Genomic DNA, 68,940 nt, shown 5'->3' with positions numbered 1-68,940 from the left:
TTGTAATGCTGCAGAATTGGATGACAAGTTGCTCTAATTTCACAATGCAGTACAAAAGTATACACCCATTAACCATTCGCTAATAAAATAACGGTATTTTCATCACATCAAACATTTAAACAATTAAGCAAAACTGGAGGGTAAAACTGTGTGTCATCAGCAGAGCAGTGATAAAAAAAGTTTACATTTCTTAAAATAGAGCCAAGATTGAGCGTACATAATGAAAATAAAAGAGGCCCCAACATTGAGCCATGGGGGATGCCACATCTAATAGGAGTGATAATGAGCAGTTTCCAATGTTGACAGCTTTTTTTCTCTCATGTGAACAGAGGGAGCTGCCGATCAAACCTTCAATTGTATATCTTTCAACTCTACAACCTGTGCACAAACTAGTTAGTAGAAATGACTGATATAAATTTAAATTATTTAATAATAAAAGGGAACTAACTAACTGACGAGCAAAACATATGGCAAGAAGACTGAGCTCACTGTTCCTGACTAACACAATGTAACACACAGTCGGCACAGTAGTACATTTTTTTTAATGCTATGCAGAGGCTGTGAGACTAGCCCTCTGCTGGTCACACATAAGAGATGGAGATGTTGTACCAAATGGTTTTGCATTAACACACATTTTTATTCAAATCATTGATATTTCCCAGGTACGTTTTACATTGTGCCTGAGAAAATAAATGTGATAAACAAAAGAATTAATGAATCCAAACTAAAGGTTGAAAAGGAGCTTAAAACACAGATTAAAATGCTTATTGTGAGCATATCATGTAATGAGTGCTTCAAAAGCAGCGGGGGCCAGAGATAATCTGTTAATGGATGTCTGATTTAAAAAACATTTTATTCTGCAGCACCGTAACCCTCAGATGGAGTGCTCCACTGTGTTACCAGGCAGGCAGCCCTTGCATGTCATGAAGTATTGAAAAGCTGCAGCGGCTGCTGGCCTGAACTTCAGGTTTTGTAACAGAAAAGCCCGACTGTCCCCTGAGAGACACCTACACACAGCCCGGAGAGCAGTGTCTGTCTGGACAGGCTGACACGGCAGCACAGTCTGACTCACAGCAGCTCTACACTCCATCTAATGTACCACCTCTGCCTTTCACTGCACATCAGCATCAAACTGTTCTCAGAGGCACGGCTGGGTTTGTGTGTTTGTGGATGTGTGAGTCTGTGTGCCAGTGAACTTGTGCACTTGTGGTTCTCTGCCCCATTAATCTTTTTTCTGCAGACTCTCTGTGCTCTCCTTGGAGTGTTTTGGATTATTAGCACACAGAGATTGCTGTAAATATATCCACCCATCATTTTCACATTTTCAGATTCCTATCTGTCTGGCAGCTGGTGGGTGTGAAGAACGTGACTGTACAGGATTGTATGTGTGTGCCTGCTTCCTCCGTTTGGCTCAATGCACTGCTGTTGTAGGCCGAATGGAGGAGCAGACCAGATTAAACATGGAGCTAGAGCACTTCAAGCACTCTGTATGTCTATGATGTGATACAAATCATTGGGTAATGTATGGACCAGAATGGCATAGAGTCAAACTCCAATTGCCAAGACCATGCCCCCTTTAGGAACAAGAAAAACAGGAAATTAAGTATAGCTGTAAGACTAACTTGCAATTAGTTATTTAAAGCAGGGGTTCTCTAACGTTTTGGGGCCGGGGACTTCTTACAGGTGAGAACAGGACCGCCTCATAATGGTAACACCGATAAAGCATATGCCTTCTACCTTTTCCATTCTTAAATGCCATTGGAACTATTTGTTTTGTAAAACTTATCAAACTAAATACTTCAGATCCGTCTCACAGTGATACACAGAAAGACATTTCAATTTGAATCATGTTAAAACCACTAAAATACTATAAAACAGAGGGTCATTTTATTCAAACTGCTTGTGGACTCAACTTGACAGCATTTATACTTTTCAAGTAAGTGATCAGAACAGAAGCAAGACAGCAGCAGGAACAGTTACGACCTGAGTGAGTTGAGTGATTCATGTCAGATTGACTTGATGTGTCACAATCATCATTTTCTATTCATTATAAGTATTTTGCGGACCCCCAGAGGTCAACCTCCAGATTCTCTTAAAAAAGCATAACTATGATTAGTAACTGTAATATCTTCTTCTACTGTTCGCTAATGCAATATTACAGTTACACTCTGTTGCTGGCATAGACTGTATAAAAAGAAAGAGGACATGACAGCTCCCTAAAAGTCAAGCCAAAACATTTCCAGCGCCCCCTGCTGACTGGCTGCAGTATAGCTCATAAAGCCTGCCTTCTCCATGTTAACAGACATGAGTCAAACTATTAAATCAAAATACACGGCAAATACATTTTTTTTTGTCATTATAGTTAATTATTATCCTGATGATTTACGTCCAAGTGTTCATTTTTCGGACAAGTTTATTTTTAATTAGTTATTTGATGCTGTCAAAAGGATGATTGACAGCTCTGTTGACAAATACGGCTCCTGCAGCCGATCAGTTTCGGATTAGCAGAGTGGAGGACGATCAGCGAGAGGAAGCATAACAAAAACAATCACTACAGTCATTGAAGTTTCCATACATGTGAACCTTAACCTCAGACCAACACAGAGAAGCTGTTCTGCTGTTAAAAGATGGCGGCGCCTGTTACGGAGGCTATTTTGGCATCAATTCCGTACAATGAGAGCAGATGGAGACGCGTCGTCCATCTATATATACAGTCATTGGTTGCTGCAAGTTTTAATCGGCGAGTCATTTGTCAACATTATGCATCAGAAACAACTAAAGCTAGCTAGACCATCTCCTTTCTATAATGCAGGACCAACACTGTTAGCAACTAGGTGGTCAATTTTTGTGGACAGACCCTTTTTAGCCTAGCTTGCTAGATTACACTTTGAGTAAAAAGCACAATAAGTTCATCCTGTTGAATGTCGTAAAGCTTAAACTTACAATATGTAACGAATGCTATGTGGGGAAAAAACATCTTTTGTTGTACGGCTATGAGTTGCTCCAGTCAGTAGAGTACCACAGGAAATGACAGCATGTCTTTTGCAATGCCAGCAGAGCTGCAGTCTCATTATAGTTTATATCTACAATTAAAAAAATCAGTTTGACTATAATACACAGAATCCTAACAATGAAGGTCTAATTTAAAGCTCTCAAATAGGTCAACACGACAACACGTAAAGTGTCTTCAGCTCTGGATATTACATGTGGCTGACATTTTGAACTAGGAGAGAGATTAAAACAAAAACACAGCCGTAAAAAAAACAGTTACTCGGAGGAAATTGTGAGAAAATGTGGGAAACAATAAACACATTTTGCAAACCAACTCAAGCGTATCCTCCCAATAGAGTGCAAAGGTTAGTTTTAAACTGCTGTGCTCGCCCTTAGGGGCCCGAGTATGACGCAGGAGAGAAATTAGAGCAAACAGCTGCTTTGCCTCCAGTTGTTTGCTTTCTTTACTCTCGAGCTCAATAATCAATAACAAACTTTACATTTATGTCTGGACCTATGCTACTCTTATCTATTTTTCTCGTGCAACTGAAAGGGAACAGGGTGATCAAAGCTGCAGAAAACATGAAGCAGAGAGATGATGAGAGACGGCACGTGGGGTCTCTACCCTGTCATCAGATAACATGCTTGTGACTTACAGTTTTGACGGAGGAGTGACGCAGAATGAGAAAATTAAAACCAGGACATGTTCTTCTTTTCTGCTGCCTCCTGCCTCCACTCCACTGCCTCATAAAAGCCCTGTGATTCCTCACAATGATCTCCATTGTGCCGTGTTCCTGTTAGTAAAAGAGGCATTTCCTCTCAGGAATCAACCTCACGATGACGCTTTTTCCAAGCAAACTGTAGGTTATGTTCTTTAGGGAAAAGTCATCAGAGCGGTAATCTGAGATGCTCTTAAAAAGGTCTGACCTTTACTTGGTGCATTTATTCAGAAAACTTACTCGAGTGCAAAAAAGGGTTATTATAATGAACAAAAACTAAGACTAAAACTAGCAGTGGAAAAAATGATTTCATTAACTGAAAAAAAAAATTAAACTAAATAAAAACTACAATGTATAGAGACAGGATAGACAGAATAGAGACATCCGAGGTTGAGGAAGAAGCAACAAACTCTCCTGTCATTTCAGATCCTGGCAGCACCTAATGACATCCACTCAGCTCATTCCCCTCACCTGGTTTCTCTGCTCATCCCCTCATGTACCAGTGCACTTCCTCTTGTCCTCTGCCAGATTGTCTTGATGGTGTGACACTTAAACTGGTGATTTTGATTGAAAATCCCCAAACCAACGCACGACCTGGTTACAAAACACAAACTTAGAAAAATAAGCTAATTAGAGCAAAACTAGCTTACTCAATTGAACTGCTAGTTAGCTTGAGTTATTTAAGTTTAAAACGTATTTAAACACAAACTATATTTAAACATCACAATATTGTAGCAGAAACTAACCTTGTACTTTTCCTGGGTGTGGTTAGACGTGAAACAGTTCACTCCTTCACCGTATATTTTACCGTATATTTTCACCTATTTTACTTTTCTGATCGACGGGAAGTCTTTTCAGAATGGTTTCAAAATAAAAGCTCGGTTTATCAAAACCGGAAATTAGACGACAGTAAAAAGGCTAAATAAATGAATTAATTACATTTTTATGAGGTTCTTTTCTCCAGAGGTTAAACATGAATTGCCTTTTTTAACTATTAAGTAAACGTTTCTATCATTGCAACTCTGATTGTGTCATTGTCATGCTTATGCCATCCTTCAGCCATAATACTCTTTACATACAGTCACTCTTGTGTGTCTGTGAAGTTCAACATGTACAGTGGTGTGGTAATTATGGCCTGGTGGACACACCCGATAATGCTTTTTAACATGGCACGCACTGTCCCAAAAACATTTCCACATTCACATTCGAGCACGACTGCAAAATGTTGATTTAAATTTTAAAATGTTTCAAAATCCCCAAATGAATCTTTTTATAATAAAAATTGGTCCAAGCGCCCTGCAGTGACCTGCTTTGTATCCAGTCCTAGCATGCTTTGAGCTGAATGCTAATGTCAGCATGCTAAAAAGTAAACAGTACAGTCCAGTCTCTTTTACTAAGGAGGCCCCTGTGTGACCTGTGGAACTAATTTACCATCATAATGTACTATTTTAACTCAAACCATGATCTTCTAGATCTAGCCAAGGAGTCTCTGTGTCTAAACTTTAACAAACTTTGACAGTTTGACTAAATGAAACAACTAGTTGCGAGTTTTGGTCGGTTATTATTGACATATTTTCAGTCAAGACTAAAATGGTGGATGAACTGACATCTGTAGAGACACAATGCTAGCTAAGCTAAAGAAAAGTGTGTTTCTGTTGGTCACATGATCCAAAAAAGAGAAGTCCCACTGGAATAACAAAAAGGAAAGTTCAAGCCTCATAAAACCAAACATATTTTTGTAAAAGTAAATATTTAAATGCCATATAATGTGGTTGAATGGTTTCGTTCTTACTGTTCTCATTAAGAGCTTTGAATTTAAATTTTCTTTGATTAAAACAAATGTTCCTTTGATAACCTTTCAGACAGAGCTTCTATTGATATTAAAGACTTTGTTTGATGCTCTCTTTCTATCTTTTTAATGATTCCTCAGCACACGAGCCTCCTGTTTAATCTACAGTACATCTGTGACCAGCAGATAAAAACACCAAAGGGTCATCCAGTAAACATCATTTCTTTATTTACTATCAGATCTTTTTTCTCGTAGCTTTAAAAGCTTTTTTTCACACATCACAGACAAACCTGTAGGAAGCTCAGTACAGAACACATAGTTTATTGTTCAGTTCACAGGCGGCGGTGGCTCTCTGCACAGAGCGTATTCTTCATCATTAAACACTGAACTGAGCTATTTTCAACCCTATTGATTTCCCAGAGAGGAACGGCGGTGATAATGGCTCAGAGCTTGAACCATTTGGAGCGCTGACGCAAGTGTAACTTTCTGGGCGAGGGGTCGTGAGTGCAGGTGTCATGACCCAGTGACTCCTCTCGTGTGAGTTAGATAATGGCGGCCGGGAGGTGTGATGGGGCCGGACCAGCAGGGCTGTTACTGACACTGGCAGCAGCATGGAGGGGGGAAGAGGCTCGAGTCTGGGTCACATAACCCGCAGGCAGCAGTCTGGTGACGAGAGTCCTCCGTCACCGCCAGGAGCTGTGCGCTGGCTCTGAAACTGCTGGGGTTCAATTTGTGCCACTTAGACAGGGACATGTCATTCACACCAGTGTGTGTTTGTGTGTGTGTCACTGTCAAGCAAGTGTTGACAGGCACTTCTATTACGTCTCTCCTTTGGATTCAGCAGCACTGGTCCGATTTCATGCATACTAAAGAGTGACTAGACACTAACTGTTCTCTGATAACTTCACTATCTTTTAACCAGTGCAGACTTTTTGTCATCAAGTGTTAAGACTGAAATGTTTAGCATTTTTAACATGATCGCACCAACAGACAAATACTGGATGGTGAGAGTCATTGGCGATGCAGTACAGCCATAGACAAAGAAGTAGTAAACTTTATGATGGTGTAAAATAAGAGAGATGGGAAGTTTCTAGAAGTCAACATGGCTGATGTACCAAATTTAATTATGATACATTCAGCAGCTGTTGATTTTAACCTCACGGTGGCGCTAGAGGGAAATTACACTGGCCCAATCTCCATCTTAAAGCCTGAGCACTAAACACTTAAAGAATTCACCAACACCAGGCGTGCAGTGCTTGTGTGTGTGTGTGTGTGTGTGTGCGAGTCTGTAAAGCCCAGTCCTGATCAGTGATTCACAACGCAACAAAAGCCGTTGCGTGGAGTTACAAAAGATTTGACTTGTCGAATCTCCAAATGCAGTTTTAGAACTGAATGATGTAGCTTTTTCACTTCAGCCAATCAGGAAACAGCATAAATTGGCGCAGGCACCCTGTCTCTGGCGTTGCAGTAGCCAAAAACTCTCTGTCTTCAACGTTTATTAATCAATGTTACAGCTAACATTGCGAGCATGTCACTGTCATCCACTTCTTTTTATAACGATAACAGAAATCCAGCTAGTTAATTCATGTAACCTAGGCCTCATACTAACGTTATAGTATTAACGCAGAAGTAGTGGGGTATGTCAGTGCGTCGTTGCTATGGAGACGGTCAGCTGCGTTGCGTTGCTTTGATGTGAACGGCCCAGTTTTAGAATGTTTACGATCAGATGTCAGGGAATTCTTTTGGCAGCTGCATCCAGTCTCGTCGCGAATCATTGATCTGAACTGGCCTTAAGAAAATCGTGACATCACATATTGCCAGGTAACACAATTTGAAACTAAGTAAAGAGAAAAAAAGGCGTTATTTTAGCTAACTTTTAAAAGTCAGAAGAGCCATTAATATTTGATAGAAACTCTCCAAACGTGCAATAAATAACCACCACAATGATGAACAGCATGTTGTCACTTACAGATATAAACCTATGTGTTTTTGTTTCTTTTTCTTCAAAAAACTTTAATAAATACTAGAGCAATATACAAACATTTGTTAACATTTAGTGGGGGGCTGGGAGATAGCATTCTACACCAAAATCACAATAAACTCTGGGTAAGTCCCGCAGGAAAGTCTGCAGAAATGCACTCTCACGAAAAGTGCACAAAAACCTTTCTTTTTGCTTTTTGCCTTTTATTAGACAGGATAGCTGATGAGAGACGGGAAATGTGGGGGAGGACATGCACCAAATGATCGGCAGACCGGGAGTCAAACCTGTGATCAGTGCGTCGACGACTGAAGCCTCAGTATATGGGGCGCTTGCTCTACCAACTGAGCCAAACCAGTGCGCCAAGCACTTTTTAATTTGACAGTGGGACAGCACTGAACCCTGTCACACTTCAAAGCACCTCAAAGTGTGTGAGTCTGTGAGTGTGGAGATTCGGATTAGACCAGTGAAGTGATCTTGGTCCAGTCTATTGAGTCGATGTTGGGATATGGACACCATGACATTGACCATATATTACGTCAATCCATCAATACGTTAGTGTTTCATCCTCAGTGGACCATGAGTGTCTGTACAACTTCATCTTAATTCATCCTTTAGTTGAGTCACTTAAATCCAAAGTGATGAACTGATGGACAAACATTACCATCTGTAGAGCCAAGTTGCAAGCTAAAAATATTTGTACACATACTGACACTTTAGTTTTTACACCACTCAGTACATAACGTACAGTGTGTTTATAGAGGAATATGTAATGTTTGGAGGAGGTGAGGGGACGCTTATAAGAGCTGAAGAAGAGACACCATCTGTCTACCTGCTGTGTTTGAGTCCTGCCTACACCACAGACTTTGACATGTAGCTGTTTAACATACACTCTATGTAGTAACTAGTCTAAATACATGAAATGTATTATACTATATATGATTAATATTGTTTAAGATAGAAGAAGTTATTTTAGAAGCATCATTCTCAGTATATCTGTAGGGGAAGTCTCTCAGAGCCTGTGTTTACATTGTGCAGTATGTCTGTTACAGTCTTTAGGTCAAACAGGCGGAGTGTTGTTGCACGCAGCTACTGCGTGAACACTGTTTGAACAGAAGCTACACGTGCATGGGAAGTGGTCAGCCAGGTCATGCTCAGAGTGTGTGGACTGGAGGTTGATGACCCGTTAGGGGGAGGAAGAGGAAGGAAGACCAAGGGGGGAAACGCACGAGAGCACAACAAAGCGTCACAGGCATTTCAAAGCTGCAGAGAAGCTGAATGTGGTGGTTTTATAAAAGCGAAGAGGCCTCTGGGAAGGCTCTGGGCAGATTTGATCATTTAAAAACATCTCTGATATAGCTGAAAGTTTGGATTCCAATGTGCAGATATATTTCTACATTATTATATATTTTTTGGTCTTGACTGAAGCTGTTGGGTAACTTTTTCTCCATGCCGCGTCAGCACAAACATAGGACCCTACTACAATCTTTTTGTACCTAAGAATCCAAGTCATTTTTAAACCTAAATGTACTCAAAAGTTAAATAAACATCAGTTAAAAAAACTGGCTCTCAGTTGCAGCTCACATCAAATTCAAAACCCTGACGCTCGCTGACAAAACAGCAACAAAAACGTTTCCTGCCTACCTGAACGCCCTCATCCAGGTCTTCAGTGGTCTGCCAATGAAAGGCGCCTGGTACTCCCATCACAACAGGGCCCTAAGTCACTGACTAGACTCTTCTCCTCTGTAGTCCCCCGGTGGTGGAACGAGCTACCAAACTCCATTCGTTCCGCAGAGTCCCTTTCACCTTTAAAGCTCCTGTGAGGAACTTTCAGTTTGTGTTGATTTGGCGCCCCCTGTGGACAAAGCTGTACCTCTGATCTCTTTGCTGATTTTGTCCTGTACAAGCTTAAATGGTGTTTTTTTAACTCTCCTCCGGCTTTCTTTAACAGTCATATGTGTCACTCACTTTAAACGTTTGTCCTGGAAAATGTAAACAAAGGCAGCGTGCAGTTAATCGCTTCGTCTGACACCTTGTTCCCTCCTGTCTTGATCCTTGCTCGTGTTGTATTAACTCTCAAATGTACGTTGCAGATTTCCAGAGTTTATTTTCCTCCTTTTTTGTCAGTATGTTCTTCAACAGCCACAAGTCGGCCTTGAAGCTTATGTGTGAACTTTCAGTGTGTCAAAGCTGTGCCTCTTATCTCTTTGCTGATCATGTCCTGAACAAATGCATAAGTAGTATTAAGTAAAGATACAACGCCTGCTTTTATAAGCGTACCATTTACTATAAGTCTCGCTGTTTAATATGTGAACAAAGGCTGTTTCACAATCTCTTCGCCGAATGCCGACCGGCTCACAGTGGTATCAGCAGTTATGAAATAACTATACAGAAAGAATCGATCTTCTCACTGAATGTCTTTGAAGCTCAGAAAGAGGCTGCAGTATTCATTTCAGCCTGTTTTATAACCTTAGCGCTAAGCTAAGCTAGCTAGCTGCTAGTAAGAGCGTCATATTTTAAGCGGTGTTATTCTCCAGTGGTGGAAAGTACATTTACTCAAGTCCTGTAACTAAGTACAACACAGAAGTCTGTATTTAACTTCCAATTGATGGTTCTTTTTTTATACTTCTTCTGTAGTTTTAAGAGGTGCATTTCGTATCAGCTCAGGCTCTACAGCGGTGATGTGAAAAGAAACCCTTGTTTGGTTTTAAAGGCCAACGTTAAGTGACTTAAAATTCACCCTCCTTGATCAGTGTGTATTTAAAGCCTCCGGTCTCAGGATAATTATTAACCTCTAACTTTGTAATTACTCTCAGAAGTTACACAAATCATTGAACGACTGAAGGAGAACTTGGATGTGCGTCATAGCTAATTTCCAAATGCGCCCACCTTTTCTAATCAGCCGTCACACTCTGGCAGTGATTTGTGGCTCACTGAACGATCCGTTGATTCTGAAAAATTGGTCTCATTTTCTCATTACATCAAGAAGCAGCTGGATCAGAGCGGTTCATCCAAACTAAACAGACCTGATCTCAGACTGAATGAGGAGAGTTATTCACCTTTTATCTGTCATAGTAAGTAATTACATATTAAAACACACCAGGGAGGTTGTAGTGATGCTAAACAGTAAAAACACGACATTCATTCACAGTAGAGAAACACAGACTCTGTGTGGTTAAGGTTACGTTCGCCTTGAGAGGAGAAACATGAGCACCACTAATAATGTGATAATGTTGTATTTTAGTCTTAAAGCTCCCTGCAGGTCTGACTCAGCGATCTCTTTTCAATGCAATAAGCTTAATTAAATATAAACAATGGATTGAGGGCGAGGTATGAAAAGAGATTATACGGTGATTAAACAGTGCACAGGTGTGTGTGACCCTGCGGTCTGCTTATGTAACACAGTTCATCAAAATGTCAGTGGGGATATTTACCGGATCTATAATCGAGATAAAATGTGTGTGTTCACATTATGAGAATGATGATTTAGTTTCGGACCATATAAATACATACTTATTGTGTATTTGAGAGGTGTTTATTTAACTTTATGGCCCTTTTGCAGGCTGTAATTTACAGCAGAAAAGCATCCATACATTTTACTTACTGCTGTTTCCCATGATAACGAGGATGTTTGTTCGCTTACGGCTTCCGTAGTACTTTGTGGTGATGTTGAAGATTATATAAAGTAGGGATGCACGATATTATCAGCACGTTATCGGTATCGGCCGATATTGGCTTAAAAATGAACTATTGGATATCTGCCAACACACGATATCCGCCGATATAATTAACCCATAAAATAATGGGCTGCTGCATACTTGCCCGACCTCGGCGCAATGTCCCCGGCGCGAAGAAGATCTGCCCGGCGCAGCGTGATGACGTCACGTGTGTCTACCTGCAGCATGAGAGAGTTAGAAGCCAAAATGTCCGTGGTGTGGAAGTTTTTCAAAGTGTCCGAAATAGATCGCAAAACTGCTATTTGCAATGACTGCTCAGCTTCGGTGATGCGAGGAGGAGCCAAGGCAAAGTCTTTCAACACTACAAACTTGATTAATCATCTCAAGACCCGTCACCCCGACCGTTGTAACAAATGTGATAAGAGTATCACCATTATACTGTACGCTAATTCCAACACAGAAGAGAGTTGATGATCTCTGCAATTAGGTGTGTGGGAAAAAAATATCGGTATCGGTAATCGGCTAAATGAGTTGTAAAATATCGGCATATCGGATATCGGCAAAAAATCCAATGTCGTGCATCCCTAATATAAAGTCTTAAATTGTATATAAAATTGTGTCTATCCTTGTTAGCATAAATGAGGTGTGATCAAATAGGCTGTATAGGTCGAGCTCTTAATACAACCCAAAAAGAAGGCGAGATACAAAGGAAACAGGAAACAAGCAGAATATATATTTTTATAAGTACCTTGTAAAAATCCTCCCAAGGCATCTCCTCCTTTCCCGACATTCCCAAATCTGCATAGGTCCCGCCCACTATGTACTACATTTCTCCAAAACACGTCCCTGCCGTCGTTTAGTGGCAGCTTGTTGAAACTAGTACTAGTAGCGTTAACGTTGGTAGTCAGTAGCGAGTTTGCAAAAATGGCGATGATGGTTACAGCTGGCGTATCGCCCAAGTGGTTGCCATAGGTTACACATAATGATATGCATAGCGACACCCCGTCCATTAACGGGATTGGCTCCTTAGGTTTGTGACGTCTCAAACCTGCCAATCTGAAAAGGTGTTGTTCAGCCTGTCCTTTGTACGCTGCAGTTTAAAAGCAGACAGGCCCAGCCACGGAGATGTTTACAAGGTCTTTAAGGGTCTACAAGGGTCTTTAGGTTGTCTTACGTTTGTGTATAATGGGACTTTTATTTTGAAATTCTGGATATTCTTCAGGTGTCTAAGCTGACATGAATCCATACATTTTATTTACTCAGCGTTTTCTGTCGATCTAGAAAACAAAACAACAGGCTGGTCACTGTGATATACAGACCAGGACATGCCATGCTGCCATTGCCCACACTGATGAGGTAAGTAAGGTAAGTTGGATGTAAGGTATGTCTGGTTGCATGTCCGCTTAGAGCCTCCGTATAAAACTGCCTGAAAAAGAAACATCTTTGACTCTGACAAAATGTTGTAACCACTTATTTAAAGTTTCTGACATTATAAACAGTAATCTTTTATTGCATAATTACCTTAATCTGGAACATTTGATATAAAGCCGGGCTTATTTCTGTGCACTTATGTCATAGGCCAATTATACTAAATCAGCCCATGAGTAATGTCCTGTTTCAGGATTTCAAATAGGAAATACCATAAGTTTCCGAAGCAGCCCAAATGTGACTCACAGACTGAACGAAGAAGTGTTTGACTCAAACGTCTCCATTCATGTGATTGAGTCCATGACAGAAGCTTCCTGCTCAGACTGATGTCATGTTTGCCTCAGAGCTTCAGACTGAAAGATACCATTATTATTTTGGGTTGTAAGTGTAATATCTTCATGAGTTGGAGATTTCTTTAGGCTTCTAAAATCTGTGTTCGTCTGAAGGTTGACAAATTCAAGAGACGTTTCAAAGAGATGAGGATGCATTATTTAGACTCAAGAGGTCGATTTATGAAAACAGGGGGTGAAGTTAAAATGAGCAATGGACAGACAACAATCAGTGAAGACAAACAAATGAAATGAACTGAGTGGAGAGTGCTGACAGGTAAGGATGAGGTAACTGGGGACTCCTGGTGGACAGAGAAGGTATGACAGGGTCTGAACTGTACTCCTTATTGAGACGTGATGTAGTGAAAAGATGTGATCCAGACAGGAAGTACTTAAAACTGTCAACCAATAGAAACTCAGTTAGGCAGAGTAAAGATTGCTTTATTTAATCAACAAAATATAAATGCAGTGATTGTGTTTGATGCTTAAAATGGAATTTTGGCTCAGTAATGCCAGTTGCACATCAGCAATATGAATATAAAATGAACTAACATTCGCTTCTCATAGTAAAAAACAAAATGAAATGTTGTCATAGGAAGGGACCTGCAGTGTGTGGTGCACACTAGGACAATCTTTAAAGAAAATTTGGTGAAAATCAGAAAGATATAAATGCAACAAATCACAAAATAATCGAATGACATAAAATCAGCTAAATTAAAAAAAGGGTTAAAGGAATGAATACTGTATTGTGAGCCAAATTTGTGACACTGTGATTTAAAAGTGACTTGATTATAACTGATAGAAGACAGAATTGGACATGACACATAACACTCAATGTGTTTGCACTGCCCCCCTCTGGTCTAATGAAGCACTACACATGGTAACAACAGGTCAAACAGGGACACAACAGAGTCATGTTTTTATGTTTTAAGTTAAGAAAAATCAAAGTGTAACTCCGGGTTAAAACGTGTTATTATGTGTACACTTGAGTTCATGTCATAAATATTTCTTTCATGAGTGTTTACATCCTGTTGTCATGGATTGTTGATCTTGTTTTTGCTTGGTATGTGCCCTCTGTACTTGTCCTTTAAATAAAAACTAATAAACAAACACCAAACAAAACTTAAAGGTCAAATATACAATTAAAGTAAACAAAAAAAAACACATTTCTGATCAGAAGGGGACCTTTAATAAAGTCTAAAACTCTGTCTTGTAAGGCACTCATAGATCCACAGATGTCGCCCTTAAACATTGAAAAGAAACCTGATTCAGACGAATCCGCAGGTCTGCGTGCTGCCTCTTGGTAAAGCATCGACCACGTCTGAAACAGGAGTTGGTGACAGAAACGTTGCGTCCTACAGAGAGCCTTCCGCAGAGGAGCGACTCGGCCTCTCATCTGCAGTGATGAAGTTGAGGAGGTCTATAGCTGTCACGACTCCAAACACCATCTGTCTCTGGCAGGCGGAGCCAGCGGCCTGACCTGGAGGGAGACGGCAGAAAAATGAGGACACAGTGAAAATAAACCCTCCTCTTCTTTTAGAGTAAAAGTTCAACATGTCAGGAAAATTGCTAATTTGGATTCTGTCAGAGAGTTACATACACTCTCTTATTTGTCTGTTGAATATAAAGCCATGCCGCCAGTTAGCACAAACAGGAAACATCACTGATAAACCAGTTATGACTTGTTAGTTTAACCACAGAGGCGTTAAAATAATATTTTGAAGAGTTAAGTGAGTTACATGTTTATTTCTTGTGTCTGAGGAGGAACCAGTTAGTTGTCCAGAAAGTGAATAGTGGCAGCAGACATATACAGTATTTCTCTACATGAAATCACTAAAAACGGCAAATTGACACCTCTTTTGTGTTTCAGGTGTTTATCAGTGAGCTTTAAAAGGCAAAATCAAGATTATAATGCAAATTAACGTGTTTCGTCCTGAATATCGTACACTGACAACTTCTTTTGTTCAGCTAGGGACCCTCACCAAATGCCATCCCTCCCATGATCTCCTTCTTGAATTCCTGAAACCAATGCACTACATTTAATTTAAAATAAAAAAGCCAAAATAAAGTAGAAAAAGTGTCTTACTCTGGATTTGATTTTGCACCACCAGGGCAAAGTTGTCCGTTTCAATAATACGTGAAAGCTTCCCAAGGTTGTCTGTCAGCTGCACCTGAGAGCACAAGTGTACAGAGGTTTAACAAACATGTTAATTACACCAGTGTATGTTACATACGATAGGAACATTTCCATCTATGTGATTAAGCATTTCTTGTGTTTGCACTGACTGACCTGTTTGAAATTCTTGCAGAGCACTTTGACGACAGCATCTGAAGGTTCGACCTTCCCGGCCGACACAGAGGACAGAATGGTTCCAAGAGTCACCACTCCCAGGATCGCACTGTTAACACACGCACACACATCACTTGCCGATCACACAAATAACCTCATTTTTAACCATTAGCGATAAATCAGATGGAAAAACGAGATTCGTTTTTGATCCTCACCTTCAAAAACAGCCTAAACTGAGTCTAAAGAAAAGCTGTGTAACTATTTAATGTTAGAAATTAAAAGTGAAAGTAGACCAGGGAGGTCGTAACAAAAGGTTTTAAGAGATAGCACAAGTCAGGTTGTATTTGGCCGTATTATCTGCCTTTAAAACTTAGGGGTTGAGTATATAATGGGAGGAGATGAATGACGAGTCTAGTCCAACTGTCTGTAAAAAATAATGAGTCAGTTATTTATAAAAAAACAAATCCACTATGAAAGCTCCCCGGGTTATATTGAATGATTTTAAGGCGGCCCGGATGGATTTAAATTATGTCTGAGGGATCTAAAAAATAAACAAAAAATATATCAAATAAAAAATATAATAATAATATAAAATTAAAAACTGAAAATCTCTGTTGTTATTGCACTTAAACAATTAAACATATATTTGGTACAATGCATCAAATGGTAACATGTATTAATATTTTACACGGCCCCTTAAAAAGAATCCATGAAAATATTATTTCATTATTTTTTTATTGTTTATTGAATTTCATTTAAGTTCTTTGACAGTAGGAATACTTCTGTCGACCAGCGTTCTTCTTTTTTATTCTATTTCTATTGTTGTCCTTGTTGCTGCAGCTTTGAGACGGTCCCTAACTTCCTTATTTTTCTGTATTCTTTAAATATGCACAAACAATCAGGATTCAATATCACCTCATGAGGTAAAATATAATATAATAAACTTTTTTTTTGCTCAGTAAATATGAAAAGTTACCAACACTGAGCTTTAAATAATTAAAGGAGTGCTCAGTCTGTTTTGTTTGCACGTCTGCAGCAACTCTGCTTCATGAAAAGTGTGTTTTCTCTGGCTACTTGCAGATCTTTGAACACATGACAGACTCCGGACTAATTTGACACCAGAGAAGAATTAATAAACATCCATTTACCCTGATTCATCAACGACCGGGGCCTGGTCGAACGCCTTCTCCTTCAGGATCTCAATGGTGCTCTGGCAGGACACGAGTGGTGACACCGTGAGCGGGGCGGACAGGTGGAGACTCTGCACAGACATGTTCCACCACCTTGAAGACATAAAGAGTCATTTAAAACTGTAACCTGTGCTTTGGATTAGTCGCCCCGTTTTACCCTCACGGTTAATTATCTCACCAGGGTTTGAGATCTGTCGGAGCCTCCGGACTCAGGAAGCCTTTCTCACACATCCACTCATCACTCAGGAACTTTGACCTGGAGGGAAACAGAGTCCAACAGAGTTAAAGGTTTTTCATCAGGCTTGTATCTCAGCCAGTCAGTTACTTGTATTGTTAACTCTTACATGTAGTTGCGGATGGAGTCAGCCAGGATGACGACACAGCGCTGTCCCTCCTCCAGCTGCTGAGCCATCTTCACTGCAGCTGCCATGGCCGAGCCGGAGCTGCCGCCTGCAGTCAAACAGTCAAATATTCAAAACGGGAAAAGAAGGGACTTAATGAAGATATAAACCTCTGCATAGCACGTGCAGGAAAATGTATAATTCCAAGAAAACCTAAACTCACCGCACAGAAGGCCCTCCTCTCTGATGAGCTTACGTGCCATGGTGAACGTCTCCATGTCAGACATCTTGCACCACAAGTCCACGAGCTGTATGGGTTTGTAAGAGAGAGGCACACAGAGGAGCTATTCACGATACGTCACAAAACACATGATTTTAAGTCGCGTACAAGAAGCTCTGTATGTAGAACAAATTGCAGCTTTAAGCGTTCACACTCACAGATCTGTCGAACACTGTGGGGATGAAGTCGTATCCGATGCCCTCCACTTCGAAAGTTGTCTTCTTCTCCTCTCCACCCAGAATGGATCCCACGGGTTCCACAGCAACAATCTGACACAACAACAATGTTAAGAAAAACTGCAGCATAAAGATTATAATATTCTTATTGGGGTATTCAACTGTAACAAACAATACATGCTAATAAAATGGTCAATATAACATAATATAACTTTTGACCCGCACAAACAGGTTTCACGATGTTTGAATGAGCAGGAAACATGTGAATGGTCTGTGTATGTGTGTATGAGCGAGAATAAATTGCTGTGAAACATAAGTAACCTCACCTGGGCTTCACTTCCTCCAGCTATATAAAATAAAACACATGTGTATGAACCACAACAGGGTGCGTGTCTAACCTTTATATTAGGGCATCTCTCCTTCAACTTCCGGGCGATTCCAGTGAGTGTCCCGCCGGTTCCAGCTCCAGCCACCAACATGTCCAACTTACCTGAGAGGTAAAACACAACTTCTAGTTTAATCTGCAAACAAATCTACATTACTGGTTAACAACAAAGAGTCATTTAATTGTCTGTAATACATCTGTTTTTGAAAAGGTGCTACATAAACATACTAGTTTACAGAATGCATTTAAGGAAGTAAGTTTCACTTTTGTTTGTTAACCATAAGATTCCTTCAAATAAAATGATTGTTCTTAATTTATTTTTAAATAACATCATTCATTTTAGTCTTTTAAAAGGTCTGAACATACAAAGCATGCATCATTATGTATTTTGTGGCGCTAGTTAGCTTGTTAGCACCTGCTTAATGCAGCTGCTAAAAGGCTAAACTAAGATGGTAAACATGGTAAACATCAAGTGTCGAGTCATTTTTTCTTGGGCAAGTCAAGTCACAAGTTATGTCGAGTCAAGTCAAGTCGAGTCCTTAGTTAAGGCAAGTCAAGTCACTTTTTTTTTTACCACCCAAGATCCAGCATTCTTACCTGTAGTATCCGGTCTTTATAAAGAGAAAAGACATGGTGTTAGCAGCCCGTCTAATAATGATATTATTGGCCAATTTATATAAACTGTTCAAAAAGTATGACAGTGAATTGTATCTGTATTATCTTGGCACAGAGGCAGCCATGATGATGGTCTGCTATGAGACCGTATTGAGGAGTAACGAGTACGACCGATGAGGCTTCTCTTTGGGGGAAGAAACATCAGGTCCCGAGGGGCTTAGATGTTGCGTGTTGCCATAGCGAGGAGTTTGACTGACAGCCAGTCATCCAATCATGACAATCACATACAGGGAGCTTTTTGGGTCGTCCAATCATGATTCCCAGTTTGCGCTGCGTACATACTTGATAGTTAGACATAGTTAGCTCTTCAAGCAGGGCCTTGTAAAGTTTAGTAAAAGCTTAATGGGGATCAAAATTTAAAAAAAAAAAACTGTTGGTCTAATGTTTGAATTCTTTTTACCTTTCTCCTTTGTAAGTTGATATGATTTGCTATACTAGAAATATAAACTACAACTCCTTATGTTGACAGTTTCCTAATTTTCTGTGTTTTATTTCAAAGCCAAAAGAACAGAGAATGTATCACTGAGCTAAGATATATCGTACAGCCTTCACTGTATTTTAAAAAATACACAATCCTCCAAAAACACAAAAGCACAAACCGTCACACTGCTCCAGTATCTCCTCGGCTGTGGTGTCGTAGTGAGCCAGCGGGTTGCTAGCATTACGGTACTGGTCGAGGATGTGCGAGTTGGGGATCTCGTTCTTTAGACGCCAAGCGACACCAACGTGAGATTCTGGTGAGTCGAAGGCTGCAGAGTTAGGCGTCCGCACTACTTCTGCCCCGAGAGCTCTCAACATGTTCACCTGCAAACACAGTACGATGTGAGTTTAATCAGATGAATGCCCTTTTATGAACGTATAAGCGGTTGTGATCATTAAAAGAGATGCAGACCTTCTCAATGCTCATCTTTTCAGGCATGGTGATGATGCAGGGGTAGCCTTTCACTGCTGCCGTCAGGGCAATACCAATACCTGCAGAGGAAAAGGATTTGTGTAATTTTAGGATTCAATTCTTTTTGTTTTTCAAATACAATACTGTGTGTTAGCCTTAAAGGTACCTGTGTTGCCAGAGGTGGGCTCAATGATGGTGTCCCCTGGTTTAAGGGTCCCGGCTCTCTCAGCGTCTTCCACCATCCGCAGGGCGATCCGGTCCTTCACGCTTCCTCCTGCACTGAAGAACTCGCACTTGGCCACTAAACACAGAAGAGAAAAGTGTCACAAGAGTGTGTTTTAGTTTGATTTCAGCATCAAACATGTCACCGTAATTCCTTCTGTGACATGTCATATACAGTGGGGCAAAAAAGTATTTAGTCAGCCACCAATTGTGCAAGTTCTCCCACTTAAAAAGATGAGAGAGGCCTGTAATTTTCATCATAGGTGTACCTCAACTATGAGAGACAAAATGAGAAAAAAAAAATCCAGAAAATCACATTGTCTGGTTTTTAAAGAATTTATTTGCAAATGATGGTGGAAAATAAGTATTTGGTCAATAACAAAAGTTCATCTCAATACTTTGTTATATACCCTTTGTTGGCAATGACAGAGGTCAAACGTTTTCTGTAAGTCTTCACAAGGTTTTCACACACTGTTGCTGGTATTTTGGCCCATTCCTCCATGCAGATCTGATGTTTTGGGCCTGTCGCTGGGCAACACGGACTTTCAACTCCTTCCACAGATTTTCTATGGGGTTGAGATCTGGAGACTGGCTAGGCCACTCCAGGACCTTGAAATGCTTCTTACGAAGCCACTCCTTCGTTGCCTGGGCGGTGTGTTTGGGATCATTGTCATGCTGAAAGACCCAGCCACGTTTCATCTTCAATGCCCTTGCTGATGGAAGGAGGTTTTCACTCAAAATCTCACGATACATGGCCCCATTCATTCTTTCCTTTACACGGATCAGTCGTCCTGGTCCCCTTGCAGAAAAACAGCCCCAAAGCATGATGTTTCCACCCCCATGCTTCACAGTAGGTATGGTGTTCTTTGGATGCAACTCGGCATTCTTTCTCCTCCAAACACGACGAGTTGAGTTTTTACCAAAAAGTTCTATTTTGGTTTTCATCTGACCATATGACATTCTCCCAATCCTCTTCTGGATCATCCAAATGCTCTCTAGCAAACTTCAGACGGGCCTGGACATGTACTGGCTTAAGCAAGGGGACACGTCTGGCACTGCAGGATTTGAGTCCCTGGCGGCGTAGTGTGTTACTGATGGTAGCCTTTGTTACTTTGGTCCCAGCTCTCTGCAGGTCATTCACTAGGTCCCCCCGTGTGGTTCTGGGATTTTTGTTCACCGTTCTTGTGATCATTTTGACCCCACGGGGTGAGATCTTGCGTGGAGCCCCAGATTGAGGGAGATTATCAGTGGTCTTGTATGTCTTCCATTTCTAATAATTGCTCCCACAGTTGATTTCTTCACACCAAGCTGCTTACCTATTGCAGATTCAATCTTCCCAGCCTGGTGCAGGTCTACAATTTTGTTTCTGGTGTCCTTTGACAGCTCTTTGGTCTTGGCCATAGTGGAGTTTGGAGTGTGACTGTTTGAGGTTGTGGACAGGTGTCTTTTATACTGATAACGAGTTCAAACAGGTGCCATTAATACAGGTAACGAGTGGAGGACAGAGGAGCCTCTTAAAGAAGAAGTTACAGGTCTGTGAGAGCCAGAAATCTTGCTTGTTTGTAGGTGACCAAATACTTATTTTACCGAGGAATTTACCAATTAATTCATTAAAAATCCTACAATGTGATTTCCTGGATTCTTTCCCCCCATTCTGTCTCTCATAGTTGAAGTGTACCTATGATGAAATTTACAGGCATCTCTCATCTTTTTAAGTGGGAGAACTTGCACAATTGGTGGCTGACTAAATACTTTTTTGCCCCACTGTATAACATGCTGGAATTAAATGAATGTATGTTTGCTTTCCAGGGAGTACGTGAGGTATCTTACTCACAGATCTCACACTTGAGTCCAAACTCTTTGGGGATTTTGTTCAAACGAACCAGAGGTGTGTGTCCAATTTTCCCCAGGATGTTTGGGAGGATGCTGGGAGCCTCGGTGCTGTGAGGAACAGAGAAAACAATCAAGATATTCATCAAGATAACATCACTCTAATCTCTATTAAAAGATTCAGCATAGAATTGACTAGCTGCCAGCTACACCGAAACTCTTACCATGCTGGCTGGCTATGAGGCGACGCTGAAGGGGGTGCACCCAGCCACCAGGTACAACTGCTGGGCAAGTCAGGACGGATCCAGTTCCTCGGATGAGCGTCTCTGCTCTCCAGCTCTCTCTCGCTGTTTTCCCCACTTTCATCGTGTGATTCATCCAGGGCCTTCTGCACGTCCTGATCTCCATTTGCAGATCGCCTTTGACCACCGCTGACAGTTACAGCATCTCCGTTCACAGCAGAAGAGTTTGCACTTTGAGTGATGTCTGCTTTCATCGGGTTAGCTGCATGTGGGCAAAGACGTGTGCTTTCAGGAGTTGAAGTCATGGCTCACCTGCGGGGAGAGGGGACAGGTGTGACACACATGCACAGATTTCGAGGTTGTTTTTGTTTGTTTATAAAAGAAAATAAGTCTTAATTTCTCCTGAAAAGGTGAATTATGTGATTCTCTGCTGCTTTCTTTTCTCTCCCATTTTCATCCTTCTCTACGTTTCAGATGCTTTTGTATGATTACTGTGATCTGCCTTTGAAAGCATTGTATCAGGATCCGCAGCAACTGAAGGCTGCACTTTGTTCATCAGCTGGAAGCTACTTTTGTCCTTGTATAGCTGCCGGGAACTCAGGAGTCGGATAATAATCCTCCGTGGGTTCATCATTGATTTAATGCATGGACCAGAACAGGCCTGAGTGTATCCTTGGCTACAACAAGAAAGTGTTTGGCTGCGATCTGCCATCACTCAAGGACCTGAACTCCTCCAGGACCCTGAGGCGTGCAGGAAAGTTTCCATCAGAACCAAAACCTTCCCAACTGCAGCTGGCTTCATGCCGGTGACCCCACCTTCATCAATGTGCATATCTTTCAAGCTTTCTTCACTCTACATTGGACATAATCTTTCCACCCCAATATGTGAACTTTTGCATAATGTGGATAAAAAAATGTGCTCGTTTCTGCACAAAACTCCAGGAAGCCATATTTGAAATGCTGCATTACCATATTTTGTTGCCAATTCTGTATTTCTGCCTCTCAACTTGCAGTTTTTGCTTTTGATCTTCTTTAGTCATTTCATCATACTGATGTCATTATCAAAGACTTTAACTATACAGTGATTTTGTCGTATGGAAAAACCTCATTGGAACCGAACCTGACTTTGTTTCTGAAATCCCGGCAACAAATTTAGCTGTGTGTCCTGTTACATATCTGATTAGTGCTGATTGGAAAAGCTGCAGGACCGTTGGGGGAGGACGACGCTCAAGAGCCACTCAGGGGATGTATTGATTTGTCTGTTACTCAGACAGACGACACAAAAAGACTGATGTCATTACGACGTGGCTTTAATCATCACTGTGTGGCCACAGAGCTACTGAATGACTTCATATGGAAAACCAAACACCAAAGAACAACCAACAATTACTTCAGTATAGTTGGATATAATCAAGGCAAATAAAAGGTTTTCCAAGGTTTGACCATTTCTTGTGAAAGTTACCAATGAACAGATTCTTGTTTGGTGTCTTTGACGAAATCAATATCTGCTGAATGGGATCTGTTTGCTTAATTTAATGCTTAAGGCACATTGAACAGGAATACTTTTTTTATTCTGTCTTGGCCCTGAAAAGGTTAACACACAGCATTTGGACGCATGACAGCATGTGGAGAGTTTAAACTTTATAATAGCCCACCTGTGCGCGAAAATACGGACAGATCGCGACGTTATTGAGCCAGGTAGAAGGACAGATCTGTGTCACATCTCCTCCTCCCTGCGCAACATGATAACTGATAAACTACGCGTGGATTACCCCCGGTTCATTTCATGCACGGCATGCGGACGTAGTTGCTTTATAAAGATGATTGTTCACGGAAACACGGGGACAGATCGCGGCCCTATTTAGTCAGGGGCAGAGTACCACACACAGATCGGTGTCATCACTGCTGCATCACATGATTATAAACTCTGATAAACTGAATATAGATAACAATCCAATAATAATACATCACACCCTGGGTATGATCAATCTTCATTTCTGTTCTGTTTATGGAATATTTGCTACACACAAACTAACAACAATGTAATAGTTAACAATGAAAAGGTGCTGCATCAGTTTTAAAGAGACGTGCACTTACCTCTCCGTCAGACAACGACACCAGCAGCTGAGCTCAACACTGTCTGCGCCTCGATCCTATCAGACCGGACTTACAACAACCTGATCGAACAGACTCTCTGTTGATTGATTCACATTGTCATTAACTGTCATTAACTTCTCTACTCCATAAAATGTTTCTTTAGGGCATAGAGTGGGATGTGACAACAGAGACTGTTAACCCGGAGTGACCAAGACTTTGTTTCTTTGCAAATACTTTAAGTACGTATTATTTTATGTGTGCCCTGCAATTTGTGTTCATTAGTTTATCAATTCAATTCAATCAGTTTTTTGAGGAATATATTTTTAAGTTTTCACAACTTCAAATTTTTGAGTTTGATGAATGATAAATGAAACTAAACACAATTGAGAAAGTATGTCCTTGTAACTTAAAATCATAAGTATAGTCTGATAACAGAGACTATAGACTGCAGAAGGGTCCATACACTTTAATAATCTGAGAATTATAAAGAGTTACGCCAAGCTTCAAGCTTCATTCAAACAATTTATAAGTGTTTTCCAGTTCTGGGGACAGCGCGGAAAAGGGAAAACACGTCCATTGTGGACAGTTTTGGATTGGATTGGACACTGGGTCACATGACATGGAAGCTATTGAAAAAAACATTTACCATAAAAATATTAATATAAAAAAGAAAAAGCAAAAAAGTCCAAGTGAATATTAATTTCTCCGACTAATTTTGAGCAATAAGGTCACAAGACCTTGAAGCTATTGGCAAAAAACCCTGATTCTTTATAGACATAAACATAAACATTTATAGAAAACAAACAAACACTTTAGCATTTTAAATTAGTGCGCAAAATGTACCAAATTTAGTTGTAATTTTAAATCCAAATTTTTATATGGGCTAGTCATGGACATATTATAAAAACATCAGTTTCATGTCTAATTAACAGTAATTTATTGATGATCCCTAAGACATGCGCTACCTCTGAAGTAGGAGGGCTTGGAGTTCATCAAACCGTCCTCCCTCTACCAACTCAAACAAGTGTCGCTGGCTCCCGAGTGAATGCCTGTCAGATATCCAACTTTAAACTATCTTCACCGCGGTGGTAGGCTTAGCGCTGTCAATACCTGAAGCTGGTATGAACGCAGCCTGGGGCTGTTGAAGGTGGCAATGTTGTTTGGGTTGTGGTCATTAATGGCCATGTGGTAGGTTCATTATGAGAATTGGGATGAGGGCAGAAGGAGAGGGGTTTCTTCACTTTTTTCTTTGTTTTAGCCAACGTTTCTTTTTGGACAATGCACATTTGTTTGCTTCCATATTTACAAATCAAACTACAGTTTAGCCAGTGTCTGTAGTTCCCTCAAGTCGCATTTGTGTATATATTATATAAAAAGAAAGTGAGGACTGGGAAGAGCCAAAAAATTCAGAGTAGGAAGCTAAAAGGGAATAAGGAGAAATCGCTCCTGACAAAACTGAATAGCACCGATTTAAGGGGGGACAAAAAAATGGGCCAGATTAATAATTACAATAACCAAGTAAAGAATGTCCTGCATTAAGAGGAGCTGTTATTAACTATTAATTATAAAATCTCTTCTGAATATGTATAAAGTAAGAATTGTGGCTGCAGAGAGAAAAAGAAAAAAATTCATGAATCCGTCAGGTTAAGTAAAAATGTTAAATTTAATGAGGTGAAAGTCATTTTCAGAAATCAAGAAAAAACAGGTTCATCAATGCTGTCACAGCTTCGATATCAGGTTACAGGTACCTTTCTATCCGCCCTAGAACAAATCTGGAAGAGTACAAACTTTAAAAAAAAAAGAGTGGGGATGGATGCGGGGAGGGAAGGACAAGTAGTCATGGCTTGTGGTTCAGAATCGTCCTGAACGCTCTCTGTCTCTGGAGCGACGTCTCTCGTGGTCACGGCCCCCTCCCCCTCCTCGACCTCTGTCCCTCGAGCGAGACCGCCTCTCTCGTGATCGAGACCGAGACCTGTGCCGGCTGTGGACGTGAGAAAGGAGTAGTTATGAATCGTTATAAAACACCTACACGTGCAGATGTACTGAAGAACTTGAATGTAAAGGAAATAAATATGTTCGTACCCCTTCCTCCTGCGTCCATAGAGCTCTCTCCTCAGCTCACGTGAGATGGGCTTCAGGTGCATGAAGTTGCAGAAGCCACCACGAGTGCATTCTCTGCGGAGGGCAACATGGATCAGTTAGGGCAAATAAACTGAGACAGCATGGCAGAATCAGCACATCTACAACTGTTTTTGGCAAAGTTTCACACAGCAGCTACAACACACATGTAAGCTCTATCCTATCACACAGAACTCACCCCATTTCATACTGACGACAGCAGGCTTCTCTGAAGTCTGTGACGGGAGAGAGCTCAGCATGGATGGGTTGTCCATTGAACCACCGATTATTCAGGTCTATCACGGCCTTCTCGGCATCCTCTTCGTAACGGAACTAAAAAAAGCCATAGATTGTAGTTGAGGTGAAAATCCCAGACTCTGTACCTGAGCTAAAAACCATGGCATTACAGTAGTGGTACCATACTTAGACCTAACACCCACCTTCACATACACGTTTCCTACTAGGTGGTCTCCAAGGTTGTCACACACATTCATTTCCTCCACCTCTCCGTACTTCTCTTCCATCTCTGTGAAGACCTCCTGCGAGGATGAGAGAAAAAAATAAAGTATTTAGGTGTTAATTATAAGGTTCAGTTATCGTTCATTATACAACAGTTAGTTCCGACCAAGTAATCTGATTGGCTAACAGGCATTTCATGAGTGCTGATATAGTATATAATGTTTGGGTTGCTTGGCAACAAAAGTCCAGTTAACGTTAAGTTGTAGTACTAGTTGAGTTGGTGGAGCAAAAAATAATACGTTGTTGATTTTTACTTTTTTACTACTATTTGCTGCTTATGTAACTGTTTTAAAAAAGCAATATCACACTCGAGGACGTGATATTCGGCCTGCAGCCTTGTGCCTACGACTGAATCACATCCAACATCACTCCCTGTCATATGATTAGGGATAGACCGATTATCGGCGCCGATATTCGGCATTTTGATGCAAATCGGCATCAGCCTTTTTTTTATATTTTTTTTTTATTCCGACGACCCATAAGAGATCAATTTAAAACTGGGTTATTTTGGCTCTGATGCATATGCGTAAAGGCATTTAAACAAAGTTTAGTGTTGGAGTTTGTATTATTCAAAATTTTGACGCCAATATTTTCACTTTTACTGCAAATGAATATCGGCTTCAAATATCGGTTATCGGCCTCCTTGACTACTAAAAATCGGTATCGGTATCGGCCCTGAAAAAACCATATCGGTCTATCTCTACATATGATATTGCTTAATTAAAGAAATTGTTGGATATTATGTAAATTCTGACCAGTGAAAAACGGGAGAAGAAGACACCATCGCTACACTGTACAGTAAATATGAAAGTACTTTAAGTAGCAGGTTAGCTTAGCACAAACACCGAAACCAGCTAGCCTCAGTCAAATGCTTAAAGGATAAACATACCGGAACTTCAAAAGCTACGTTGTCTTAACATTGTCTTTTCTTTTTTGGTGTGATTCATGCATAAACAGAAGACACTTGTGTGTTAAAGCCTTGTATGACTGTTGAAGAATCTTGTATTTGTTTCTACAACTTTATGACTGCTACTCCCCTAAATCCTTTAAAGAAGTCAGATTAAATTTAACATCATCAGTTTTGGTGCATTTACATATGAAAAGCAGCACCACCACCCTAATGTGATTCCCTGATGTTTGAAAATACGAATGGCATGTGTTACCTCAAAAAACTCGTCATAGTGCTCCTGCATCTCCATGTCGCTGATGGCACCTAGTGGTTAGAAAAGACAATTATAAACAGACACAAGACAACAAATACAGATTTTATACAAACAATGCTGGACATGAGGTTTCACTGAGTGGAATGAGGTCACTCCAAACAGGGGTGGAGTTAGTTAAAAACCAGACTAACATGTTGCCGATTCCTCCTAACTGGCTGCTTAAAGAGTGGTCAACTCAAATGCACTCCCATGTCTGGTTTTATATACAGGATTCCCATTTTTAACTGCACAATACATACAAAAGGGACCTCAGCTGTGAATCCATTAGGCATACGGTTACTAAAATTATCCTCCTACAACAACAGGCTGTTTTAATCTCAACTGCTGCCTTAACAGGAGGTTGATGTGAAAAGGAGAAAACATACGTCAATGATCAGAGAACATTTTCAAGGGCAACAGGTCTTTGTTATAGGTCGAAACACTTACAGGTCAGCCCATCAGCAGACTGGGCACTGTTCTGAGGGTTCCTGTAAATGTTCAGGAGGGCAATTGTCTGAAACATAAAGATATTCAATTTAGGGATAATTTGTATTATTAGAAAATCAAGAACAGAGTAAAGAAGAAAATTATTTAGATCCTTAAGTACACGATTCAAATTTCCAATGAAACCCAAAAACAAAAATGATCAAGAAACCTTAGTTTTTGTTATCCTCCTGTACTGTATTGCTTTAATGTAATATCTTAAGTTTCCTCACTGACTTGTTTTGCTACTATTCAAAGACAGGTATGACATGTATCATGCAGGTTAAGTAAATCTTATTTATAACACTAATTCAGATTGGAAGACATACATACTGGTCCTTTCAGACCCAAATTTTCACATAATGTTTATTTGAAATAAGTAAACATTGTTTCCCCTATCGGTTTATCTATATTAAAAGAATAACCTTACCTGGCTGAATGTCGGCTTGTTGTGTAATCTGGAACAGCGGTCGCCATGTCGGCAGGCACCAATTTTAAAATAAAAAGAGCAGTTGACCCTGGGAAAGACAAGACAGAATAATGATGATGATGAAGAAAGGCAAAAACAACAAAATACTGTTGTGTTAGATAGTTTGGTTGGTGGACAAACAAAAATGTTTTCATTGGACTCAGCCAATTCTTTCACCTGATGGTGGCAATCATCTTAACTACCACTACAGAGAACATCCCTGTAGTGGAATTGATATTATGCCTACTCTTTCTGTAGTGGCATATTTTCATTTAAGGAATCATCGAGCATTTAAGCATAATTAAAGTGCTTTTAAAGAAAAAAAAAAAAGACATATATGCTGATATGTCATTTTCAAGCGATAACGTGCCGATAATATTGTGCATCCCTACTTCTTTTGCTATATAAAATATCACAGATCCTTTTGACCACTAAGGAGTCAAAGGTGGCGTCTTTACAGTGTGTGCAACAAAAACCCAAATCCCAGCAAATGTGACAAAGAACAGCAACAAACCCTTATATCTAGGCAGATGGAAGGACAAAATGTTTGCCATTTCTGCTTGAAAAGTGAAAAAAAGCTATAACAAACAGTTGCCAATTAATTATCATATATTATATATAATAATATATTTATTTTCCAACTATATTTGTCTCCAACATTTTTTGGCCCTTGACATAAATGTTAACTGTGAAATGTATTCTCTGTCACCAGGACGTTATTATTTTCGGGGGGGGAGGGGCAATACCAATATGAATATACCAATTTTCTAAATTAATCATTAATTTAGAAAATACTCAGTAAGAGAAAGAGCAATGACCAGCGCTTAGGAAACAAAATGCTTTTAAAATAGTAAGAGTAAGAAGCGAGAGTAAAACGTTGTGATGGGACACTTCGAATCGTACATATACCTCCTCTCATTCATTAACGTTAGTTTTAATTAACTTCTTTAACGGATGACAAGCTAAATGGGAAAGGGGGGTTAGGGAACAATGTACCTGCTTAATAACACAGAGTATAGCTTGCTCAGCTCGTGTCTTAACGGTTAACGTTATTTTCCACTGTAACAAAGAGTTCTATGGGTGTTATAAAGTGAGTAGCGGCTAGCTAACTCAGGGGTAGGCAGCGGTAAGTGTATTAGTCGTGTGTTTCTCGATTTAAACAGATAGCCTACATTTATTCCTTTAAAATTAGAAAGCAATAACTCGTTGTGTCAGTGGTTTTTTTTTCTGATCATCGCAGCAATGCTCGGCACCAGAGCGTGCAAGAGCTAGCGGTCGCGGCGCGGTATTTTACACACGTTAGCTAGCTTGCTAGCACTAGCCTTTAGCTGGATGCTAAAGCAAGTGTACCGCTCCCAGCTATGAGGCTGTAAACGCCGCTGCATTTATGTTATAAGTCAATGCGGAATTTGGAAAATGTGTAGACGCAAACTTGCTTCGCAATGATCTTAATAAAGGTTTAATACTTACTTATCTTTCTCTGTCCCAAAAATGGACGCCAGGTACTCTGCCATCTTGGCTCGCCTGTGTTCAACCAGCAGCAACAAAGACGACAAGACTTCCGCCCCACCTCCTTCAGAATAAATGTGTAATCTTCACAAATATACAGCTGCTGACTGAATCTAAATTTTAGCAGAAAAATTGTACGATTTATATCACATTTCCTTAAATCTCGTATAATCAAATACAACATCACTGTAATAAATATTAGAATTATGAAGTTCATGTTTTGCATGAATACTTCAACATTATCAACATGTCGTTATTGTAGACACTGCCTCTGGGTGTTTAGGATTGTCCTATGCTGGTTTAAGGGTCAATAATGGCGTGTTGGGCTGGTTTTCAGTGTGTGAGCAATAAAAAAACTGTTTTCCTATTGCATCCTCATGTTATAAACTAATCATAATCAATGGTGATATTTCGAAATTTCCTCAACAGTACAGTTCGTCAATTAATAATAGTCAGAAAGAGTTATCCTACAGCTAAAACTATACTGATTAAGGTTCAAGGCAACTGCTGGATGGCTGGTTTATAGTGATTAAGGTGCAGTCTCTGGCGTAAAATCTTACTGGTGTGCTTTTCATTGGCATACCACAGCACTGTACTTAAAATTACTGTCTTTACGTTGAAGGCGCGACACCAAAACCGGAAATATTGGTTACTTCCGTGATCATGACTTTTCGAAACAAGAGTTGCTTTCATACTGTACGTACACTACATACAATAAGATAATAACACCATTCAGTTTGAATAACCGGCTGTTTACTGAAGTTGAACGGACAGCCATGAAAATCAAATGATGTACTGAGGCAGCTCTTTCAAAATTAATTTAGAAATATCACTTACAGGCTACTATAAAAGCAGCATTCATAAATAGTTATTTAGATATAATTATGTGGGTGGATTATGTGTTATGTTGGCTACTTTACTTATATTATTTTACTGCAGGAGTCTGTTGACCATTTGTCAAATTATTAAAGCAACAAACTAAACTACTTTTGTTTCATTAAGAAATATTTATTTAATAAACTATTAGTAAGCATTTAAAAAAAAAAGAAAATCCAAACAAGAGCATATTACTGAAAATCATCTACAATATCATTACATATTTAGAAATCTGTCTGTGATAAAAACACAAAAGGGAAATACCACAGTACAAACAAACATATGATTCAATAAACCAGGAGTATGGCTCCTGTATATTAGGGGAAATCAAGAGCTTTGTGGTGGAAGTTAATGACTGTTTTGTCATTGTTAACATATTACTTAATAATACAGTTTCTTGGCCTGTCCTTTACAAATCTGTAAAGTGTCATGAGATAACTTTTGTTGTTATTTGGCACTAAATAAATAAAAATGTCTTCAAGAACAAAGTGAAGAACTATAACAATGTACAATCACAGCTTTTACCATGCAAATTTTGACAAATAGACCTTGCTACTGTAATCCAAGGCAAGCTTAAATGGTGCATATTCTTAAACAAGGCCAAATTGGTTGTTTATGGGATTCTGGGCAGAAAGTATTAGGGGAACATGTATGTTAAAGGGGAGGCTCAATAGGTGCATACAACACATTTTTAGACCAGGGGCCTCTAACTGGTGGAACCCTGCCCTGTTGCAAAGATTTAAAATAATTGATTTCAAGCTTTTAAGGTCTTCTTTTCATTGGACTCTCACTAATCAAATAGGCTTTCTTGTGACAGTTTGAATGAAACACTAGAAACATCAAAACGAAATCACTAGGGTCGATGGAGAATGCATGGCATGTTGTGTACTTGGTGGGACTAATGTGAATGTTTTTTGAGAGTACTGGTTCATGGGGGATGAGTTTAAATGGATGACTACCACTATTTGGAGCTGCGAAGAAACGATATATGCCAACTTTATTTCAACCAAAATAAATCTGCTGGATATACATTTATACAAAGAACAAGAGCCAAAAGTAAACTAACGTCAATCAAGTTGGAGCTACAACTGTCTAGTAGAAATCTATGAATCTTTGTAGTTTCCATACAAAGTTTTAGGGTGACTGTGTTGCCAGTTAGTCTCCGCCCCTCCTCTAAATGTGTGTGTCTACTTCACCAAAAACTTGCATGATACGAGTCGACTGTTCGTGTCAATTTTGGCAGCTTATCTACCACTGCCGAACATATCCCAACATCTGTCAAGGCCTACTTTTTAAAAGGTATGGATATTTCGGAGATAGGTGTGCTTGTTCCTTAGAAAATGTACAAAATTGTGTACATGTATGGGTTCTGTTTGTCGTGCATGGACTTCCCGCTATTTTGTAGCTAGCTAGCTAGCTGTTGACGATTTCTATTTAACCAAGTGGGAAGAAGACGCCTACCTTCAAGCAAGTCATAAAAACACTCAGATAGCATTAGCTAACTTCCCTTTCTGACTTCCGCATTTTCAAATGCTGCCTATTGTTCTTACTAGTAACTAAACGGTAGGAATAACGTTAGTTGTTGAAGGCAAAGCTCAAGTTTGATCTATTCAGTGTTAGCTGTGTTGCTAACAGTAAAGCTGAGCAGACGCAGCAGAGTGGAGGGGCTTGCAGCAGATCGACGTCCAGCCGTAAACACAGTGCGTATACATCCTTAGAGCATAAAACTTCCTTTTAGTCCATACTGTTTTGTTAAGTTGCAGTTAGTGATTAACCAAGAGTTATTTCGATGCATTAGAAACATCGCAGTCGCTCCGTTTTCCTCTGAAGCTTGTGTCGTATTTATCACGGCTGCTCTCGGAAGTCTTGCAATGCTGTAAACCTTAGCCAGGATTTCCGGCTCCTTTCCATTTGCCCTATGCTGTTTTGTTTCCGTTTATTCTATTTCCGTTTTAAAAGTTTTCTACGTGCCGAGTAAAAGTGTGATTTAACACCGATTTGTTTGAGTCACGATGCGCAGTGCGTTTGTAGGATATTTTAACCGTTGTTTAGCACGCGGGGACCAACGGTTGTGTAAACGGCTGCCTCGCCCCGCAGTGCATGCGCGTGCAAAATTGTAGCTAACTTGCTTCGCTGTTGACCAGCCTCAGTGCGCCGACACATGTAGCCGGATGTTTGAATCTTACTTTCATGCATTTTTACAACATGTGTTTATGATGTGTATTTATGTTTGATAACTACTTTGGGTAACTATTGGCCTACCATTTGGCCTTTAGACGCTAAAGCCTCGCCCCTCGAGTTGGCTAACGTTAGCAGCTGGAGCAGTCAGTGAACTGTTCCAGGCGGCCAATGAGGAGTCGAGGCTCAAAGGCCTTTATAACAGAAACCCCCAAACTGCTTGTTCATATTTACACCATAGACCCCCTAACCCACTGGCACACATTTATATGTTAAGGCCATAATAGTTTTTGCTTTTGAGACCTTAATCATTAAGACTTTGCGTCCTACACTATAATTAATTAATGTGTTTTTTTCCTAAAGCAACTGTTACTGTGCTATTTAATGAAATAATATGGTTAAATTCAACATGTTAGTATGGTCTTGTAAGAGCAGTAGTAACTAACTAATTAATTGAATAGCTAATCATGAAAACACTGGTGTTTTAAGACTTTTATGCATGACCCATGCCCGATAACCAACTTTTTTTCTTTGCAGCATTTAATAACATCACATCTGGCCTTTGAAAAATATATGGTACTTCGATGGTATCGAAAATGTAATGTAAATATTAGGACTTTTGCCTACACATATGTAGTGTGTCAAATAGAATTTAGTGACAAACAACCAAAAGGGTCCATAGCGTTGACATAATGACATGGACTTAACACCAGTACAGTAAACAAGCTTAACACTTTAGGGCTCCAAATAACCATTATAATTTAGGATCCCTCAATTTATGTATTTGTTGATCGATAGCTTGGGTTGAAATTTCTGAAAAGAAATTAAATTTTCACAAGTTCCCAGGAAAAAAGTCTCCAAATTTTGTTTTCACAAGGGAAAAGTTGTTTTTATTTGAAACCCCAGATTACTCAGTGCTCAACTTGAGTAATAAACAGTTATAAAAAAGGAAGAAGGCTGGAATGGGAGATTATTTAAAAGATAAATGAATGATCAGTTGATTGACATGATTTTAGTACCACTGCCGTTAATATTGCCTTTGTTAATATACTGACCAGTGAATGGCGATGATTTTTCATGGCATTGTTTTACTTTGTAAAAATTATTGCCCATAAAATAATGTTTTTGAGTACTGTAGCAATAAGAATGCATACATGCTTTTCTTTCCTTCCTACAGCCTGGCTCTGTGCTTAAAACAGGATGTCTAAAAGTGAAACAGAAGAGATGATAGAGATTGAGATCGATGAACGGGAGAAACAGGCTTGCCTGGAGGAGGGGTAAGGGAAATTATGCTTATTTAGATTTGTGCACTCTTGCACATGCAGCAACTTCACAATGACATTTTTTTCCCTCTCTTCTTTTACCTTTAGCGTTGAGGAGCAGACCATCACTGCATCAGATTTGATCCAACAAGATATCGACATCAACGAGCCCATTGGCAATTTGAAGAAGCTTTTAGAGCCTCGTATCCAAATATCACTGGATGGATATGAGATCTGCTTGCAGGACATTCAGGTAAAATGTGCATAAATGTGCAAACACATCAAGTTTTCTGTGTAACTTTATGATTCTTTTCCTGACAAAAGAAAACAGCTTCATGGTGGCTTCTAAGTTGTCCCTCTCCCTTCATCTTTTATCCCTTTTTAGCTTCATCCAGATCACAGCCTGTTTGATCAGGGAGTAAAGACAGACGGCACAGTGCAGCTCAGCTTGCAGATTATAACTAAACCAGGTGCGAATGAAATATTTCAAATATCAGAAAACAAACAGCCATTTATTGCTGTAAGTGACTGAATTCAAATCTGCACATATATGCATCAACCTCACTCATTTAAGGTTTTTTTTCTCCCATGTTCAGGTGAGGAGAAGTTGAACATTTTGGAAATCGTGAAGCCGGTAGAAACAGTTGAGGTGGTGATTGATCCAGATGCTGCGGGAGAGGAGGGTCAGCTGGTAGAGGAGGGTCAGCTCATCGCTGTGGAGCGATCTGGCCTGACAGATGAGACGTCGGAGCAGGTTACACGCTGGGCTGCAGCACTTGAAGGCTACCGCAAAGAGCAGGTTCGCCTGGGAATACCATACGGTGAGGGACACTAATTAAAACACATCAAGATGGGGAAAATATTTCTAAATGTGGTGATAATTAAACATAGCTGTTAATTTATAAGGTTTCTTTCTCGCTCCTCAGACCCTGTGCTCTGGACGGCTGACCAGGTGATCCACTGGGCCGTGTGGGTAATGAAGGAATTTAACATCGATGAGATGGAAATCGGCAGCATTCACATCCCAGGTCGAGATCTCTGCTCATTCAACCAGGAAGAGTTCCTTCAGAAAGTGCCTAATGGAGAGATACTCTGGAGCCACCTAGAACTCCTACGCAAATGTAAGCGAGATAGAGTTGTTGTAGGTTTGAGGAGGCAAGGTTTCCTGTTTGAACACACTGTTTATGGTTGATGGGTGTTTTAAACAGTCAGTGTAGGTCAAACAAAGGCCTCTTGTTTGTTATTGGAAAAGTTCTCATGGGAATTATCCCTCATCCGTTATTTTATTTTTTAGATGTGTTGGCAAGCCAGGACCAGTCTGGAGGGGATGCAACTGTCACCATTGATCAACGTAAGTGTTCCAATAAAAAATAAGCAAAAAGATTAATGAAATGTTTTGAAAATGTTTACACTTCACTGCATGAAACCAGGATAAGCTGTTTTAGACCGACCCTCTTAAATGTGTACTAGATTTCACAAGACAGGAGTTGCTCAGATTACCTGGTAAAATGACACAGTGAAACCCTTTTATGTGATTATAATAAACGAGTTCAGACAAAGCTGATACAGTCTGATCATTGATAAAACCTTTCGTCTCCAGCTGTGCAGATAATCCCGGCTCAAGTGAGCACACCCACTGCCATTAAGGTATTGAAGCAGAGCCGTGGCCCCAGAACTCCCCGAATTTCAGGAGGAGAGGAGCGAAGCTCACCTGGCAACCGCACAGGTAGATCTCACGACACGCAGTGTGTTGTTTGTATGTCAGCAGTTCATGCGCTTCTTCGGATGCACTGTTCCAACAGCCTGAAAGCGACAAAAATGATTCATGTTTTTGCACCAAATATGTTTTTTAAAATCAAAAATCAGTTTGTTTTTTTCAGGGAGATTTGCCAGGTTTGTACAGATGGGAAAAAAGGCACATGTGCAAATTGAAGAAGTAATCCATTAATTGGCCGCGGAATCAACAGGAATTTAAATTGCAAATATTTTTGCTGCTATTTACCTATTTAATTGTTGCACTGATGGCAAGTTGCACATTCAATTTCGTTGCACCTGGTGCAATGACAGTCAAGATATTCTATCTACTCTATTTTAAAAGTCACTTTATGACAAAAGTATCTAAGTTGTGGGATTTTTCTTTTATTTCTAATTTGATAATCATCAGCTAAGGTTTGTGTAGTTTTGGGCTGTTGGAAAAAATAAGCATCATTATGAACACTTTGTTTATATGTCTACGTGGGGTCAGGTGTATCTTGTGTGAGGCTCTGCCCCTTATGGATTTATCACAGACCGTCTTTTCTCTGGTGACAGGAAACAACGGTCAGATCCAGTTGTGGCAGTTCCTTCTGGAGCTTCTGACAGACAAGGACGCAAGAGACTGCATCTCCTGGGTGGGAGAGGAGGGCGAGTTCAAACTTAACCAGCCGGAGCTCGTGGCGCAGAAATGGGGGCAGCGCAAGAACAAGCCCACAATGAACTATGAGAAACTCAGCAGAGCCCTCAGGTTTGCTTCTTCCATTTCAACTTACTTTCAATTTAGTTGGGTAAATGGTTGAAATCAGTTGAGTGAAGGCCAACATATCCTCACTTTTATTTCCTTGGGAGGTGTCAAGCTCAATAAACACTGGATCATACATTTCCCATAATGCAACTCAGTAGGAACTTTCCTTTCAACCTTCCTGCTCAGAAAACACGTCTTTCAAACTCTATTTTGTAACATAAGCTTTCTGCAGCCTGAGCAAGCTGATGACAATGAGGATAGCAAAGCTCTTCCAGCTGTTTTCACAGACTGAGGCTGCACTTTACATGATGAGAAAACAGATTAATGTGTAAATATGATGAAATGTCCCTTTTTAATCTGTGTGTGGGAGTCAAGGTGGCTTGGTTGGTGATATTGAGAACATGATGCTTTCCTTTTTTCACATTTACTGTTAAATTGTACGACTCATTTTGGACTTTGTGAAGCAAGATTATAACCATCATATTGTCGTTTAGGTATTACTACGACGGGGACATGATCAGCAAGGTGCAGGGCAAGCGCTTTGTCTACAAGTTTGTGTGCGACCTGAGAACTCTGATTGGCTACAGCGCAGCTGAGCTCAACAACCTGGTGACCGAGTGTGAACAAAAGAAGCTGGCTCGTATGCAGATACACGGCATCGGCCAGCCCATTACTACAGTGACCCTGGCCACCACGACGCTAGACAAAGACAGTTAAAGGAGGCCGTTGTACAGCTCCCTCCTGCTGCCACAGGCTAACTCTGCTCTTTACCGCTGATTGGAAATCAAATCAACTTCCTTTTCCTTCTTTTTTTTTTTGACAAACTGTGTTCTTTCGGCACAGAAACGCAAGGCTGATCAGTGTGGATTAACACCTTTTGTCTTTACAGTTTGATTCCACTTACGCTGTGGCAGGTTTTTTTTATAGCTTTTCTTTAACTCTAACCAAGAGAAGCGCGTTCAGGACAAGAGGATGAATGCCTGTGTGATTTTTGAAGAGGCTGTTGTTGTGTGCATGTGACTGAATGCTTGAATGTCTGACTGAAAACCCAGCTTTGTGTAATTTGTTCCTTGTCTGTAGTTCGGGATCGTTTCCACTGTATATACCGGTACATGTTTTTGATAGCTGCAAGGACAAGTGTATTTTCATATTTTCCATTTATAGAGGACCTGTTTTGTATTTTATTTAGTGTTTTTCCCTGAATTGTTGGACCTTTTTTGTCCACTAGGGGGAATAAAGTGGTAAGAATTTTTCTTAACATTTGCAATGCAGTCTTATGTTTTTAGCAGTGCCTTATAAATCACAGCAAGAGATCCAAAGTGACAAACGACGAGAAACACGGGTACATTCAAAATTTTATTCATGGTATAGTGGGTGTAGAAAGCATTTTCTTACTCTAAGCAAATGGTTCATTTAGCTACACATGGAGGAAGGTCGCTGAATCAATGAAAGAAATAAAGCATCTTTTTTTTTTTTTAACACTAGCATCAAAAGACACCCAGATTGAGCATCATTACAAATTTTAAAACATTCACCTGATTAAGAGCTTCACTTAGTGTCTGTACATGTGTCGATATAATGTAGAGGTGATATGTGTTGTATTTCTATGGTATAAATGCAAAAAATATGCATGTCACATTCATGTTTACTGGAGGTGGCTTTAAAGTAATTAGGGGGAAATGTGTCTCTATGCTGATGTGAGTTGTGGTCATCCTCTCAGTGTTTGATGGTAACTCTTAGTGAGATTCTCGACGACAAACATGCAGGCAAAGAAAGGCTCCACCACGGGACAAACAGAAGCACTGTACATGTATACACAGGAGATGTAGAAAAATAGAATGTGATTTGGTGAAGGAATGTGAGTGGAGATGGAGATGTGGCCGTCTACAAAACTGTTCTCATCTCTGTTGGCCCGACGTGTGCGGCATTGTACAGTATTGCTGACGCAGCCAGAACGAGCGCATACACGATACACACAGAGGTTAGACTGAAGAACACACACAAAAGAGAAAAACAGAGAGGTGGAGCTTGATTATGAAACTGGGCCATTGAGAGGCGGGTCTCCATCTTCCAAATATTTACAATCAGAGACTGTGGAATGATTCATCTGGAATGATACTGTCAGAAAACCTCCTCTATAGTTCACTTCTATTCTCATTCTAATAAAAACCCAATGTTCAGCGACAGTGAGACGTCAGGGACCTAACGGCAATAATATTTGGTGATAATAATCAGACTTCAAGAATGACAGAGTGCATAGAACGCAAACAGTAACAAAATTGTCTTCCTTTCAGATACTATAACACTTCATATATTACATATAGAGCATTTTGCCCATGCAGCTAACACAACAGTGAAGCGTGGAGATGAGCGTAACGAGCCGAGAGTCAGTTAAAGCAAGTCTGTGTGACAACAAAGCAGACCAGATTCTGAATACTCTTTTCTTCTTCATATCACAAGATCACAAAGAAGACACTAGAAATGTACAATCCTGCTAAAATATCTAATAGAGGACCGCTCCTGAGGACCTCAACGTACAGTATACTGTATCTGTCATCAATATTGCCATGCACTACATATACTTACAGCTAATCTCTGTCTTTATATATTACACATAAAAAATCAGACAACAAAACATTCAAGATTTTTCAACTTTTACATATTTTGATTATGGATATTTTTCTGCATTTTTTCCTTCTTTTTTGAAAAACAAACCTGAAACACGTGGGCTTTAATCGTGCGGAGAGGCGCTCTGAGAGCCCCTCCTCCCACTGCCAGCTCTAAGAGCTGTTATGTCATCAAACACAGCACAGCTGTCATCGGGAGCAGAGCAGCGGGGATGTTAGGGGCAGATCGAGGAAAACGGGACAAACAGTCGGAGCGATGAGGGAGAGACCGGGAATTAAACAGCTCGGGTTTACATGTTTCTTGTGACTTCATATAAATCGCAAACAGGGTGTTCAGTACAAACACTATGATGTTTTGCTGTGATTGGCTGAATGTGCAGGTGAGACAGGGCACCCTTGTCTGACCAATGCAGGTACATTTAAGCTCAAAGGGATGCTCTGAACATTCAAGGGATCAGGGATTAAGAAGGCTGTGTTCCATGTCATCTTCCTTTGGCCCAAACCCCTCACTGAGACTTAAACATGCTAAAGTTTTACAAATCTTTTCCTTCCTTTAAACTCGATCACAATCTCTCTCTGCGGTACTCAGGGTGACAAACTGAAGGTGTCGGGGCTGAGGACAAGGGACCAGAATGGAACAGACCCTCCGAGTGAGAGCGGGGTCGGGACACGCCTGAAGAAAATGTTGACGAGCAGGTCTTCAGTTCTGCATCTGCTCGAAGAATTTGTAGGTGGGGTTCTCGTAGCCGTTCTGCTGCATCTTGGCCAGATGACGCTCCTCAGGTGTCACCGCTGCATCCACCTGCAAACACAAAGCGACAGGATTAGTTAAACAAAAGCTGCTATTTACGTACAATTAGATACGCACTGAAACTGATTTCTTTACCTCAATAACACCGTGATGAATAGAAGTATACTGTTTCTTCCTCAGCATCACCAAAGTAATGACGATGACAGTTGCTATGACAACTCCTCCAACCATAAGTCCAATAATGGCACCTTTATTGGAGCCCACATCCTCAGCGAAAAACACCTGCCATTGAAACACAAAACGATGTATGTGGACGGAGCACAGACCACTGCAACATGTTGCATAAAGAACGTGTGAAGTGTTTCATACCAGTTTTTGATGGTAAACTTCATAACCAGTGCTCTGCCTCTCTTCAGTCTCCATCCGGACCTCGGGCATCTCCTCTGGCTTCAGGGCTGAGACTTAAAACCAAAGCAGGATACACAGACAAAGCATGTCATAAAAACAAATACTGTACAGGTATAAAGACACGTTTTTTCCCCCCATGAACAGAGCTGCATTTTTAGTTCTTTTAAAACTTGTATATGCAGACAAGACACAATTAATCACCCACTCCTGTGTGAAGTACTTCTTCACGGTTTAAGTGGAATAAACAAACACACACTCACCAGGTCGTGTGGGGAGTCCTCTATCTGGAGCTGGACGAGCATCCACAGGCTCAACTGCAGAAAAATGAAACAAAGCAGGACATAAAAAGTCAAATTACAAAATCAAATATTTTTTTTTTTCACATTTCAACTTAGATCATCTTTACACCTTTAAGGGTAACTACAGCAAAAAATTAAAAGACATACAACAGGATTGAGGGAGTGAGAGTGACAGGACTCAGAGGGAGTCTGATTGACCACCATGTCGCTTTTTATACTGGGCACGACAGCTGCTACCACAGTCTAGGGTTTCAGTCTTTCCTGTGTGGGTGTGGACAGAGAAGGCTGAACCCAAACTTTAAAATCCAAGAAATTGTTTCAATTTGTTTTACTTTCATTGATTAGAATCTTTTTTTTTTTTTACATTCAAGGCAAATATGTTACCGTGGTTCTCTGTGTTGGGCTGGTTAAAGCTCTCAGGGTGGATGAAGCCCAGTCCGTCCAGGCCCGGATCCATAGGAGCGGAGCTGTAGGCCTGATCAGGCATCAGAGCGTCGTTACCGTAGCTCACCCTGCCGTCCACCTGCAAACATAGAGGAACATCTGGACAATCAGTGAGGCTTTCTATAAAATATAATCCAATCACAAACATAAACCACAGGAACTCAACTTGCTGATTATGTGCTAAAAAGTTAAAATGACATCATCTCCTGTGATCTATGGAAAGCCCTTTATTCCATATCCTTGATTTCAAGCCTCAGTCTCCTATACTAGTTAAGTCTTTGACAGCACTAGTTAACTAGGTGAGCACTCTAAAGCCTTACTAGTTAACAAGTAGGCAGCAAAAGCTCTGACATGTTAACTAGTAAGGGCCAAAATCTCAACTAGTTATACTGGTGGAAGACATTTGGACCTTAGTAGTTAACTAGTGAGGCTTAAAATGTTTACCATCCTAGTAACACTAGTTAAGGACGGTTTGAGGAAAATAACACTGCCACATGTTAACTAGTGACTCATTTAGGTCCTAACAGAGGCTATTTAATACCTTTTGTTTCACTGTTGTTAATACTAGTTTAACTAGTAAAGTCAATAAGACCCCAACAAGAATTACTAGAACATTTTGCCCCTACTAGTTAACTAATGTCTCCTTTTGAAACTCACTAGTTAACTAGTAAGGTTAAAAAAAAATCACTAGTGTTACTAGTGGATATTTTGGCTGTTACTAGTTAACAGCATTTTGGGCCTCAGTAGTTAACTAGCATGGATAAAGCCGTCGCTAGTGTAACTAGTTTATATTCTGGCTCTTGTTAACTTAGAAACATTTTCAACCTCACTACTCGACTAGTTAAGTCAAAAAGAGCCTAACTAGTGTTACTAGTGGCCATTTTGGTCATTACTTGTAAACTAGTAAACATATTAGCCTTAGCTAACTAGTAATGTCAGAATTACTGTCTTTAGTATAACTAGTGGATATTTCGGTCCTTACTAGTTATCGTGTCAGAGTTTTCGCTGCCTACTAGTTAACTAGTAAGGTTTTCAGGGTTTAACTAGTTAACTAGTGCTGTCAAAGACTAAACTTGTACAGGAGACTGATGCTTGATATCGAGGATATGGAATAACTGCTCAAAGGGCTTTTCAGAATGATCACACCGTCTGAATCTTTTTTAATTGACAGATCAAGGGATGATGTTATTTCAGATGATTCAGTTTGTCTTTTGTTCTATTTATTCACATCAGCTGATTACACAACACAACCATCAGTTATCACCTTTTCCTTTTAAACTCAAAGCATCGTTTTTTTTAAATACCTACTATGTTCTTTGAGTGTTAAATCCACCATTCACCAAGGTTGCATCTGTGTCTCTTTCTGCATGGCCATGTCTCAAGCGACTTTGTCTTGTATCAATGTGCAGCAGAGGCGATTCTATTTATACATGTTAGAGTGTGCAGTTTATACAGGACAGACTCCATGCATAAGTGAATGGGTGCATCTCGACTCACCCTCCCATCGCTCTGCAGAGAAGAGACTTGCTGAGACAGCTCCGACTGAACTCCCTGCACTATAACAGCTGAGAAGAAAAGGGAGAAATAGAGCGTAAGTCAGCGTGACGATAGATGGGAGAGATTGTAAAAACAAATATTTAAGTGTAGATTATTATCTCTGTCTGCTGTCAGGCATGTTTTTCACAATACCTATGTGTGCAACTGTATCCAAAATATCCCCAAACAGCTGTCTTGGTGGGAAAAGCCTAGCCTGTTTACATTAAGTCATTTTTCTTTTTCATTGCGATAAATTCAGACTTTTGAGATATGTTTATTGCCAATGCTCATAGTGCAATAACAATGAAATTGCGATTTATTATGCAGCCCTAGAAAATAAATTGATTTATTCATGTCTATTTGTGTCACAGACTGTATAAAAAGATGGACGATGTGACAGCTCCCTAAAAGTGAAGCCTAAACATCTCTATCGCCCCCTGCTGACTGGCTGCAGGTCATAAAGCCCGCCTCCTCCATGTTAACAGATGGGACATGAGACAAACTATAAAATCAAAATACATGTCAAATACATTTTTCTCAAACATGGTTTCTGTCATTATAGTTAGTTATTATCGTGCTGATTTACGTCCAAGTGTTAATTTTTCTAACAAGTGTTTTTTAATTAGTTATTTGATGCTGCAAAAAGGATGATTGACAGCTCTGTTGACAAATACGGCTCCTGCAGCCGATCTGTTCCAGATTAGCAGAGTAGAGGAGGATCGTCAAGAGGAATTGTAACTAAAACAATCACTACAGTCATTGAAGTTTTTATATCGGTGAACGTTAACCTCAGACCAACACAAGAAGCTGTTCTGCTGTTAAATACACCGATGTGCGGGATCTTTGCTGGTTGTTTTTCTATGGCGGCTCCACCCGCCAATCTCTACTGCGCAGCTCTGGCTCCAAATGACGTCACAATCGCAAGATGGTAGCGCCCGCCTCTGGGGGTATTTTGGCTTTAATTTTTTGCGGTGAGAGCAGATGGAGACGCATCGTCCATCTTTATATACAGTCATTGATTTGTGTTGCATTGTTCTCCATATGTGTCTTAATGGGAATTAATTAGCATATTTAGAAAGTTATTACGGGGAACTAACATAACGGAAAAAGTAGCATGTAGATACAAGATAGAGAGTCTTTACACAAGACTAACTGTGCAGATGTTAAAGTTAGCACAAAGTATGAAGCTGGCACTTACAGACTTGGTTTTGGATCTCATTGGCCACACTGGGTACTTTGTAGAGCAGACTCAAGGACTGATTCATCCTCTCATCAATCACACGGAGGTGAGTCAAAACCTGAAGGAAGGAAGAAAGTGCAAGTCTTTTAATTAAACAACTTATAATAATATAAGTTAATTTTAAGCCACACACTAAGGATTCATACATATATACAAGCATTTAACACGATAAAGGTTTCAGCTTAAGTGTTGTTAAGGTCGAGGTCGAGTACCTGAGGTCGGATCTGTGCGGCCTTCTTGGGATCGACGGTGCGGACATGCTCGTAGTGTTTCAGCGTGTGCTGCCTGTCCTTTTGCTCTGCACGGACGTACTTCTTCAGGAGACTCAACACCTGACGAGCCTGGAGGTGAAAGTATTGTATAGTGGTAAAATATAAACAAATAAATATATGATGCTATGTCTCTATATTTCCTTGCAGAATAATTCAACACGTGGTGGAAATGTACTGAGAAACCTTTTGTTACTTGTCTCTCAACTCAGCCCCCTAAATGAACTGTGAACACACCCATGATTTACGGCTCTAATTTTCCAAAGAACAGGTACGTGTTGACGTGTGCATGCTTGTATGTGTGCGTGGGTGTGTGTGTGTACCCGTGGAGGGTTGGCTTGTAGGGCGGTTAAGTAGTTTTCCAGAGCCAGGCGTCGGCGGCTGTTGAGCAGAGCCTCGACCCGGGCCATGTGGGTCTCAACCAGCTGCTGCCTCTCTCCGGCCGCCTCCCGCTCCAGAGCCTCCACCTTTTCCTGGAAGTGCTGCAGATGGGGCACATTTTGTATAACACAGATTAGACCATTAACCATTTGTACTTTATATCTGATACAAAAACAAACAGTTAGGGTATGGTTATTGTTTTTAAAATGGTCCTACCAGTGTTAACTCAGCTCTCAGTATTAAATAAATCACAGCTACTTTTACAGAATCAAATCAAGTCTGAAGGACTGGCTTTATATTCTTCTCCCACATGTTTTAGCCAAGATAAATACTGTTGTAAAAAACACCTGTGACATTGACAAAGGATTGTACAAAGGAGGTCATCGAGGGTGTCCTACCTGAATTACAGCTTTCTTATCAGCGCGAGGAAGGCTCTTAGCCTGTCTCTCAGCCTCCTCCCACTCCCTCATCACCTGCACATAAACAGTAAAAGTAAGTAAGCAACTATTATATACACACATCTTCAGACTGGGTCAGTTTAGACAACTCGAGAGAGCAAATGCAAACCCTGACACACAAACTTACCTGAGACATCCTTTCCCGGTGTTTGGCCTCCAGGCTATCTTTGGCCTTCTGGAAGTCTGAGTGTTCGTTGTCGTCCCCGGGAGCTTCGAGGTACCGATCCACGGCATCAGGAGGACTGGGGGCCACAGTGGGCACTGGAGGAGAACAAGAGAGAGGAATCAAACACAAGGCGGGGTAGGAGAGAGTTTGATGCGTGGCGAAGGATGGTAAGAATACAAGTTAAGAGGATGCATTAAAGGGATCCTAGAGCGTCTGAAACACAATGCATTCCATAGCGGCGACAGATTCTTGTGCTTCAGCTCAAGACATATAGACAAATAAGTGGGTTCAGAACATACAAGAGGTTAGATACAAACAGAAAATGTTTTAATACAAACACAAATATTGGTGCAAAGACACACAGGGTTGTCTGGGGACAAAGGATGAGCAGTTTCCCAGTACAAGTGCTGCGCGTCTGTCTTTAGTTAATGTGGGTGCCTGGAGATAAGACGAGAAGTGCTGAGTCAGGATCAGGGCAGACGCTGCACCACCGGGAATGTGGTGCTTCACTGGGTGGAAACTGCAAATCAACCCGTTAACCCTCCAGCTTTACACGTAAACACATACACACTGTGGCTTTCGACACACTTTAACTGGTTAAGACATGTCGATGACATTGTTAGAGACCCACATCGGCCAGGTCAGACTACTACAGAGCAGACACGTGACCTTGCATCTACAAGGCATGCAGACACTTACTTGTGTGTGTGTAGAAATGCATGCAAACACACACTGACATTCAAAAGGTCAATATTTACACTGCCTCGTCCACATGCTGAAAGAAGCATCAGTTAGTGTTACTAGTTTGAAAATGATGAAATGAGTGATTAAATGACAACTAGAGCATCATGGCTGCTTTCCAACAGGGACACTCACTTGATCCACTTGGTGTCTACGTTTTTGCCACAACATTTTGGTTATAGACAACAATAAAATTTGATCTGTTGCTTTAAAGGGCTAGTTTGCCAATTTTCAACCTCAGTCCTATCATGCTATAATGGGGAGCTAACGCCATTATGGTAGAATAATGATGGTTTTTGAGGACGCTATCCGCTTCTCCAATGGGCCCTGGAAAACCTCTGCCAGACTTCGTAAAACGTGTCATCTGGCGGAGGCCAGGGAGCTCTCTAAACTACACTTCCTCAATCTAGGACGCTGCCTCCGATGTCATGTCTCATTCAAAATCGTCAGGTTTGAAATGTAGACTGCAAATCCGAAGACTTTTTAGACAATCCACCGGTATATTCTCGTCTTATTTTGGAATCTGTGCCGCTCTGACCCGTTGCCTGCAACGAAACGGTAGTATTTCACTCCAGCGTCTCTCGCTGGGCCGTTCCTTTCAGAAGGAGGGGCGCAATGCATGCTGGGTGTTGTAGGGCTGTAGAACGGGCGAAACCACAAGCTGTTTGTACAACTTTCTCCACAGCTATGGCGCCGATATCAAATATTATAGCTTCTATCGATTACAGAGAACACCAGCTTTGACTGACAGTGCCTTTTTCCAGGGGCGGATTGCTCCTTTTATATTTTAGTAGTTTACTCCTCTGTGCCATACAGCCCCACTGACATGTTACTTCTGTTCACTGTTGTTTAGAGAGTAGATCCTACAGTCATCGTACTTGTTGCTGCAAATTCTAGCAGTAGTTTTAACCCGTGGCTGAAAATAGTCCCCCACTGATGCATTATGCAATCCCAAATAAGTAACGTTAGCTAAAATTTACAAAGGCCAGTTATTTGAGGAAATGAGCCTTTTCAGACAGTAAAACTATATATTTTTGACCCGCTTTTAAAGATTGACATCTTCTGTAAGAAGGCGGAATTGGCTTGTGGCTGAGTCACTGACAGCAGAGTTTGAAAGTGTTGATTGATGGACTGAAGCTTTGTTGTTTTAAGTTTTGTTTGAGAGTAATACCAAAATAAAAGCTTTTCAGCCTCATTAGCTGAGAACAAAAACATTTTCTTGCTAAAGGTACACAAAGCAGGCTATCTTATTCAGGGTGACGGTTGATTTGAAGGCCTTCATCCTTTTTTCCTCTACTTTCCCTCTCCTATGATTCGATTTTATCAAGCTCAGAAAATGATCCTCGTAGAGCAAGCGAATCCACTTGTCAGTGCTCGGAGTGGTAAAGAGCCAGCAGACACTCAGGACAGACAGAGAGAGGAACTAAAAGAGACAGAGAGGGAGTCTGCAGCAGCCTGAGGACAGGAATCAGGCTGGTGTCGTGAGCACTTCAGGGTTTACTCGGCTCCAGTCCCGGGACTTACACGAGCTGCTGCACACGGCCATGCAGTACTCCTCCGAATCAAAGTTATTCCTGTTTCCCCCACAGCCCCCAAACAAGAAGGGAGCGCAGCGGCCCTTCTTAGGAATGAAGTACCAACGCTCCAGCATGGCGTGACAGGGGCCTGACTCAGCACGAGCCCAACAAACAGCTGACACACACACACAGGCAAATGAAATATCAAAATAAAAATGATGGCAACGTGAGAATTTCATGGAAAACATAAAAGAAACACAAATCAACATCACATGATGAATATTAACAATAAATGAAAGGTGCATCTACTTGATTTCTTACCTCGAACGACTTCCTCAACGGACTCAGTGGTGGTGGTGGTGGTCGTGGTCATTGCGATGTTAGCACTGCGCTCATCGCTATCCCGTTCATCGATCACATCGTCATCGTCGTCGTCGTCTTCATCCTCATCCTCGTCTTCCTCATCACCATCCCCGTTCTCATCCCTTTCGAAAGCGTCCGCCTCTTCATCCTCGTCTTCATCGTCCTCTGTTGTGGCGGGCTCGGTGTCCGCAGGGCGCGTCATGCTGCAGGGAAAGCAGCTGGTTGAGTCCATGTATAAATATGTGTCCGTCACACTGGATGCTGATGAATGTACACAAGTGATGATACCTGTTGTCGGAGTATTCGGTCTCAGCTCCGCCCCACCAGACGTCCGACTCCTCCCCTTCGAGCTCAATGCTTTCTACCTCCCGCTCCGCCTCCGCCGGACAGCAGACAAACTCCACCCCTCGGAAACGGTCGATGCCACATGGCAACAGCATCCCGTAGTCATGGAGATTCATGGAGCGGTCTCCGCAGGACTAATTTTAATAACAGACATGAATCATATTTTCATGCTGTGCTTGAGAGGCTTTTAATGAACATGTATAAATAACCAAAATTAAACCACACAGGATGTGCGCATACAGATTTGAGAATTTATTATGGTTAACCTTGGAGAATGGAGATAAGAATTATTATAAAAGACAAAAACACGCTTTACAGACAATTGTCTTCACGGGGGACATCACATAAATAAGCAGTCAGAAAGGAACAATAACAGAGTGGATGGAGGATGAAATGTATTTTAAGCATCAAAAGAAGACCACAGAGAGAAGAAGGAAAGTAGAAAGAGAAGTGGACTAGCAGATATTATGATAGAAGGAGCATTACACACAATATAAGGTTCATAGTTGTATTGTCTGTCCTCACCTCTTTGGCCACAGTGTGCCAGTGCAGGTGGCTCTCACACTGGTCCATACGCTCCTGGTGCAGGAACTTACATTTATCAGGAACGAGCAGTGCATCACTCACAAACTCCCCGACTGCAATAAAAAATGTGCTTGTTATAAGTAGTTCACATGCAACCCTACACACAAACATGCTCAGAACATAGAGGTGTATTGTTAAAAGTGCTAACCCAGGCAGCGGTACGGCACCACGATGTGAGTGTGACTGTGGCACTGCTTGCGGCCTTTCTTGCACCAGTTCTGGATGCTGACGGGCTGATTGGCCTCCACAACATTTGTGATCTGCAACTCTGGGTACGCCTGGAGAAAAGGGAGAGAGATTTTCGTTCATTCTCACCTCATTATCTTCCTCTTTCTCTCTTCATCCCTATCTGTTTCTCTGTCTCTGCACTGCTGTCTCCCTCTGTTTGTTTACCTCTTGGCAGTACTGCAGGATGCCCTCCTTGGTGCCGATGCAGCTCTTAGTTCCAGAGGGGTCCGACTCCCATTTGCCACTCTGCACATTGATGTGCATGTTGAGCTTCCCGCAGAACATGGCCACCTGGGGCTCAGTCAGCAAACCCACAGAGTCATCAGCAGGAACCTGGACAGAGAATGGAAAGAGAGGACAACAATGAAGACTGATTTCACCAGACTGGTGTAGCTTAAGCATAAACATGCAGTTTATGCATGGAGCTTATGCATAGTCCCTCTTAGTTTATCCTACTTGCTGCACAAACATCTGGCTCTCTTTACAGTACTGGGATTAGTAAATCATAAGAATAAAGGCTGATGAAATATTACTGCGCATTTAAGTTATTATATAAATAAAACACAAAATTATTACTGGTCTTAGCTTTAGCAAGGCAGGATACTCAGTTTCATCCCCTGAGCCCATAAGCCACAGCACTAAGCATTACAGCCACAGGGCAGAACATGTGCCTTTTGCAACTCTGGCTTACAAGGTTTTAGTCATTTCCTTTATTAGGAAAGCAGTGAGAGTGTGGGGAAGAAAATGTGACCTATTATAGCAAAGACAAGAAATACCTCAATCAAAACATGAGGTGCAAACAATGTTTTTTTTGGAAGCGAGCCGGCTTAGGCACTCTGTTGTCCAAAAGCACATAGCTGTCTGCACTTACTGTTTTCCTTTCCTTTGTGTTTGGAAAACAATAGGTGGAAGTCTCCGTAATTTTCACCGTCAGGGCATCTATTTCTCTAGAAGACATCAGAGATAACTGAAGCTGCAAACTGACAGTATTCTTCCCACTGGGCCATCTGCTTCCAATGACTAAATCTGACTTGATGCAATGTTTGCCTTCTAAAACGTGCATAATATTCGCCTCCTGTGTGTCAGGACAGGATAGCCCATTGTTATTTCTTCCAGAAAATACTCTCTTTCCACCTTATCAGCCCATTACATAATGTTATCCATCATTTATTTAGATGTGTAATTTTTTTTTCTTACTTGAGTGCCTTGCATAATATGGCACATCCATCTGGCTGATCCTGTTTGAACCACAACAGCAGCAAAGTAGAAAAATACCAACTACAACAATAAGTTTCATAGGCTACAGCAGTGTTAATATAAAAAATGTGTGCTTTGTGGAATCAAATGTCTATTCACAATGTTAATTTGATTGCAATAAGAAGTCTGAGTATATCAGTCCATGTGCAGTTGTTACACCCACATATCACTAATCGCTGACGTCCTTCGAGTCACGTTCCTTTTAAAAACATCTAAGTCACAAGGCAAATCATGCCAAGTTCCACCAGTAATTGTCTCCTGAGCTCATTAGTCTAGGATTACAGACAGATAACCAGTCTGACCTGGTCCTGCATCAAAGAAAAAGGTAAAACAAAAAAACAACAAACTCATGTGTGACTGCAGGGTACTCTTGCAGAAGGCTGGTGCACAAAAGTTACCACATCTAGATACTGCTGCTGCAGGGCCTATGTGACACTTTAACATGACAGCCTGCAGCCAAAAAATCATGCAGTACGCACATGGAAAACATTGCAACACATGGGTGGATTTAACATTATTAAATAGGTAGACCAAGAGCCAGAACTCGCCAGAACTCACCAGACTTAACATATGATCCAAATGAAAAATGGCAATCTTTAAGTACAATTAAATATTTTAGCACTGTTGTTAGATATAGCAATAGTTCTGCCCTACACTATAGTAATATAATAGGATCACTAAAGTTGGTACATTTTTTTATGAATGTAGTCTTAACCAAATAGCACAGGTATACTGTTGTAGAACAATCAAAGGTATAGCAAGTTGATACCTATTGAGTAGGTTATTTGGTGCTACATTGAATATTGTGTACTGCGTATATCCTCTGTAGAGACATTTTAACTGCAGTATGCAGGGGTTTGGTTGGGTGGAGAGGCTACAGTCGGTGTGTTATTATATTGAGCCTGGATTGTAGAAACACTCTTCTTCAGTTACTTGTACCCCTAAATCCAGCAGAAAGCAACTTTATGCCTCGTGTTTTTTATATTTCTATTAAGGCCCTGCTCATCCTATTTCCAACTGCTACTAAGCTGTGTGCTTCTCTCTGATCCTGCTATCAGCACAGCAGCAGTGCAAGCAGGAGGCGCCATCTTGCTCGTGTCAAACTAAAAAGGCTGCATCCTTTTTCCATTCTCCTCAGCAATATCCACACACTGCAGCTGCACTGCTGCTGGACTGGGCTATGAGGGCCAGGACGACAAAGCAGCCCCGAATAACACTTAACATTATCATTGCTTAAAACTTCCGTCAGTATCAAAGGCCATATGTATTCACGTTGTCATTTTCCATCTCTGTCTGGTGGCTTGTTTGGTATATTTTAAAAGGAACATACTGTCAGAACACGCATACGATGTTAGGTTAGCCCACGGCGGTTGCCATGCCAGCCCGTCTAATATATCTGGAAAAAGCTAGCTAACGTATGCTCTTAGTACTCTTTAAACCGTACTAGTTAGGGTACTTAGCTTAGTTATATTACTAGCAATAGAAGAAAAACGCGACTACCTATTATATAGCGTATAATTACAAAGAGCTGCGTTAAAATCCCCCCCAGGACAAACCAAAACAAGTCCAACATGGCAGGCCTACGCTGTCAATCACTGACATCTAACGGTAGGCCTCGGTAGCATTGCTGGCATTATTTGGTTTGCTAAGTCTACGCAGTAAATCTCTGTACACTACTGAGCTGGAAAATCGATGGACTGAAACGAAATTGAGGTTTAAAGGCTCAATGAAAACTTATTTACTGAATTAAACGGAAAGCAGCTCTCAGAAGGGCTCAGTAATGATGTTTTCTTTGATGGCAGCTAGGTTGTAACTGTTACACAGGCTTTCTGTCAGCAGTGGAACGTTCCACGCAGTATTGACAATTACATTTAATATTTAACTGTTATTTATATACGTCATTACTCGATTACGACACGGCGGTTGGCGCTGTGGTTCGCTTGTGCAGCTGTAACGTTAGCTTCAGGCCCGCAGAAAAGCGGAGCCAGGGAACGGCTCAGCGACACTCTCCCACAGATTTCTCCGCTGTACTCACCTCGGATGAAAGCGTCAAGGTCGCCACCAGTAACAGCAGAAACGCCGTGTGCTCCCCCATTCCGTCCTCCCGGTATCCACCAACCCCGTTATGTTAGCGTTTATTCCCGTTAGAAGAACAATGTTAAATCAGCTGGTAATATGTCGACAACACGGCGTCGGCTGAACAGCTCCGATCCCAATCCCGGTGATCCCTCCCTGTTTAGCTCCCGACTGTGACGGTGAGGATCGGATGCAGGCGGGGGGAGCGTGCGTGCGTGTGTGTGTAAGGAGAACACATATCTCTTCTCCTAATATCCATGTGTACACAGAGTAATAAGAAGTTAGACCAACGTTTGAAGTGACGCTACACTGATTTATATTGTTTTATATAGCCTATAGCTTTTTTTAAAGACAACATACAGTATATTGTAGCGAATTGTATAGTACATGTTTAGTATAGTACGCCAGCACGACGTTTCGCAGAGGGGTTTTCTTTTGTCTGGGCTTAATTAGTGCATGTAAAACACATCAGTTTTTCAGGCAGTGAAATTTAGGAATCAACAACTGTCTTATTAGAACAGAAAGTCACTCTCCCGAACGGTATACATAAAAACATAATGGCAAATAAAACAAAAAACAACATAACAGAATCTATACTCAACATTTGCCAATTAACAACAATCCTTAACAATTAAAACGGCAGGACTTTTCTTAACAAAATAACTAGTTTCTTAGAAACACAGAGCAGTATAGCACGTCTTATTATATGTTGGGTTATGGTAAGTCTTACATTTTTAATGGTTAATAGTTTGCCTAATGATCCTCAGTGGGGGGCGGACTTCTCCATGGATACAGTCACCATAGGCTATATTTTTCATGACGATTTTCCGGAAACGTATGCCAAATATGCTGTTGGACTTTCTCTTCCTCCAAGTGCGGCTCCAGACAGACGTGCAATGAGCTCTAACCTGTTCGGGGGCTAGGATTTTAAGTCCTTGAATTGCAATCTAAACTATAACAAGACACTAGGCAGTTTAATAACTTTGAGGAAACTGTCATACTAATTTAGCAGCATACTCCTCGGAATATCTGGTCCACTCGAGCCATTATGAGGGCATTATTGGGATTGTTCATGGCGTTATTTGTCGCAGGTAAGCTCTCATGTCATTCGTTTAAACCATTCAACAGTGGCAGAGTTTGTCCCTGTCTTTCTCTCTGAAGATGTGTGTAAATGTAGCCACAGTGGAATAGTTAGGCTGTAAGTTTTATGTTCTAGCGCGCATGTTCGCGTGAGTTTGTCGCCATAGTGATTCAATTGTTACGCGCCTTGATAACACATTATAATGTGTCATCAGTGTCAGTGATTTTCATTGATATTCAGTAGTGAATTTAAGGACTTAGAGAAAGATTCTTTAGATCTATCACTTTTTAAACACTAAAGAAGTGGACTACAGGAGTGATTCGATTTCACCAGGTAACTGATAGTGACAGTTAAAACGTGCTGAGGGCCAACAGGTACAATTTTAACTCTACTCTGTTTTGTTTTTTTAATTATTATTGAACATTTCTCTGTAGATATCATGAAACAGAACTGTTGTTGTAACTGTATAATGTGCCTGCAATCTGAGGGTTAAAGGGCTATGAGGTAAAGGTATAAGTTGGGCTATTGAATAAACTTGAGACATTATATTAGGCCTATTTCGGTGTATCAACATGGGGATTTATTTTTGCTTAGTACGGTTGTTTAATGTCATGTTACACGATTTGTGTCTGTTGTTTATACATATTTTGTCCAAGGGTTTTTCCATTGACAAAATGTTATCCCTTGCCTTGTTTTATAGAGCCATAATTCAAGTCTAATAAAAAACAGACAGACAAGAAAAAATACAACCTAAGAGACACTTGACAGCATTTTATTGCAGACATTTTTCCAGGAAGTGAAACCTATTCAATCTTTTAAATGCCCATATTTGTTTGTTAAAACAATTTAGATCATATTCATACAGTAGAAAATGCATTAAAAAAATATTTTCTTCTGTTAAACTACCAATACTTTCATACCTGTCCCAGTTTCCTGCACATACGTTTCTGACTTAAGTGAAAAAGCATGTAGGGAGTCATGCCACATTTGCTTTAGGAAACCATAACACAACTTTTCCTCTAGTTTGAAACTGTGCAATTTGATGGATAACACCAGGGCTGTTGAAATATTTAGGTCAGAATGTTGTGTGTGTTTATTAAATCTCTTCAGCTGGTTTCCCTCTTTTTGCTCTTGGAGTGAAGTACAAACAAAGTGAGAGCAAGGAGCGGCTGTGCAGATTTGTGTGAACAATGAAGGTCAGTAGAGAGGGTCAGGTGCTTTTACAGAATGAAGGAGCTACAGGAAAACAGCGGCGTCATCTGCAAATTTAATGAACATAACAGGGCACATCAACTACTCCGTGGACACAAAGCATACAGAGATTACTGGCAACATAAAGCAAATGTTGTGTCTTAAAAGAAATAACATTGTTCTTCAACATGTTTATGAACATGGCAGGAAATGGCAAACAAATGTACCAGATAAGTGTGCCCTGCAGGTCATTCCACTTGGGTGTGAAAAGGAAAGTCAGATGAAGCGCTCAGTTTGGGTGTGAACCATGAAGAGAAAATTCCTTTGGAGACTACTAGTGTAATATCTCTGTACGCTACTGTGGTTATGTACCCAATAAAGCTTTTTCATTAAAAAAAAAATAACATACCGTAACATAAATAAAGACACTAACATAAAATCTACAAGTGCTTGTGACCTTTGCGCTTTTGAAATAAATTGTCTTATATGGTTGACAAAATAAAACCTGACTGGTATCTTCCCCACGTCCGCCCACTCACAACTCCTGTATGACATTCTTTCTCACACAGCACCCTCACTTATTTACATCTACCTTATCAGGTGTGCCAGGTGCTTTCCGAGGTGATGTCCGTTTTAACATTTTTAAACAAGTGTTTATAACCTGTTTTTCTTGCCTCAAGCACTTTGAACTGCCTCTTAGTTTAAATCGTCTTTAAGGCTGCCTGGCCTTGATTTAGGCTACAGTTAGTCAGTTTAATCCCAACCAGGTGATCAGGCCACTTTTGGAGGGCCAGAAGATACATTTTAATGACTTTTTTAACGGGAAAAAACAAGTAAAATTCTTTTTTAAATATGTACTTTGTGATTTATTACCTTTATATGATAAGGAGACATCCTGCAACACTGATTTTTTAAAAACAGGTTATTAAGTCTTTTTCAAGGCAGGAAGAATCCGAGAAGTCTGAAAGAACCCTGTTTGGCTCTCTGGTGAAATGAGGTTTAAAAGAGATACAGACAGATAATAATAATTCTTATTGCCGTTGGTGCCGACACTGAGAATATGATCTTTAAAGCATGGTCGTCTCTAGCCGTTTTGGTGCCCTAGGCGAGATTTACATTAGGTGCCCCCTCCCTAACACCAGTACTGCCAAATGACCCTGGAAAGCGGAAAGTCACACGAGTATGGCCCGCTAGCTAAACAATAGGTGACGACAATTATTGTGCTGATCAAAATCCAATATTCTGACATCTGTACTAACCCTCATTCACCATTTCTGCTTCAGGTGATGACGACCCTACTGAAGCATTTCTGGGAGGCAGCATCCTCCTGCAGTGCTCCTGCGAAGCGATCAATTCGACACAGGCCTTTCAGTGGCAGAAGGAAAAACCAAACAGGGAAATGGTTTTCAAATACCCAACTTCGGCCTATGACACATACACGGACAGGGTGAAAACATTTCTGGATGAGGAAGAGAACAAGAACAACTGCTCCATTCTCCTTTCCAACATCACAGCGGAGGACCAGGGGACATACAAATGCTATTATTACAAGTTGAACCACTCTAGTGTCTCTATGGATCATTTAAATCTAAAAGTTTCTGGTGAGTCGTTCATTATGCATCCTGACAGCGTACATGAAATTCATGCTGCACACTTTTAACCTCGGCCCTCCTCTCTCTCCAGCCTCGTACGATGTTTGTCAGAAGAACTCCAGTGCAATGGAGTTCCAGTGTGATGTTAAAGGACGCTTTGGAGAAGCTGAGATTCAGTGGATTTCAGATGGGATGCTTCTTACAAATTCGGCCACCACCAACATAAGCCACAATTACACATGGAATGCTGCAACTGGCCAATACCACTTCAACAGCCGACTTATCAGTAAACTCAACATAACCTCAGAACCTGTATGTGTTGTCAAGGCGAATATAATTCCAGTGGTCATTAGAAGAAACTGCGAGCCGGGTAACTATTATTATATTATTTCACAGATGAATTAAATGTAGACTATTTCTACTCTGCGTTAACTGTATAACATTATTTACTAAAGCGCCTTTAAAGAAAAGCCTTGTTAAGAGTGGGAAAAACAAATCATTTTTGTATACAGTGTCTTTTTTTCCTTTTGTCAATATTCTTTATTGTTCACAGTTGATCCAGAAAAGCACACACAACACCATGTTTGGATGTACTCAATAATTCCACTTATGTTGGTGCCCGGCTTGTTTCTGGCCTTTCTGTGTTGTTGGTAAGTTTGATACATGTTTGTCTCAATGATGATCTGATTCAAGACTTGTTTGACATGCTCTGCTTGAGCTTTACTGGAGAAACCAGAGTTGCACAATACTTGTTACAGTTGCTCAATCAAGCTGACATCAGTTATGTTGTTTTATGTGGAAATTGTTTTCTGTTACTAGATCTCTAATTTAACTTTCCCCTTATTTTAGGTATTTGCAGAGAAAAGGAGAAAAGACTTATCAGTTTATCCAAAAAACCAAAGACTTCAATGTGACAGTATGAAAGCACTTTCCACCCAACAGTGGTTAGTCATGGGACTGTTTGCAGGCAGGCTGCATCCTGCGTTGTTTCATTTATGAAAAGGACCTCCATTTTTAGAGCTCTTCTGTTCTGTTTGCAGGCAGGTTTACACTTGATATCAGGGAGTGTTAAAATAGTTTGCCCTCTTTGATATGAGGAAAAAGTGACAGATTTAAATGTGATAAGTTACACAAACTGTGAGAGTCAAACAAAAAACGTTACCGAGCGTGTGAACTGTGGTTAATTGTGTGGCAGGTTTCAGTCAGAAAAGTGCAGTCTTTAAAAAATTATGTTTTTATGTCAAAAGATTTACTGAATGATTAACTTACTGTGACACAAACAAACTTAAGACTAAACGTCCATCACAAAAATGCAGCATGAAACTGAGCCATTATATAAATTCATGTACCTTGGTGTTAAGACATACTTTTAGTGCCAGCGTGTACAGATGATACAGATATCTACTTGTAATTATTTGAGCTGATGTTGCAACACCTAAGGATTATAAGGCTTCAGGGTTATGCAACAATTTTTATAAGCTTTTTCAACATTAAGGTGAAATTTTAGCACAATATATTATGATAAGTGTATACATTGAATGTGTCAAAGAGCGATCTACTGGGATGTTTTGTAAAGGTTCTTAATGTATATAACATCTGAAAATGTAGTGTGTTCTTCTATAAGGGCTTTTTGTATATTCTCGTTGACTTGACAGGTTTGTTTTACTCTTGTACATAAACAGTCTCAGTTTATTGTAAAAGAGCCCTGCCTTATCCAGGCATGGACTCGACCTCAGAAGGTGTGCTGAGGTATCAGGCACCGAGACGTTAGCAGCAGAGCCTTTCAGTCCTGTAAGACTTGTTTGTCCAGCACATCCAACAGATGCTCGATTGGATTATTGCATTAGCCTGCTGAAAGAGGCCTCTGCCTATATACCGTTTCCAGGACCCAAGGTTTCCCAGCAGAACATTGCCCAAAGCATCACACTGCCTCCGCCGGCTTGCCTTCTTCCCAAAGTGCATCCTGGTGCCGTGTCTTCCCTAGGGTTGCGACGCACAAGCACTCGGCCATCCAGGTGATGTAAAAGAAAACATGAATCATCTGACCAGGCCTCCTCCTTCCATTGCTCCGTGGTCCAGTTCTGATGCTTACGTGCCCATTGTAGGCACTTTCGGTGGCGGACAGGGGTCAGCATGGGCACCCTGACCGGTCTGCGGCTACGCAACCTTATACGCAACAAATTGAGATGCACTGTGTGTTCTGACACCTTTCTATCCTGTCAGGTGCCATGGTAGCGAGTTAATCAATGTTATTCACTTTATCTGTCAGTGGTCATAATGTTATGGCTGATCGGTGTATATCTAGTGCAAGGAGGTTTGTAGTGCCTGTAAACAGTCTAGGGCGTGGGGAACAATACTGCGGATAGCTGCTCCAGATGGCCAATCCCCCAATGCTGCCATATTTTCTTGGTTTCTGTTAGCAGCCTTTCTCCTGTAGTCTCGAAATCAAAACCAAATGTGAAGTAGACTGGAAAAGATTATTTTTAAAAATATGTCAACAGCAGGAGTAAAGTATCAGGTCTTTATCAAGGTTTATCAAGATGAACTCTGAAGATCCTTCGCTGAGACAAATATTTAGTTTTGCTTTCTTTCAGTTCTTTCATTTTTTTCCTTATCTCTTTATTTATATTGTTTTATTGCTTTAACCGCCTTTTAAGATCTGCCAGTTTTATCAGTTTTATTCCATTAATTTGCCTTTATTCTTGATGACCCTTTTATTTTATTTTGCCTTTTGTTGATTTTTCTAGACTACTCTCTGTTTGACCTGACTGTTGAATGTTTATTGTGTTATCTTCCCGATTTCCAGCGTTTGCTTTGTCTGTCAAACCACTATGTAAACATCTGTTTTAAAAGGTATTATAAAATAAAGTTATTTTTGTTATTGTTGTTGTTACAAGAGATTTGTTTTGTTTGTATTACATATTATATGTTGCAGTACATAATTTCAATGTAAGTCGATATATATTTTATTTCAGCAAAATAATACAGTTTGACATAAAAAGCAGGACAGAAAATTGCTCTTATTTCCCTTCAAAGTAATGTATTTCCTTATTAAACCATATCAACAACCCAGACAAACATCGAAAACGGTGCTTTTCGACGTGAAATCTGCCAAATAAGAGTAAAAGATTTAAAATTAAAAAAATACAATGACTTCATTTTACATTTAAATTACAATTTAACGGTACTCTCGAAGGTTATTCTCCATAATAACGTCCGAACAGCAGCACACGTCAACTCCACAGTACGTCATTGCGTGTGACGTAAGAAAAAACAAGGAAGTGATATAGGTGGCTAACTGTCTAGCTCAGGGTTAGCGAGTAGAAATGGATCTGTCTCTGGAAATTGTTATGAGTATCTATACAAGCTGGAAAAAGATTGACTTTTTGTCCATGGTAAGGCAAATGGTACTGGGAACACTAACGTTATCTACCTTGTATGCGTTAAAGTATAATATGTGAACAAAGTTTGCTAGCTTCATGCTAATATATCATAAAATAGGCATGGCTTAACTAAGGTTAATGTTTCTCAGAGGAGTTGGTTAGCACACAATAACTAGTGTGCAATATGTTTGTAAATACTTGGTTTGCGCTCAGTCAACAGTAAACCACAGTTATTCCACTTAACATAATGCTAGGGGTGAAGCTGCAGCCTTCCGCAGTGAAATGAGACAGGTGTAACACCATGACTGCACCAAAGGTAGTTTTATTGGGATGTGGGAAGTTTTTAAATCCGCTGTAAACCCTATGTCTTTTAATAAATTGATCTATCACTGGCTTACTTGTTTGCTGTTTACTGTTTTCTCGAGCAACTAACTGGGCTAACTAAAGAGCTGTTACACTGGCCGTGTATAGATGGTCCCCTGTGGTTATTGTGGTTTATGATAGTCTGCTAAAGTATCATATCACAGCATAGAAGTGTCTGCTAGGGGTTGTTATATATGTTAATAGAGAACAAATATTGTCAAAGAAGTATTTTTCTTTGGTGAATTAAAGGTTAATTAAATTCATGTGGCTGTCATTGGTACTCTTATTATTGTTAATGAGTTAATATGTTATTGTTATTTGATTTTTTTCTTATTTATACTTGGCTAAATTTATTTATTGGATATGAAAAAAATTCATTAATTAATTATTTGTTTGCAAACTAATCTGTGAATAAACCTATTTATTTGTGTCTTAGTGAGGTGCTCAGCCTTACAAACTATCCACAATGGGCCAACGAAGAAGAGCAGCAGCTGTGAATACCCCTTCAGCTCAGAGAGTCTCTGGAGCTCCAGCAGAGGTTATCAGGGTCTCCAACAGGAAGCACAACATCTGCATGGTGTCCGACTTCTTCTATCCGAATATGGGAGGAGTAGAAAGTCACATTTACCAGCTATCTCAGTGCTTGATTGAAAAAGGACACAAGGTGGTTATTGCCACGCATGCCTATGGCAGGAGGAAGGGTGTCAGGTACCTGACAAACGGACTGAAGGTCTACTACCTCCCTCTGCAGGTGATGTACAACCAATCCACATCCACCACTGTCCTGCACAGCCTCCCACTCCTGCGCTGTGTGTTTGTAAGGGAGCGCATCACTGTGGTGCATGCACACAGCTCGTTCTCTGCCATGGCTCATGATGCACTGTTCCACGCAAAGACTATGGGCCTCAACACGGTATGTGACTTATTATGAGCCAGATCTTAAAATGATTCCTATTAATTATAATTACTTATATCTGTGGACAGAAATCTAAACAGTTTTCTTATTTACAGGTGTTCACTGACCACTCGCTCTTCGGCTTTGCTGACGTGAGCTCTGTGCTGACCAACAAGCTTCTGACTGTGTCGATGTGTGACACCGACCACATTGTGTGTGTGTCGTACACCAGTAAGGAGAACACAGTGCTCCGTGCAGCACTCAACCCAGAGATAGTGTCTGTTATTCCCAACGCTGTCGACCCGACAGACTTCACCCCTGACCCCTCTCATCGACAGGGCGACACCATCACTATTGTAGTGATCAGCCGACTTGTCTACCGCAAAGGTTAAAGAAGAAGTTATTTTAGTCATTTTTGGAGGAAGTTAGAGACCTTAGATCTTATTATCTATTCCTGTTACAGTGAGTGTACAAGTGAAACTTAAGCTGACATTTGCTTTTAATGATGATTTAGGTATTGGTGTAAATGTCACCAATGAAATATAGTTGGTAAAGTTCAAGCTATGTTAAGCATAAAGTAAGCAGTCAAGGAAGTATTTACAGTCTCTTCTCCTATTCAGGAATTGATCTTCTTGGTGGAATCATCCCAGAGCTCTGCCTCAAACATCCAGACCTGCATTTCCTTATTGGTGGAGAGGGACCAAAGAGAATTGTGCTGGAGGAAGTGAGAGAGAAATTCCAGCTTCACGACCGGTACGGGCTTGATGCTCATTTCCTGAATATATTTACGATAGAGGTAACACTTGAAGGACTTACGGGACTTGATCTCGGTATTAAAGTTTCATAATGAGACAAAGTATTACCAAAAATCTTTCTCTGTACAATTGACCTGATCGAAGTATTAAGAATATTCTTTGTATGTGTGCCTAAAAAAGATGAGAAACAGGGACCTCTGCTGGTTGTGAAATCTTTTGCAGGCCATGACATCCGTGCCAAAAGCACTACAAAACCTGATCTGATTTCACATACTCAGTCTTCTAGAAGAAGCCCTGATATCAAGTGGAAATGTTTCCACGTTTATGTCTTTATAGTGCACTTTGACATATTCCACAAGTATTCTGCTCTCTTCTGATCCATCTAATATGCAAAATGAAAACCTGATGCAGCACTATCTGAAGCACCAGTGACGTTTAATTTGTCCACATTTGCCGCACAATGTGTCGAAACAATCTTTTACCGTCATCCATCCATCCGTAACATGAAGTGAAACTTGCCCACACAGTTTTTTTGTGGTGTCACTTGTGATCTTCCTTCTGTCCCTTTGGTCGCTGCAGGGTGCGTCTGCTGGGGGCGTTGGAGCATAAAGATGTTCGTGGAGTTCTGGTGCAGGGTCACATCTTCCTCAACACGTCTCTGACTGAGGCGTTCTGCATGGCCATCGTAGAAGGAGCCAGCTGTGGACTACAGGTCTGGAGTGATTCTTTGAAATAGTTTAGGAATAATAGATAATGTGCAATGTAGGTAAAAGAAAAGATTTCTCTCCAAACATACAATAACCAGGTGATTTTATTGATAACATGACTTCTGTTGGAGAGGAGTAAAGTCATTCTTAAAACCAACTCATATAGTATTTACGGAAGAGGATTAGGGCCACTGGAAAAAAAAAAATTAAGGTACAATAAAAAAATTTTTTTTTTTTTATTCGGAGAAAAAAAGTCAGAATTCTGACTTTTTTCTCAGGATAAAAACAAAAAAATTTTTTTTATTGGACCTTAGAAAAAAAGTCAGAGTTCTGAGTACTTTTTTTTCTCAGAAAAAAAAATTAATAAATACATTTATTGGACCTTAATTTTTTTTTTCCAGTGGCCCTAATCCTCTTCCGTGAGTATTAGATCGAACACTTCTTGAAATACTTTTTAATTCAATTAAACTAATCTCTTTTGTCCAAGGTGGAAACTTCTGTTGCATTAAATAAACAAATTATGAGTACAAAAACGCAATCAACTACAAGTGATAAGTTCTATACCTATGGAAACAACAATAGCCCTTTTTACACTGCAGTTCCTCCTCAGCGCCGTAATGAAGCTAATGAAAGCCGGGCGGCAGCGTGTGTTTTTACATGACGTTCCGGCGTTGTGGAAGCAAAACGTGCACAAGGTGTAAACAAACAGTGCCTGCTTCAAATAAAAACACACGGCGATGTTCCGCCCTGCCGGCTCCGCTATTTACACTGACACCGTTTCGCCTCTGTTACTACCTCCGATGCCGGCTCAGAGGCAGAACGAGTTCACCCCACCATTCCTCCTCTGTGCGTTCTACTTAGAAGACGGAATGTAACACTTTCTCAACATGTCTTAAAATGTATTAAAAATGCTGCTCTGGGACGGGCCTGTGTGAATCAGGTTTAGCAGTGATCAGACATGTTATTTAAAACATTTGAAGCAGCATGGAGGCTGGAGATTCATTAAGGAGCCACCAACAACAAAATAATCTTTGGAAGCTTAATCCAAAAGGCAACTGGACTGAGAGAAGAATTGAAGAAGCCTCTCGGATGAGCGGTGAAACATCTTCAAGAACTTCAGCCAAGTCCAGCTGCCTTTTGGATTAAGCTTCGAATTACCATGACCTGGGTGACCGAGACCTTCACAGACACGTTGCCAAGATAGTTATCTTGTTTTTGTTGACCTACAGTTTTCTCTGGGTGTGTTCACTACACACTGGTGCTCTGTTGAATATGGTTTCAGCTGCAACAGAGCACACGTGGTCAGAAACTTTTAACCATTGGGGTCAGTAAAGTTGTGCTTCTCTGCTGATAATTTACCCTTTAGTTGTGGCAAAGACGGTGAGTTTGTCTTTTAAATTGTAGAAGAAACAGACAATGTTGCTGCACTCTAACTTTGTGGTTGATGTTTTATTTCTAAGGTGGTGAGCACTCGAGTGGGGGGCATTCCTGAGGTGTTACCTGACGACTTGATCACCCTGTGCGAGCCAACGGTGCGGTCGTTGTGTGCTGGTCTGGAGATGGTCATCGCTCAGCACCGCTCGGGGTCCGTCCCCTCCCCCGCCTCGATCCACGCTCGTGTGAGAAACCTCTACACCTGGAGAAACGTTGCAGAAAGGACTGAGAAGGTTGGTCCATCGACGGCAAAACCTGCCGTTTCATTCATTTGCATTGATGTGTTTAGCATTCAGACAACAATTAGCTACAACTGAAACTTAACTTTGGATTTGGATGTTAAAATGTAAGAGCTAGCAGCATGTGCATGAAAGCCAGTCAGATGAGAGAGACTTAAAGTAAATGGGGATATAATGGTGCTAAATTGTCACCCTTTTCCCCTCTCAGGTGTATGACCAAGTGGTCGGAGAGGAGGTGCTTCCCCTGGACAGACGGTTACAGAGGCTGAGGACTCACTGCGGCCCAGTTTCTGGCTCCATCTTTGCATTCGTAGCCGTATTGGACTTCATCTTCTTGCTGTTTCTGCGGTGGTTGGTGCCAGATCGGGTTATGGACGTCGCCGTGGACGCCTCCGGCCCTCATGGAGTGTGGAGGCGGGAAAGGAGCGGTAAAGAAAGTGCCATGAAGCGAGAAGCTAAAACACAAGTGTCATCGTAGCTACCAGTCCACACTTCTGCTTCACTTCTAGCTGCCCTTTGTGGTGCAGACATTTGAAACAGGAAGTGGTCATGGTGGCTGCTGAAATTGTTTACATGTACTTATCAAAGGGGACCTTGTGTGGAAGAATTTTATGTAAGACTTGAAGAAGAAGGTTTGTGCGTTCAGTGGAGCTTTAAAAGCACGTTTCATGCACAGTTTAAACTGCACTGAAAGTAGGAGTTAAAGGGCTGGTTAACTGGACACTAACTGGAAAACTAAACTGCAGTAACCTAGTCTCAGCTCACATGCATACCTCATTTAGAGCAACGGTTTTATTGGTAAAATTCAGTCTTATTTTGGTCAAATAAATGCCACTACTTTGTAAATACTTTAAGATGTTACATATTTATACAAACATTTTGCTGATGACCGTGTGACGCACAGACAAGCTACCCTGAAAAATAAAGCCTACTTTTATAATGTTTCATCTGCTTTCATATCATTTCATTTTCTAAAGCAGTTTCATCTTCTAGACGCGTTTACATGAGCCAACTGGGAGGACATTGGACGACTCCTTTCTTAGAATTAGTGTTACAAAAGAGTGCCAGACAAAACACAAGAGTGGCTGTGAAGCAGGAGGTGATATCGATGGGTTGGCGTGGCTTTTCAAGGCTAACAATGGGGGATTTGCATCGTGTCGTGATGGGAGGTTGAACGTTATATCAGGCCTCCAAAAGAACTTATATAGGAGAGAGGTTTTTTATAATTAAATGTGCAGTTTTCAAACAGATTAGTGGATGTTTGTCTTCATGTAGAGCTTATTTTTTATGTCTATTTGCATGAATAGTGACGATTCTTAAATCCCAAAATTACTCGAAAGAACAGAAGACACTGCACTTCCAAACTTAACAGAATTAGAAGGATAAAATACTCCTGTATAACCTGAATATCTACAGTGTGAAACTCTCTGCTTCTATATGTATGCAGGCACATTTCTAAGCTCTTTATTCAAGGTGTACCATCAGCACAGGCCCATCCAGATGACCATTGTTATGCACATACTGTAGTTTATTTCCACGGGCTGGGGTGGGAGGTGGGAATGTGGGGGAGGCGGCCAAGGACCCAGATAAGAGGGGGAGGAAGACCGACTCCAGGTTTGTGTATCCGCCCTGGACGGCTGGGGTTCTGGACGGTCGTGGAGGAGTCTGCTGTTGATTCATTCTCATCATGGCTGCTGTTCAAACAGAAGTGTCTCCGTTCTCACAACCTTGGCAGAGGCCCCTGTACATCTATGGGGGGCTGGCATGCAACTCGCTGATGGCTGGTAAGTTTTTTTTCTTTGTCTTTTTGGCTGTTTTTTCTTCTGTAATGAGAGAAATAAAGAGACATGCAGCAGGTTAGGTCTGTACTTTTTTGCACTCGGGGTTACAGATTAGTTGACACCTGAAAACTCTGACGCATGCAAAGATTGTTGTTCACTAAGTTTGGTGTCTTGGCTTTAGACGACCCTGAAAACTGGATAAACATGTATTAAAATGAGGTCATCTAAACACCACAATGGACAGAGATCATTTGGCCTTGAGCGTATCTGTGAGGAGACCTTCCTGATCTCACTCTCTGTGTCTCAGACTCCTGGTCGGACAGAACTCCCCTGCATGAAGCCGCCTACCAAGGCAGACTGCTACACCTGAGAAGCCTCATCGCTCAGGTAAACATTAAATGGGTCTATAAAAATAATGATAGTCACAGTAACATAGAGAACATGCATGGTTGCATCTGACAGTGTTATCATTGCTGATCTCCCCTGCAGGGCTTCCACGTGGACACACTCACACTGGACAGAGTCTCTCCCCTCCATGAAGCTTGCCTCGGTGGCCATTATGCTTGTGCCAAGTTCCTGCTGGACAGCGGGGCAAATGTAAGATTTTTTTACTTTCACGTTAAAGACTTGTTTTTTTGAGTGTTCATTGTGTGTGACATGGAGGTATCACTCAACAAAGTTCTACTTGTTTATATATCGGAGGAGCTTTTTTGGGTGGGGAACCAAAGCTGTTTTGTCCAGGGAGAGAAAGTCTCACTGTTCAAATATTTAAGAATCAGAATCAGCTTTATAAGTCAGAGTCATAGTTCACTGTGAATTTACAAATTCACTGTTTCATTTAAAGAAAACAAGTGAAGAAAGTTTCGAACTCAATCAATTAACTAAGCTCGTGACTTTAGATTAATCCCAAACAATTTCACTAAAAATACTTGCAGCGATTCTCCCTCCTTTACATGACGCTTGACTGCAGCTGGTCTCATGTAAAACCATCCTCAAGCCTGTTTAGATACGAAGTTAACACACTTAACTTTTCTTTGTCTTGAAGACAGCTATGAAAATGCTAAAATCTAGGGATTGGAGTTGGAAAGTTGTGAGCTCACAAGACCTCTGTAGCTCACAAGTTAGCAGCTCAAGGCTGCATTAGATAAGCATACCTGAATATCGGACAGAACTGTAGGCATGCGAGATGCATTGTTGGTAATGTAGGCATCAGATTTTATACAGGAAGAGAACTTGGAATGGTGAAAAATGTACCGATAAGTTTCTGTGCATTATGTTTGATATACAAATACTGAAAGTTAGTCAGAAATGTGCAGCTCTGCTAGCTATTGTATGATGACTCTTTCCTTTTATGCCTCATTTTAGGTGGAGGCAGTATCAACAGATGGCGCCACACCTCTCTTCAACTCTTGCAGCAGTGGGAGTGCTGCCTGTGTCAGGCTCATCCTGCAGCACAGCGCCTCCACCCACAACCCCTACCTGCGGACGTCACCCATCCACGAGGCCGCTAAGAAAGGTGTGTGTGTGTGTGTGTGTGCTCAAACACGTAGGAGTCATTAGCCTGTGATGTGCCAGAGGCTCAGATTCTGATGCTGTTCTGTTTCACCATCAGGCCACACGGAGTGTCTGGAGCTGCTGCTGTCGTATGGAGCTCACATCGACATGGAGCTGCCTGTAGTGGGGACTCCGCTGTATTCTGCCTGCACGGCTCAGGCTGCGGCCTGTGTAGGGCTGCTGCTACACTCAGGTAATGTCACCTGCAAACTCTGCAGTGTCAAGAACAACTATAGGTAACAAAGAGGTGTCTTGTACAGCATGTACCCAACCTGCAACAAGAACCCCAGCTCACCACCTTTAAGGAATTAGCCTTCATTAAAGCCAAATACTGAACATTTGTTGGTACCAGCTTTTTATATCTGGGGAGTTTTATACTTTTTATTGATCATACACAGATCGATACAGAAATCTAATTTAGCTGCATCCCTTAAATACTTAAACTCAGCTGATGTTTCTGCTTTGTTTCTGTTGTTTCTGTTGATCCAGGGGCTCTACACAGTCAAAGATTTGTCTTTCCATTATTTCTATGGATAAATAATTAGCTGCAAATCATTGAATATAATTCAGAGCTACATAGACTGACCTTTTCTGTTTGTGTTGAAACACAGGTGCTGATGTTGGAGTCGGGTGTGGGCAGGACAGTCCTCTGCACGCGGCTGTCCGAGGCGGAGGAGCTGACATCGTGGATCTTCTGCTGGACTTCGGGGCTGATGGCTGCTGTAGGAACGCAGAGGGAAAGACCCCTCTGGATCTGTCACCGCCAAACAGCGCGGTTCGAACTGTACTGCAGAAAAAAGGTTTGTTGTGGACAATCACATGCATGTTGTACATATCCGAACCAATGTTTCGACTCTGTAGGATAAAACACCTCTGCCCTCTCTCTGCACAGGTCCCTGCGCTCTGTCTCAGCTCTGTCGGTTATGTATCAGAAGAAGTCTGGGAAGGAGTCGTCTCCATACAGCCTCCAGCCTCTTCCTTCCTCACAGTATCAAGGACTTCCTCCTTTACCGATGAGACGTCTCCACCTTCTCTGTGGCTCTCTGTATGTCAGAGGTTTGTCCCACACGTTTGTGCCTCGTCACTGACAAACAAGGAGAGCAGAAAAATGTATCTCCTTCAAAGAACGGGACCAGTTTAGTTTTTTATACAGTTCACTTTTAGTATAATTATTGCTGTTTTATGTATGACTTGGGTGTTACAAGCGTTCATATTGCAGTGATTATATTAAGTTTTGTATTTTTATACTCTTATCAAAGTTCTTTCCAGTTTGTGTTTCATATTTTTTAATTGTTTTTTAGAACATCAAAGTGTGTTTACAGGTCTTTGCGAGAACTACTGACCTTGTGAAAATAGTTGTACAAAGCTTGTCTTGGCTCCATGAGCCACATGAAGTCTAATAAATGGCCTCAAGTGATGTCAATTTAGTCAGCGTCATTTTACAAGTTTAAAAAAATGAGGTGTTGCGAGTGAGTATACCAGACCTCTGAAGCCCCCTTCTCACCTCAGCTTGAGGTTAGCCCCTTAAGGCTACTGTGAGGAATGTAGGGACAAGGTTTGGACCATAGACTGTATAAAAAGATGGACAGCATGACAGCTCCCTGAAAGTGAAGCCTAAACATCTATA

At 40.9% G+C, this 68,940-nt stretch overlaps 7 protein-coding genes across 11 annotated transcripts; 4 read left to right on the top strand and 3 right to left on the bottom strand.

Moving 5' to 3' along the window:
- Window positions 1-14,266: 14,266 nt before the first annotated feature.
- On the bottom strand, window positions 14,267-21,739 carry cbsb (cystathionine beta-synthase b). Its single transcript, XM_069663433.1, has 14 exons — window positions 21,417-21,739; window positions 21,197-21,303; window positions 19,307-19,441; window positions 19,141-19,220; window positions 18,848-19,052; window positions 17,587-17,678; window positions 17,171-17,281; window positions 16,956-17,040; window positions 16,736-16,841; window positions 16,570-16,647; window positions 16,350-16,484; window positions 15,202-15,310; window positions 14,998-15,082; window positions 14,267-14,391 (listed from the first exon to the last, which is right to left on the bottom strand). The coding sequence occupies exons 1-14, from the start codon at window positions 21,737-21,739 to the stop codon at window positions 14,267-14,269; spliced, it is 1,776 nt and encodes a 591-aa protein (XP_069519534.1).
- A 3,436-nt stretch (window positions 21,740-25,175) lies between these two features.
- On the bottom strand, window positions 25,176-29,856 carry u2af1 (U2 small nuclear RNA auxiliary factor 1). The gene is made up of 8 exons (XM_069663157.1): window positions 29,793-29,856; window positions 28,284-28,371; window positions 27,818-27,884; window positions 27,332-27,381; window positions 26,090-26,188; window positions 25,849-25,982; window positions 25,614-25,706; window positions 25,176-25,512 (listed from the first exon to the last, which is right to left on the bottom strand). The coding sequence occupies exons 1-8, from the start codon at window positions 29,834-29,836 to the stop codon at window positions 25,383-25,385; spliced, it is 705 nt and encodes a 234-aa protein (XP_069519258.1). The 5' UTR covers window positions 29,837-29,856; the 3' UTR covers window positions 25,176-25,382.
- Window positions 29,857-31,898: 2,042 nt separating this feature from the next.
- On the top strand, window positions 31,899-38,124 carry gabpa (GA binding protein transcription factor subunit alpha). 3 transcript variants are annotated; one of them, XM_069663486.1, is made up of 10 exons: window positions 31,899-32,006; window positions 34,063-34,162; window positions 34,256-34,400; window positions 34,533-34,617; window positions 34,744-34,968; window positions 35,074-35,268; window positions 35,442-35,498; window positions 35,748-35,873; window positions 36,458-36,650; window positions 37,142-38,124. In XM_069663486.1, the coding sequence occupies exons 2-10, from the start codon at window positions 34,086-34,088 to the stop codon at window positions 37,362-37,364; spliced, it is 1,326 nt and encodes a 441-aa protein (XP_069519587.1). In that variant the 5' UTR covers window positions 31,899-32,006; window positions 34,063-34,085; the 3' UTR covers window positions 37,365-38,124. The 3 variants fall into 3 exon arrangements, with proteins under 3 accessions (XP_069519587.1, XP_069519588.1, XP_069519589.1); XM_069663487.1 differs by lacking the exon at window positions 31,899-32,006 and adding an exon at window positions 32,309-32,407; XM_069663488.1 differs by lacking the exon at window positions 31,899-32,006 and adding an exon at window positions 32,720-33,488.
- LOC138592647 (amyloid-beta A4 protein) lies at window positions 37,991-52,499 on the bottom strand. Of its 2 annotated transcripts, XM_069663483.1 has the most exons (18): window positions 52,298-52,499; window positions 49,171-49,338; window positions 48,926-49,055; window positions 48,718-48,830; window positions 48,136-48,326; window positions 47,806-48,050; window positions 47,492-47,659; window positions 45,188-45,321; window positions 45,001-45,075; window positions 44,545-44,703; window positions 44,165-44,293; window positions 43,911-44,010; window positions 42,674-42,741; window positions 41,117-41,255; window positions 40,694-40,747; window positions 40,395-40,486; window positions 40,161-40,307; window positions 37,991-40,076 (listed from the first exon to the last, which is right to left on the bottom strand). In XM_069663483.1, the coding sequence occupies exons 1-18, from the start codon at window positions 52,355-52,357 to the stop codon at window positions 39,975-39,977; spliced, it is 2,274 nt and encodes a 757-aa protein (XP_069519584.1). In that variant the 5' UTR covers window positions 52,358-52,499; the 3' UTR covers window positions 37,991-39,974. The 2 variants fall into 2 exon arrangements, with proteins under 2 accessions (XP_069519584.1, XP_069519585.1); XM_069663484.1 differs by lacking the exon at window positions 47,492-47,659.
- A 724-nt stretch (window positions 52,500-53,223) lies between these two features.
- LOC138592466 (uncharacterized) lies at window positions 53,224-59,084 on the top strand. The gene is made up of 5 exons (XM_069663281.1): window positions 53,224-53,429; window positions 55,894-56,211; window positions 56,294-56,572; window positions 56,756-56,852; window positions 57,052-59,084. The coding sequence occupies exons 1-5, from the start codon at window positions 53,387-53,389 to the stop codon at window positions 57,122-57,124; spliced, it is 810 nt and encodes a 269-aa protein (XP_069519382.1). The 5' UTR covers window positions 53,224-53,386; the 3' UTR covers window positions 57,125-59,084.
- A 399-nt stretch (window positions 59,085-59,483) lies between these two features.
- Window positions 59,484-65,183, top strand: piga (phosphatidylinositol glycan anchor biosynthesis, class A). Of its 2 annotated transcripts, XM_069663195.1 has the most exons (8): window positions 59,484-59,597; window positions 60,385-60,612; window positions 60,700-60,861; window positions 60,960-61,230; window positions 61,464-61,596; window positions 62,178-62,310; window positions 63,766-63,972; window positions 64,187-65,183. In XM_069663195.1, the coding sequence occupies exons 2-8, from the start codon at window positions 60,415-60,417 to the stop codon at window positions 64,454-64,456; spliced, it is 1,374 nt and encodes a 457-aa protein (XP_069519296.1). In that variant the 5' UTR covers window positions 59,484-59,597; window positions 60,385-60,414; the 3' UTR covers window positions 64,457-65,183. The 2 variants fall into 2 exon arrangements, with proteins under 2 accessions (XP_069519296.1, XP_069519294.1); XM_069663193.1 differs by having other exon boundaries at window positions 60,385-60,861.
- Window positions 65,184-65,605: 422 nt separating this feature from the next.
- asb11 (ankyrin repeat and SOCS box containing 11) lies at window positions 65,606-68,505 on the top strand. The gene is made up of 7 exons (XM_069663509.1): window positions 65,606-65,762; window positions 66,067-66,146; window positions 66,249-66,356; window positions 67,125-67,275; window positions 67,372-67,506; window positions 67,925-68,113; window positions 68,206-68,505. The coding sequence occupies exons 1-7, from the start codon at window positions 65,666-65,668 to the stop codon at window positions 68,328-68,330; spliced, it is 885 nt and encodes a 294-aa protein (XP_069519610.1). The 5' UTR covers window positions 65,606-65,665; the 3' UTR covers window positions 68,331-68,505.
- The last annotated feature ends 435 nt before the right edge of the window (window positions 68,506-68,940 follow it).

Source organism: Semicossyphus pulcher, unplaced genomic scaffold, assembly GCF_022749685.1.
Source record: "Semicossyphus pulcher isolate SPU_LCO1_2020_fin unplaced genomic scaffold, fSemPul1.0.p SCAF_15, whole genome shotgun sequence".
Classification (NCBI taxonomy): domain Eukaryota; kingdom Metazoa; phylum Chordata; class Actinopteri; order Labriformes; family Labridae; genus Semicossyphus; species Semicossyphus pulcher.
The sequence above is the reverse complement of the archived record's forward strand: the minus strand, read 5'-3'. Positions and strand labels throughout refer to the sequence as shown.

Excerpts from the sequence above, each read along its gene's own strand:
- asb11 (XM_069663509.1), top strand. The coding sequence starts at position 65,666 with ATGGCTGCTGTTCAAACAGAAGTGTCTCCGTTCTCACAACCTTGGCAG. Across the intron at positions 66,147-66,248 it reads TGAGAAGCCTCATCGCTCAG|GGCTTCCACGTGGACACACT; the intron begins GTAAACATTAAA and ends TCTCCCCTGCAG. Across the intron at positions 66,357-67,124 it reads TGCTGGACAGCGGGGCAAAT|GTGGAGGCAGTATCAACAGA; the intron begins GTAAGATTTTTT and ends GCCTCATTTTAG.
- cbsb (XM_069663433.1), bottom strand. The coding sequence starts at position 21,739 with ATGACTTCAACTCCTGAAAGCACACGTCTTTGCCCACATGCAGCTAAC. Across the intron at positions 17,282-17,586 it reads AGAGATGCCCTAATATAAAG|ATTGTTGCTGTGGAACCCGT; the intron begins GTTAGACACGCA and ends TTGTTGTGTCAG. Across the intron at positions 15,083-15,201 it reads TCTGCAAGAATTTCAAACAG|GTGCAGCTGACAGACAACCT; the intron begins GTCAGTCAGTGC and ends TTGTGCTCTCAG.
- piga (XM_069663193.1), top strand. The coding sequence starts at position 60,415 with ATGGGCCAACGAAGAAGAGCAGCAGCTGTGAATACCCCTTCAGCTCAG. Across the intron at positions 60,862-60,959 it reads AGACTATGGGCCTCAACACG|GTGTTCACTGACCACTCGCT; the intron begins GTATGTGACTTA and ends TCTTATTTACAG. Across the intron at positions 61,597-62,177 it reads AAATTCCAGCTTCACGACCG|GGTGCGTCTGCTGGGGGCGT; the intron begins GTACGGGCTTGA and ends TGGTCGCTGCAG.
- LOC138592647 (XM_069663483.1), bottom strand. The coding sequence starts at position 52,357 with ATGGGGGAGCACACGGCGTTTCTGCTGTTACTGGTGGCGACCTTGACG. Across the intron at positions 45,322-47,491 it reads GGCCGTGTGCAGCAGCTCGT|TGCCCACTGTGGCCCCCAGT; the intron begins GTAAGTCCCGGG and ends GTTCTCCTCCAG. Across the intron at positions 42,742-43,910 it reads TGAGATCCAAAACCAAGTCT|CTGTTATAGTGCAGGGAGTT; the intron begins GTAAGTGCCAGC and ends TTTTCTTCTCAG.
- LOC138592466 (XM_069663281.1), top strand. The coding sequence starts at position 53,387 with ATGAGGGCATTATTGGGATTGTTCATGGCGTTATTTGTCGCAG. Across the intron at positions 53,430-55,893 it reads CATGGCGTTATTTGTCGCAG|GTGATGACGACCCTACTGAA; the intron begins GTAAGCTCTCAT and ends TTTCTGCTTCAG. Across the intron at positions 56,853-57,051 it reads CTGGCCTTTCTGTGTTGTTG|GTATTTGCAGAGAAAAGGAG; the intron begins GTAAGTTTGATA and ends CCCTTATTTTAG.
- gabpa (XM_069663486.1), top strand. The coding sequence starts at position 34,086 with ATGTCTAAAAGTGAAACAGAAGAGATGATAGAGATTGAGATCGATGAA. Across the intron at positions 34,163-34,255 it reads CAGGCTTGCCTGGAGGAGGG|CGTTGAGGAGCAGACCATCA; the intron begins GTAAGGGAAATT and ends TTTTACCTTTAG. Across the intron at positions 34,969-35,073 it reads TCGCCTGGGAATACCATACG|ACCCTGTGCTCTGGACGGCT; the intron begins GTGAGGGACACT and ends CTCGCTCCTCAG.
- u2af1 (XM_069663157.1), bottom strand. The coding sequence starts at position 29,836 with ATGGCAGAGTACCTGGCGTCCATTTTTGGGACAGAGAAAGATAA. Across the intron at positions 28,372-29,792 it reads TTTGGGACAGAGAAAGATAA|GGTCAACTGCTCTTTTTATT; the intron begins GTAAGTATTAAA and ends TGTCTTTCCCAG. Across the intron at positions 27,885-28,283 it reads ACAAGCCGACATTCAGCCAG|ACAATTGCCCTCCTGAACAT; the intron begins GTAAGGTTATTC and ends TTTATGTTTCAG.